This window comes from Colossoma macropomum, unplaced genomic scaffold (genome assembly GCF_904425465.1).
Source record: "Colossoma macropomum unplaced genomic scaffold, Colossoma_macropomum, whole genome shotgun sequence".
Lineage (NCBI taxonomy): Eukaryota > Metazoa > Chordata > Actinopteri > Characiformes > Serrasalmidae > Colossoma > Colossoma macropomum.
This window is the reverse complement of record NW_023494790.1, coordinates 10,849,499-10,921,587: the sequence shown is the minus strand read 5'-3', so window position 1 is coordinate 10,921,587 and position 72,089 is coordinate 10,849,499. Positions and strand designations below refer to the sequence as shown.

Genomic DNA, 72,089 nt, shown 5'->3' with positions numbered 1-72,089 from the left:
GAAACTGTTTACGTAGAATAAAGAGCCAGACGGACTCGGAGGAAACTGTCTGTCTGTTTTGTTGAAGGAGAATCGCAGGCAGGGTCGTCTACACGGCTATCGGGGGCTACATCTCTGTGGCATTCAAAGAGGGCATGAAGTTTCACAGACAATGAGAATGATAATCAAAATAATCGATCCACAAGGAGACAGGAGTGAGAGGAACTCCGTGCTGACCATTTTTTGCTGTCACCTGTACAGAAAGCGAGACCCCAACGTGTTATGGCAGCCCCCCTACAGTTAGCCCACTTTATCCTCCAAATATTACAACTTTTTTCTTGAAATATTACTTTATTCTCGAAATACTGCAACTTTTTTCTCGAAATATTATGACTTTATTCTCGAAGTCTACTATTTTTATCTTTATTAACAGTAGTTTTATAAACTAAAATGCTGTCGTACATAAACAGAAAGATAAAGTGAGATAAAACTGCAATACATACTCTAATCAGTAAAGGAAGACTGAAACTATCTGTACAACATTTTAAGGGGAAAAAACTCTGCATAATTCTAAGAATCACTGAGTCATTCAGAGTGAAATGGTCCACTGCAGAGAGAATTAAAGACTTGGATTTCTTCACAGTGGTGTCGATAGGAACCAGGGGACGCAATGTGTACCATACAAATATAGCCATTGTATTTACTATCCAAAACCACCAGTGAACCTACATGTCTTCTGAGTTCATTTTTATGTTCTAAGTAATGCTGCTAATGGTAAAATAGTGGTACATCTGAAAACGTCCGTTTTCTTAGGGTATTGTATTGCCACACAGTGCTGTGCTTATAACTGTCTGTCCTGCATGTACTTTAAAAATATATTCCAAAACAATGTCTCAGACATCAGGCAATGTATTCATAACCTTTGTATGTCTCTGTGAGGTAGCATTCAGAGGCAATAGTCTGGTTCCCATCACCACTGTAGAACAGTTCTGAGTCAGTAAGTTTCTCTAGAATTACATATTTCATACCAAACCACTCTGATAAGATGATAAGATGATCTGATAATTTTACAGATAAAAGTTGTATTATCTACCAAAGTAATGTGTTTCATGTACAGTTTGTACTCTAAACACATTTGCAAGGAGAGTATATTTTATGAATGTAGTAGCAAGACAAATTTTACAAATATAAAAAGTGTTATTAGTGTAAATTAGATTTTTCTAAAATGTTTTAAAATAATAACTTACTCAACAGATAATGCTTGTACACAGTTTACATGTTACCATTAGCCGGAGAGGCCAGCTCCATTATCTTAGCATTTAGCTTCTGATTAGTCCAGTCTTTTGTTATGTCATCCAAATGGCTGTCAAAATCCACCAATAACGTGTGATCACATGAATTCAGTAACTGGTTGGCAATCGAACGAGTTTCCTCCCACTGACGCAGCATTATTCTACAAAACAGAACAAAAATTTGTAAAACACAAAGTTATTCAGCATCATTCCATAAAGCACTGAATTATTCAGCATTATTCCATAAAAAAGTAAATTATCCATCCTTATATTTTTTAATGTATTAATAAAAACATTTAATCACAATCATTATCAAGGTTTGGTAATGGGATAAATAAGAGGTCAGCAGTGTATGTAAGTGGCGTTCTTACGTGTGTTTGTCTTTTAGGGTCCATCGAGAGTCTTTATGTTCATACATCACTATTGGGGGGACACGATAACTGGGAGACATTTTCCTACCATCCATCTAACACACACACACACACACACACACACAAATAATGCTTGTATAAACTTGTCATTTAAGGGAAAAGCTGCTTTACAGTATATTAAAGTAATCTAATGTGCATAAAAGCTAAATAAAACAAACAGCAGAAAACATGTAGAAATGAACAACATCTGTGAAAAAAAATGTTATTAAATATAGCATCTTACCATCAGTAAAACAGCATTACTGAACTGCTCTGCGATCTTATCTGCGATTTTCAGAGCACACGGAGTCGGACTGTTCAAAGAAACAACAAAGAGAAAAAATGCAGGCATTCCACTGGAAAATAACTAGGAATTAAGCTGACTCTCCTTTGCGGCTCCTCACTGATCTTTATCTGAATCTTTGCTCCACCATCTTGATCTTGATCTTCTCTCTCTCTCTCATATATATATATATATATTTTTTTTTAATTTGTACTCCTTGTCTTTATCTTATTTTTCACTCCTTCATCTACTCCTCTATCTTTACTTTGACTCTTCTCATCAACAAATGAATGCAAGAAGTGCAAGCAACACACAGAAAGACATACCTGCTATCTGATAGACACGCATTAGCCTGATAATATCCCACAATCCTCTGCTGTGTTTGTGCACACCATACGTCCACCTGCAAAAAACATTGACATTTCAAAATTCATATGTAAATTAGATATGCATAGTATAATTTTAGTTAGTCAATTACCATATTACCATATAACTGCCATAATTTGCAACATTGCATTAATTTATACAAGTTGCCTGACATTTTCTGTGGTTTTGATTTTCATCTCCTAATACAGGGGCGCCCTATTCTATCTCCCTGGAGAGTTAACCACAGATTTTTAATTATTCTGCATAATTCAATCAGTGAGATGTAAACAAAGTCAGTCAGAGTGGTTTGATGTGAATTAGTTCATATCAACTTACTGACTCAGATTTCTTTTCCGTGGTGGTGATGGGAACCAGGGGTCCCAATATAGGCAATAAACACAAATAAAGCCATTTTTTACTATCCAAAACCACCAGTGAACCTAAACGTGCCTTCTGAGTTTTATGTCTAATGTTGACAGTAAGTAAGTAGTAAATCTAAAATGTAAGTTGTCTTTGGGAAAATTTTGCCTTATAATGCCCTGCATGCACCCGTGGCTCAGCACTCAACACGAAATTATTTGACGATAACACCAAAGAAAGTGATGATACTGTATTGATACTGTACTGACTATATCTTACAACACCTTTTCCAAAAACGTTGGGATGCTGTGCAGCATATGTTGCTCCAAAACCTATTTTTATATCGTTCAGCATAAATGATGCCTTCACAGATGTGCAAGTCACCCATGCTACGTGCACTAATGCACCCCTATACCATTATGGATGCTGGCTTTTGAACAGTGCACTGACAATAAGCTGGATGATCCCTCTCCTTTTAAGCCTGGAGGATGTGGCATCCATGATTTCCAAAAAGAATTTCAAATGTTGATTCGTCGGACCACAGGACACTTTTCCACTTCCCCTCAGTCCATTTTAAATGAGCTCGGGCCCAGAGAAGGTGGCAGCATTTCTGGATCCTATTTATATATATATATTCTTCTTTGCGTTTTAGAGTTTTATCTTGCATTTGTGAATATTGCGACGAACTGTTTTCACAGACAGTGGTTTTCAGAAGTGTTTGAGCCCATGCAGTGATGTCCACTACTGAATCATGTCTGTTTTTAATGCAGTGCCGTCTGAGGGCCCAAAGATCACAGCCAGCCAGTACTGGTTTTCGGCCTTGTCCCTTGCATGCAAGGACTTCTCCAGATTCTCTGAATCTTTGAATGCTTTGCACATCACTGCATTCTGTATTTACATTTTGTACAGCATCCCAACTTTTTTTGGAAAAGGTGTTGGAAGATACATTCAATGAAACAGTCACAAATTACAGCATCATCACCTTCTTTGGTGTTATCGGCAAATAATTTCATGTTGAGTGCTGAGCCACATGTGCTCCAATTTTGCTGACGCACCATTTGACATTTGATTGTTTGCTGCTATGCAGTGGTTCTTGACTATTATTGAAACATCAATATAGGTCACCTAAATAAGTTTCCAACTGTTCCAGATTGCAAGCTAGCTAACATTAAATCAATTGCATTTATTTTTGCTAATAAATGACAGCGTGCTGGGTAGTGAGCTGTCCAGTTAACTCAATGTTAGCAGACACTGCTCTCTCGCTCCCCTACGAATGGCGAGCCCCTTTATGATATATTACAAATATGATATGATCTGATGATAATCCCACCAATGACTTTTTCAAAATACCATTTACAATACAATTCTGTGTATGAACTGATCTGCAATTTCTTTAACCATAAATGAAATAAACAACTGTACATATCTCTGACAGCTCTCTCACAACTAGTCTTTCTGAATGAGACACAATTTGTCCCTTTTATCAGATCCACTAACTACATAGATGCACTTTGCAGTTCTAGTTACAGACTAGAGCCCATTTGTTACCTGTGTGAGCGCAAGCTGTGTGGTGAGAGCCAGAGGCAGGTGGGAGTGAAGCAGAGGAACACAGTCTGTTACACATACAGCGCCCTCTGTTGGACTGGAAGATAATAGCAGTCCATTCACACTGCAGCGGGGAAACGTGCTGGCATGCAGGAACATTTTCACATACGCCAGACATGACAGCTCCACCTCACTCATCTTTGACTGCTAAGAAAAAGAAAACAGCGGAAATATAGAGACAAGAGAAAATGAGTCTCTTTATTAAGGACTGAAACAAGCAAGTAAATGTGATATATTTCTTATGTCTAGCCTCTCTGTTCAATTCCTGTTTCAATTTCCTGCCTAAAACCATTAATAACATTTGAGTAACTATTTTGAATAAGGTTTTTTTTAAACTGATGTCCTGGCTTTACACTGAAGAAGTGTCATATCTACAGATACATCAATAGGTCTGATTCAAATGAGGAAAGGAGGTGCAAACTGGAGCTGGGTGAAAGGACAAGGCTATAGGCTATGAGTCAATGACAAAAAAGGTTTTCAAAATTAAAACTTTTATAAAAAATTTACTGAAAAGGACATGATGTGCATTTTTATATCTGCACATATATTTGTATTTATACCTATGTGCATTTAGTATCTTACATATAGTTAGTGTTATAAAAACTTTTGATTATATATACCATGTATATGTCATGTATTTATTAAAACACTTCTTGGGAAAATAATGGACGTGGACAACAAAAAAAACAATGCCACAAAATGTCACATATGTATCGCTGCTGTCAGAACAAAACCATGAAAAGGTAACTTTACAGGACAAGGAAAAACGCTCTTAACTTTAAATGGGAGTAAAACGAGAAATATGTTTTTCCAAGTAATTTTGCATAATTTCTCTTGGTCCATTCATCATGAAATTTTGACACAAGATAAAGGCAACTGCCTTTTTTAAAGTTATATATATATTACCTCATATCTCAGTTTTTGTCATTTTTCAGTTTTCGACATAATTTGAAAGTATTCATTGTCCTATACATTGTACGTAAATTTCATGATGGATGGACCAACAGAAATGACCCAGGATGACTCGGAAAAATGTCTGGTTCCATTGATCTACATTAAAAAGTAGAGTATGTTTTTCCTTCTCCTGAAAAGTTCTCATTTTGGAGATACAGGGTTTTGTTCTGACTATATATGTATATATATATATATATATATATATATATATAGAGAGAGAGAGAGAGAGAGAGAGAGAGAGAGAGAGAGAGAGAGACAGAGTTCATGATCTTACATTTGGCATACATTTTTGTGTGAAAATGGTCACTACCAATAAAATCCATGTTTGGTAACCCAAAGAATAATTTGCAAGTGCCGCTTTGGCAAAAATGAAAAAATTAACAATCACTACGTCTGTGAACATTCCTTTTTGTCTCCTACGGTGTCTGCAGTCTCTAGGGTGGTATTTTCTGGCATAAAGACTATGAAAACCCACTGAAGAACTACAATTGCAGGCTGTTTGAATTTTTCCTGCTTTCTGGCAAATACAGAAGACGGATATCAAATGTTATAGAAGAAGCTGAATATCATCTCACTAATTATAAGCCTCTACAAAAGCTGTACATCAGTGGATTTCTTTATTGCTGTGGGGGGATTCCTAATGGTTGCATGATGTGTTTGCACAATGCACTGCGTATTGCAGTGAGGGAACATTGATGCACGAAAACACAAAAAGGATATAAAATCATGAATTCTGTGAAACTGATGAGGCTGAAGGATGCAATGCTGCGTAACACACTATTGCAAAATACAACAAATAATATTAAATGCTGGTATTAGCTTGGAATGTCCCTTTAACTGAACAGCAAATATCATTCTCTACTCACTCAAATGGTTTACAGGCCTCATCTTCTCATAATAAAATGCCAGCTACAAAAAAAATTCTAGAACGTATGTATTAATAAGGGAACAGACTAGAAGCTGCTGCATGCTAGTTAATGCTACACCACCTTTGTGGTTGGCATTGATGGTGCTTTATTATCTGAACTTGAGGGGGAAAAGGCAGTTAAAGGGGAATTCCACCAATTTTTCAAAAAATTCTGTATAATTAAAAGGTTGAGATGTAAACAATCATTCAGAGTGGTTTGGTGTGAAAAGCTCCATTTCAGAGAAACTCAGTCAGAATTGTTCACAGTGACGGTGATAGAAACCACACATTAGAAGAGTTTACTGCCTCTGAAAGCTCCCTCATAGAAAGTTATTACATGACATGGTTATGAATTCGCTGCCTGATCTCTGACACATTGTTTTATGATCAGGTTTTGACTTAAAATGCATTTTAATCCATTGACCTTCATCCATTCACAGCAGAGGGTCACCCGCAAAGTGTTGTACAGCAAAACAGTCCCTAAAGAAAACTTATTTTTTTAAATGTATGCCTATTTTATCACAATCACATTACATATAAAGACTCAGAAGGCATATGTGGGTTCACTGGTGGTTTTGGATAGTAAATAAATGGCTATATTTGTGTTGCAGTCATCGTGACCCCTGGTTCCTATCACCACCACTGTAAAGAAATCTGAGTCAGTAAGTTTCTCTACATTGAACCTTTTCATATCAAACCACTCTGAATGACTTTGTTTACACCTCAAGGACTGAATTATTCAGTTTTTTATTTTTGAAAAATTGGTGGAATTCCCCTTTCCCCAATGTACACAATAGATGATCTTCTCTCTCTAGCTAACATTTAGCAAAGCCCAAAGCTAAAACATTTACTGAAAAGAAAAAAACATTTCGCTAACATTTCTGTCCAGTTTTAAGACTCAGGATGCTTTTCTGTGGATCGCATAAGCGCTGATCTGGATCTGTTTACTGCTGTAAACACCTCAAACAGAAAAACAGCACCTCACAGTAACAGAACGCTCAGAGTGCTGTGTGACACCCATTAGCACCACACAGCATCCTCTAGAGTGCTATGCTAGCCATGCTAGCTAACAGGATTCGCCACGGTTTGCTTCTTTTTCAGCTTTTTAATCAGCAGGACAGTAAAGATCGCAGTCAGTGTGGGTTTATCTGTTGAAATGGAAGGTCTGTCTTGTCTGTCCGTTCATAAAAGCATCTGGTCATCTAATAAAACCGACAGTGATCTGGCGCTGCTGCATCAGTCCGGGCGATATCGACAATGTCGAGAAACGAACACTGTTAATAAAATACGAGGGTAATAATAACATACCTTCCGTTGGTCTTTCCAGGATAAATAAAGATAGAAATACACAAAACCAGAGGAGAAAAAGGCACCAAAACACTACATATAAACACTAAAACACGTAGCTCTAACGAACAATGTAGGCTACAGGGGAAAGGGACTCTGCCGCCTTCTGTCAAGCTAGTGATGTCTGATTCGTGAATGAGTCGTTCGTTTGAACCGGTTATTTTCAATGAATCGGTCGAATTGATTCAAAAGTTCAGCTTAATCTAACTTTCCTGTACCGTCTTTGCAGCGTTAACGTCCTTATCATAGGCTGAAGAATTATAATAATCATAAACAACAACAATAATAATAATAATAATATAGCTTTCACAATTTAATTTTATATAAAAAAGTAACACAAAACGTCATCTGTTCAATGCGCATGCCAGTCCGCTAGGGGGCTGCCTTACTCACAGACGAGGACCAATCAGAGTGGGTGGTTTTGTTTACAGCTGTTCGACCAACATGACCGAGAAGATGATCTGATTATTTATTAATTTAACTTGTCGCCGAGTTGTATTGTGCTTTTATTATGATCTAGATTCAACCACGTAGGACGAGCAAGTTATACTATGCTTTTAAACCCACAGACATGTTTAAATCTAGCACCTCCAAGGTCTCTTGGCCTCTGAGGGAGAGCGCAGACCTGCGCCATCTGCTGGTTGCATTCAAAACATTTAGAGTCGCCGTTTATTTCGCCTCAGTTAAAAATGGAGCTGAAACGTTTGTGAAGCCATCATTTTGCGACTTTATAAGCACAGCATCGGTGAATAGCAGTATAGTATCAAAACATTTTGAACACACCATACACACCAATAAGCCATAACATTAAACGCCCTCTTTGTATCAACACTGATTGTCCATTGTATCAGCGCCACTTACCACAAAGCTGGACTTTGTAGTTCTACAATTACAGACTGTAGTCCATCTGTTTCCCTGCATGCTTTGCTACCCTCTTTTACCCTGTTCTTCAATGGTCAGGTCTCAGCACTGCAGTGACACTGAAGTGGAAGTGGGGTGTAAACTTAAAACATGACATTTGTCTGCAAATGCTGATGTACAGTTACTTAATATTTGAACTTAAAAATAGAAAAAAGTAAAAAAAAGTAAGTGTAGCATAATAAAGTTTGCAAAAAGTTGTAAAGGCTAAGAGCGTAATTAACTCGTTACAGTTTTATTGACTCATTGGGACTAGTTAGGAAGGTCAAGAACTGTCAGCTGATGGCAATTGTCAAGTATAACAAATTCTCTGACTCTTCAAACCTTGTGCTAACACTTACTAGCCATGGGCTCCTCAAAGCCTCAAAGTATCTGGCTGAGAATCTGAAAATGAAGCCATCGCAACCTTTTTGGAACGTGTTGTTGGCATTAAATTTAATGAATTTTACTCTGAATAAAGAAGGACATACAATATCACTGATGTGACACACCAAAAGCTGTTTTATTAGAAATTGTGCCCCCTTGTGGAGAATCTTTAGCTTGCTAAATGTGAGTAAAAGAATGAATTTCAAGCCGATTCGCATCTAAAACATCTTGCATATCTTCATAAGGCTAATTCAAGAGATTTAATCGCAATTTCTAAGTTTGGTAAATGCATATACCTCGGCAGATATGTACATAAATAATATTGAATATCAGTATCAGCCCAAAAATTCCCGTATCAGTGCTTCCTGAATAATTACAAGAGCTAATGACTGAATCCATGAGGGAAATTTTAAAAAATGTGCATTATAGGTCTGGATATTTTAGAGAGTTTTCTATTGTATTGTTAAAGAGAAAACTGTTTTTACTTGTAATTGATTGGCAACTATCACATTGCAGGACCTTTGGGTTGCATTTTGCCTACCAGCCCTCCATGACAAACATATCTCTATGAAGACTTACATGATGAAAAGATATATTTTACTTACATGTTTAAAATACATATTTTACTTTATATTCTTGATGTGATGTTTTGTTTTCTTTACCCTTGATTAGTGAATTGTTGTGACCTGTATTTTTGTATTTTCGAAACTAAAGATAGTAGTGTGAACACAGTCACGTCTAGTTGTTGCATGAATATTAAACAAGTATCTTTACTGGAAAAGATCCGTCATTAAGATGTAACGATTGTTATGTGAGTTTATTTTGCTGTAGAACAATTTCTTGCATAATGTTCTAGAGTGAGATCATTGTTAAGAGAGAACTTAGGGCTAAAATTGTCAAGACGAAACAATGTTAGTTTTTACTGTGTTGTATTTGTGTATTGTTGTTGTTGTTGTTGTCTTTTCAAAGCTAAAGGACTCTGTGAGTGTGGTGACGTTATGGCAAGTAACACTGAAGGTTTCAGTAAACAGATCTCTGACAAGGCTGAGGCAACCTGAATTTCCTTCATATTGCCCTGAAGATCATTTTTTTGGCCTTTCAGTGCGCCAGGACACAAAGACCCCAGAGCCATGTGCTTATTCCATTTTTCAGTATAGAACAAAAAGGGATTGGCCACCCTCTGTGGGCTTTCACACCCTCAGCACCAAAGCCAGGGGGGCTTCCCTGTCCACTTCGGTCCTTGCAATACTACTGTCTTCCTGGACGTTCAGATTTATTAAAAGTAAGTTGAAAAAGTAAAATGTGTGGTTTCAATGTTTAATGTTTCTTTTTGTTTGTAAGTGTTGTTGCATTACTCCCAGTTACAGTTTTCCTTTCAGAGATTGGGCCATTAATTGTCACATTATTGTTCATCAAAACTGAGGAGAAATGAGTGCAGATTGGATGGCCTGGAATGATGTACGTCTGATCAATTAAGCTGTCAAATAAATGGCTGGTCATTTTAGCTGTCCATGGATTTCCCTGAACTGCCCAAGTTTTCAGTTGCATGTCCAGGAAAAAAATTAATTAAAGCCCTGGACACACAATGTCCAGAAATCCATTGACTAAACTAACATCTATGTACCTTAGACTGCACTGGGAGCATAGCTACCAATACACTCCTCTGAGGTTAATAAATGAAGCCACTGATCAATTGTCTAGAAATTTTACAGGGCTGATGTGGCAATTCTCATATTGCTACCTCAGGTAACAATAGGTAGGTGACCAAAAGGTAGAACAACTAAATATCACCACAATAAAATAAAAAATATATAGTGCATTTTTAAATAATATTTAAATCATTTAAAATAAAATTATCAACCATTTGTATTCTGCATTTCACATACTGTACTGCATTAAATTAAGCAGTTAAGCAGGACTATTTGTGCTCCCTCCATAAAAAGACATGAAGTTGGTCAGAGTTCTTTAGTGATGATCTTCATGTGCACAGAAAAGCATATTATATTATATACTGTAGATAATCATAGAACGTGGTGGTGGTGTGTTAGTGTGTGTTGTGCTGGTCTGAGTGGATCAGACACAGCAGTGCAGCTGGAATTTTTAAACACCTCAGTGTCACTGCTGGACTGAGAATAGTCCACCAACCAAAAACACACAGCCAAAAGCGTCCTGTGACCACTGATGAAGGACTAGAGGATGACCAACACAAACTGTGCAGCAGTTGTCTCTGACTTTACATCTACAAGGTGGACCGACAAGGTAGGAGCGCCTAATAGAGTGGACAGTGAGTGGACACAGTGTTTAAAAACTCCAGCAGCACTGCTGTGTCTGATCCACTCGTACCAGCACAACACACACTAACACACTACTACCACATCAGTGTTACTGCAGTGCTGAGACCCACCACCCAAATAGTACCTGCTCTGTGAGGGTCCATGGGGGTCCTGACCACTGAAGAACATGGTAAAAGGGGGCTAACAAAGTATGCAGAGAAACAGATGGACTACAGTCTGTAACTGTAGAACTGCAAAGTGCACCTATATAGTAAGTGGAGCTGATAAAATGGACAATGAGCATAGAAACAAGGAGGTGGTCACAATGTTATGCCTGATTGGTGTGTGTTTGCAATTAAATTTCCCACTCATTTATTCAAAGTTGTGCTCTAAATGAAAAATTAAAATCATAGTTGTCAGTGTTGAGGCCTTTAGGGAGAATTATGGGAGACGTAGTTTATTAACCTCTGTACACATGAATTTGTGCGGAAATGTTGGATTAAACTCAATGTTTTAAATGCAACATTAATTGATTATTATTATAATAATTATTCTTAGTATTAATCAGACACAGTGCACACATGGTGATGTGTGTATTTCGGAGTACAGTGGAAACAGAAACCACTCAAACACAACTCAATGGTTCTAGATACGTTTTTATTCGCTCATTTCAGGGAGAAATCTCATTCACTCACTCCTTCACTCACTCCTCCTTTCTTTCAGGGTCTCTTTTAGTTCCTTCTCCACAGTCTTCTCCAGAAGCTCCTCTTTCCTGAGCTCCTTTCCTCCTGCAGCTCCTTCATCTGCTTTTTCAGCTCCTCATCCTTCTTTTTCTGCTCCTTCTTCCTTTCTTTCTCCTCTACTTTCCTTTCTTTCTCCCTTTCACGCTCCAAATTCCTCACCCTCTTCTCCTCCTCCTTCATCTGCTTTTTCAGCTCCTTATCCTTCTTTTTCTGCTCCTTCTTCCTTTTTTTCAGTTCTTTCTCATCTCCTCTCTTTTCTATTCTATCGTCCCTTTCTCTCTCTACATCCCTCACATTCTGCCCCATCGAGGCCAAGGAGCTGCAGATTAACAGCATGAACTCCTTTGTTATCTTCATCATCTCCTCCTTTTCTGTTACCCACCTCTCTCGTTCCTCCTTCATCTCCATCTCCATCCTGGAGAGTCTCTTTTTCAGCTGGAGGTTTTCACTCTCCACATCCCTCACCTGTTGCTCCATCATGGCCCTGTTGATGGACATTTCCTCCAGGTGTTCCTCTGATCTCCTCATTACCTCCTGCTTTTCTGCTTTCCACCTCTCTCGTTCCTCCTTCATCTCCATCTCCATCCTGAACAGTCTGTCTTTCAGCTGACTGTTTTCTCTCTCCAGGTCCTGGTAGTTTGTCAGGAGGTCGTCTCCTGCTCCCAGTCCTGTCTCCTCGTGCTTCTTTCCCTGCGCTGCTGTCAGCTCCTCCAGCAGTACCAGCAGGTAGTGTTGCACAGTCATGTTCTGCTCTATCTCCACAATTTGATTGGTCTCGAGCTGCTCTCTCACTTGGGACACTTCTTCCTGGACTTTCTCCAGTTTATCCAGGGCTTGACTGTACACATGAGCTGTGTTCTGTAGTGCGTCACCAACAGCAGCTTTTAGGTCTTTAATAGAACTGTCCATTTTTCAGGACACTGCACTGAAAACCGTTCGATAAACTGGTTCCAGTAAATCAATGAACAAATTGCTTTCAGTACTCACAGAGATCTGAACCACACGGCGCACTTCTGAAGTGCAATAGTGGAAAGTGGAGGTTTTACACCCACATATATATAGTTTTTCAGGGCGGCACTATGACGTCACACAATGACGGCACAATCCCATCGATGACGTCATCAATATATAACGTGACTCGAAAAAAATTCCATGAGTAATTCCAGCCAGTACACGATGGGGTCCTGCTGTAGGCCCGTGCGTGGAGTTAATTTTGTGCCAACGGTTTTAAAATAAAATAATAAAACCCACTAGAAAAGCGTTCAGCTCGTAAATGTAAACACAAGGTCGCAAATTTAAATAATAATAAGAACTGAATAAAACTCAGTTTCTCGAAAGAGATCCGGTGCAGTTCCTCGGTCAAACGCTAGATGGCTTCCTGCACTAAGAGCGCTGGGAGAGTTCAGTTCATTTAACTGATTCGGTTCGTACGAACGAACTGTTCGGATCAATGAATGGAACATCCGGTGATTCATTTTCATCCAAGGAGCCGAGTCTCTGTACCGTTTGCTGATACAGGCCCTGTCCACTTTATGAGAAACCCCTGCGTCCGCCCACTGCTCGCAGCACTGCAGTGGGGAACCTCAAAGAGCTCCAGGTCTAATGATTTATGTGAAATAATAAAAATAAATCACCATTCTGTCACTTGTAGTTTATTTTTTATTCAGTTTTACTCGTTGAGTTCAGATTCTGCACATATTGCTCGTGTTTTGTCGTTAAGTTTTGGTTGGAAAAGAAGGGCTAAAAGGGAGAAACCTGTCCAGCTGGTTTATTCAGCCTAATGAGAAACTGTAGAACAGACTCAGTTTATATCACAATACCTACATTTAGAGTCAGTTATTCATTCAGCCTAATGATACTGAGTGCTGATTGGTTAGAATTACAGCTACATGGTACTGAGTGGTTAGCATTACTGCTACAGGGGACTGATTGGTTAGCATTACTGCTACAGGGGACTGATTGGTCCCAGAAAGCACACATACGTAGGTGAGACGTCGGTAAAACACCGAAATGGAGGAAATTCATCGTGTTCTATTCTGAGACGTAAGATGTTGGTAGGAAAAAAGTGGAACTGTAGCTTTTTCCCAGAAAATACACAACATTGTCACAACGTTGTCTACTTTCTTACAACATTGTCACAATGTTGTCAAAAGGTGGTGCCGTTTACGTTGTCTGAACAAGATTGTTACAACGTTGTCACAACCTCAATATTCAGTAAGGTTGTCAGATGGTATTAAAACTACCTTTTGGCAACTTATCAAAATCCCATGGAGTTCCATTCACAATGTAAACCCAATTCGGACTTACAGGATCAAATTTACATGGGGTCATGGGGTGATTTTCTTCTTTCAGGTGCTCCTGTAATTTTATTTCTGTCCGAATCGGCTCTGTGTTTTTCTTCCCCATCTTTACAGACTGAATTATATACTGTTTCTCAGTGAACTCAGCGCTGCTCTGATCATTTTAGCCCCATCTGCGTTTTTACAGGCAGACATCGCCTCACGTTGGAGAAACAGGTCTCCGAGAGCGCGTATCCACCAGAGATCCTCCTCCATGTACTCCCCAGATAGCAGAAGAACACTGATTCAATGCTGAATTACGGTTGCATTTTGTTGTTTAACGCCGATGATGGATAGAAATTGATCATGATATTCACGTGTTGACAGGGCTGAACAACACAAAATAAAATAAAAAAAATAAGTAAATAAATAAATATAAAGACAGGAGAACTATAAATATAAATTAAGAGAAAAAAGAGGAGATTAAGGTAATATATAACACTATCTTAATCTATTTCTCTCTTTATTTACATTTTAATAAACGCGCACGCGCGGGTGTGTGTGTTTAGGGGGTACTTCACATTTTTTTGCCATAGGTCAACATAGGAGCTGCAGTCTTACAATGTGAGTAAACCAGTACACTAACATCAGGACATTGGCCCTTTTCATTGTCCAGGCTTGAAAAAGATACATGAACTAGGGAAAACTACAGAGCCCCGCTGGTGACATCCTGTATAAATAAAAATAATGCGTGGCCACGACTTAGTAAGGCATGGGAATGAGATGATTAAGTCGTGGCCACGACTTAGTAAGGCATGGGAACGAGATCACGGCTTACTAAGTCAAGGCCACGACTTAATCATCTCATTCCCACGCCTTACTAAGTCGAGGCCACGCATTAGGATCTAATTTCTATGCGTTAATAAGGTGTGGCCATGCATTAATTTTATTTATACAGGATGTCATCATCAGGGCTCTGTACTGAACGATTCTGGCTGTGTAAGTTTCTATAGAACCACTCTGAGTGACTTTACATCTTAACTATTTAATTACACAGAAATTTTGAAGAATTGTAGAATTCTCCTTTAAGTCTAGTCTAACAGTGGGACCATCATTGGCGTCACATTTTAGTACAGGATTAGGCTTCATCCATGTCTGGGGAATTTGACTGTATGTTTGTGACACAAACCAAAATCCAGGTGAACCGCAATCGTACATTCCACATTTCGCTCTTTGGCTGGTTTGTGTGAGCTTCTTCCTAAAGCCACTTAGTAGCTCTATTTACACTTTATTTCATTCCTACTTTGCTTTCGGTTTTATTTCAGACATTGTTTTTAAATAAGAATGTCTTCAAATTCAAAGCGTGTCGTCTGGTTTTAATGTGGCTGTGACTTGACTGATGAACCTCAGTCTGACTTTAAAGAGCAGCTGAAGAACTCCTTGACCTTCTGACGTTTGCTTGAAGCATAGTCAGCTACAATTTAGCATGACAGCTCCTCAAATGCATTGTGGTCAGGGATGTATCGGAATACAAGTATTGGGAATATTTATCCAGAATACAGAAATTAGGTATCTGTATTCAGTCCACAGTACACAGTTATTTTTTATAGGAGAAAACTTTTAGAATACTTACCGACTAAATGTGATAAATATATACCATCTTTTAAAGAAACACATCAATGCTTGTTTATTCACTTATTTTAAAATCAGCGCACAGTGCGTGAAGTTCCTGCTGAAGCCTGAGTAGACTGATAAACCAATGTGATGAGCAGCTGTCAATCTCAGCATTACTAAACTTTTCTTGAAAGATGATAGAACTTTACGAGTAAGTCGCTTATCAGTGTTGTACTGGACTCATACTCAAGGCTCCTGGGGCAAGTTAGATACATGTTATTAACTGAAAATCATATGTGTTCATAGTTGTTTGCAAGATGGTGTTGTTAGGATAATGCAAATTGTTGCTTGTTTTATGAGACGACAGAGGGATTATGGGAGCAGCACTGAACCAAAGCAGGCAATCAGAGCCAAAATAATGTTGAGAAAACTGCCAAACAGTAACCGCGAGAAACAGTGTGAATTAAATACAAATTACAACAGTAGTTTTCCCCATGTTCCTCATCAGTGTCCATGTTACATGTATTCCTACTGTATTCTGAATATGTTATGTTTTTACGTATTGTAACAGAATACATTACTGAACACATTTAGTGTATTCAGTATTCAGCCATCACTACTTTTTCAAAGCACACTGCCCAACCCTCATTGTGGTGGGCTGATATCATATTAGGAGCTGTAGTGAAGGTACGACACCATCTTCTTACAGTCTTCACAAAATATGAAGGATCTTTACAGCATCTTTTCATGTTTGCTTTGCTCTTCAAAACTCTAAGCACAACTTATACACACGCACAACATGTTCAGTAAAGCAGATCAACGTGGTTGAAGGCATAAAATGTTGAAAATGTTTATTAATAATGGTTCCCAGTACAATTGTTCATTAGTCCTTCTTGGTTGTTCCTGTTGTTCATAAACTTATTAATTATTGTAATTTATATTTTTTCAGTAATGAAACGTGATGTTTAAGGGACTTTTCTGTTTATTTTTTTTAAACAAATCATTTAAAATTTATATTAAAGGGGAGATGAATTTTTTATTTCATAATAAGACAATCACTAAAAATGTAAAAATATATGTACTCAGAGTTAAGTGGGCTTATTTGGGGCTTTTACCCTCTTCCTAATGTTGCATTATAAGGAACACTTCTCAGATTCTGGCACTATTCACACGGCAAAACTCTGACTTTTAAAAAGATTTTCATGTGCTTTGTGTGTCCCTGAGGGAGCAGCGATTAACTGACTGTCAGGTTTAGGAACAAAGAGCCTCTTAGTAATGATGGAATCCAAACTGCAGTTATGTATCGGAAAAAAATGAATGAGGGAGGAGAAGTGTAAGAAATAGAAAGTGAAAGCTAGAAGTGGGTCAGAAAAATGAACCTGCTGTGACACATGGACCAATCCTAATAGATCACCTGTCCCTGTATTACACATGGACCAATCATCTGAGATGTGAGGTGTGTCTATTCCTGAGCTGGTTTCAGTAACCAGAAATTCAGGTCTCATTTGAGGTTACTGGGGGTCTTGGCGTAGGTTTCTTCCTGGAGTTTTGGTACAAATATACAAAGGTAAGATTTCAGCTTTTCTAGTTTGACACTGCTTATTAGTAAGAAAAAAGGAGCATACCAGAGAGACATTAGCCGCTTGATCTGTCAGGGACATTTCCAATCCTTTTATTATGACTACAGTGTTACTTGAATTATTCTTCACATGACTATAGGTGCCATTATTTTCTTATCAAATTTCGGTAACACTTTATTTGGATGGTCCACTGTAGATTCTTTGTAAATGTTCAGCATATATTGAAGTAATATCCAACTGAATAGTCATTAAATGCCACTGAACTTGAAGTTGAATGTAACTTAGATAGTTCACTATAGATGCTTTGTAAATGCTCAGTCTGCCTTTCAATAACATTCAACTAAATATCCATTAAATTCAACTGAACTTGAAATTCAGTGTGAAAGAGTTTATTAAATCTATCCCTAAACCTAACCTAAACCTAACCTAAACCTTAAGGCAAAACCTACATCTACTCCTAACCCTAACCCTAACCACAATGTTGTTGATAATCAACTGAGGATCACCAGAAAGTTTGGTAATGATTTACGTAGCTGTAGATCATCTATAGGGGACCATCCAAATAAAGTATGACCCAAATTTCTTCCATTATTTCCAAACAAAGAAGTAACTATTAGTAACTATTTAAAAAAAATAATCACAGGCCAAGGCTACTATCAGGCCTAGCCCTCTGAACTTTATTTACTTTATTTATTACTTTAATTTTGCAAAGACACTCTTAATAATATGTGGTTACAACTGAGTCTCTCTGCGTAGTCCCACTTGGTGCTCACCAGTACAATTTGTAACATACTCAGAATCACACAGACACACACAAAGAGAGCTGCATACACAGAGAGAGCCATACAGTATAATATGATTATGATTCAATCATCTATTACTTTAATACACCTGAACAAATTCACATTATCAAGAAAAGATCCCTCAATTTGATTGTGATGTCTTATTTTGTGCAGGACAAAAACAACAGAAATGGCGTCCTCGTCTTCGGTAAGTCCTCAGGAGTTGCCTTTCTACCATGCCATTATGGCGGACGTCCTATTTATGTGGAATGTCTGAGTTCAAACAAAGAAGCAGTTATAATACTGTGCTACATTTCTCTGTTTTTTTCTGACAGTATGACTTGGTATTTTCTCAGACTGAACTAGTGAACTGGAAACTGAATTACAGTGTGTGTTCAAAGCAAACTGTTTTAAGCAGCCATAGAGCAGGCCTTAATTAGAAAGAAAATAGCATAATTATTGATTACCTGCTATGAAGACCTTTAATTGCTATAATATAAATATTTTAATGTATACAATTACTTACAGTAAACATCCACTACAGGATGTTTAAACCTGTTCCAGTAGAGCATATTGTGATTAGTTTTGATAAGACCCACACACACACACACACACACACACACACACACACACACACACATATATATATATATATATATATATATAATATGTGTATTTTTTACAAGGAATTTTATTTAAATGAATGAAAATGGCCAAGGTGTCTCATAGTAATTGGTAAGTCTACATTGGGCAGTAAAAGTTGTATGGCTAAAACTTTATTCCCCATGGCGATTATGAATGGAATTTTTACTTTCAACTGATTTTAAGACTTGGTGGCCTAAACAGTAATCTGATCAGACTGCAGGTGGAGGAGTATGACTTTAATTAGTCATTCACACACTATGATTTTAATGATAGAAATATACTATATGGGTATCAGTGAATGTTTACAGTTTGAAGGCTGTATGAGTTAATTTAACCTATGAGTTAATTTAAGCTAAGGTTCAGGGAGCAGATGGGCAGCAGGGCTGTAACTAAAATAATTATGTTATTAACTGAGTAATCTACCCATTTTATCCACATTCTTTAAAAGGCAAAAATAATAGATTTACTTAAACAGTAAGGAACTCTGCACAGCCTTGCAGGAATTCTAAAGTACTTTGCTTGAAACAGTTGGGAGTTTAATAGTCTCACTATGAAATACATATAGTTTAATGTAAATCTTGTTCCTAAAACAGTTCACAGCAGGATGTTTAAACCTGTTCCAGTAGAGCATATTGTGATTAGTTTTGATAAGCTCAGAAATATTCGCAGATATATAAAAAACTTAATTACTCGAGAAGTTTTCCAAAAAACAGAGCTGGTCAGTCCTAAACACTCACTACGCACGCTGCACCACAAATTACACAAGGGCCCCGCCACCCCCTCGCAGAACTATCCATCTGGTCTTAAGAGTGAATTGCAGGAACAGCAGTTAGGTAAACTTGTGTTCTCTAAAAGTTTGATGTTAACAAATAACAGAAAATACAGCTATATATTACATTTGATAAATGCTAATGCCGTTGTTTACACACTGCAGCTCGGAAAGATACCTGTGTAGCGAGTACACGTGCTCATATGCGCATGCACGAAATGAAACTTGTACTTTGCAGCAGCGGCCTCTGTGGAGTCCAGTACAGTCCACTCAGTATAAGGGTGCGATGGCACACTCTTCATTGGAGCTCATCATTTAAAACAAGACAATGATTATCTAGTCTCCAAGTCAAGGTTTAGTTACAGCTCTGAGTAATGCAAAAGGGAAAGCAATGGGTTGACATTGGCTATTGATTAAATATTGAATTTAAAAGCTGATTAGCTGGGCATACTGTGCAATATGGATGCACATCTCCATTTTTGTCATTTGTCAGTTTTTGATATAATTTGAAAATGCCTGTTGCTCTTCGCATTATGTATAAGTTTCATGATGAATGGACCAAAAGAAACAACCCAAAAAATCTGGTTCCAATGACTTACATTAAAAGTAAAGTATGTTTTTTCCTTCTCCTGTAAAGTCATAATTTTGGAGATACGAGGTTTTGAAATAATAACCACCAAGCCATAGTATAAATAGTATTTTATATTTAAAATGTACAAAAGGAAATCTGGGGCAGACAGTTTGAATGGGCCTGATGCAGCTGATAAAGTTAATAATAGTATCATCTCATTTAAATATTGTTTGTTTGAACCTCATTCTGTTCTTTACAGGTCTACTTATTGTAGACCGACAATTAGCTGTTTTAAAGGAGGGAGGATTGTAGTGGGAGCAAATGTTTTACATGGCTCATGGGTCAGGTAGTGGGACTCCCTTGCAGAATTTTGCTTAGGAACCCAGGGAGGTCAGGATGGCCAATAAACTACTTAAATACTACTTAGTAAATTCCTTTATTAATACTTTTACATTTACTCAAGTAAATTATCACTACAACAGCAGTTTGCTTACTTAAGTAAGGATTTTCAGTGCTCTTTCCACCTCTGTACAAGTGTCAATACCCTGACAATACTGTGGCGATACCTCCCCACTCTATTCTGCCTATGAAGAAGAAACTGCCCATAGACATTTAATAGAGTGTTGCCATCCAGTTCAGGTACTGATGTCAGTTTCTCCTCTGAGTTCAGCAGCCTCTGTCACTGGCCTGCATGCCAATCTATTTAGCTTAAAAAAAGAAGCATTTTGTTTAATCTTTACCTCATTATTATTCACTGTCTCGCTATAATACATTATAGAATATAAACAGAAGAGGCTAATTAGTCAAATTAGCCTTCTGTATCGATAAAGCAGATTGTATTGATACAGGACTGTATGTACAAATCTGGACATAAATTCTAAACATTTTCTCATTTTCTTCCCCTTCAGAGCACAAAAACTTTCAATTACTGCATCGATAACAAGGACTATGAAATATCTTGCAGGACTCCATGCACAGTACTGGAAGCACTTAAGACAGATTCAAATTTCCAGACAATTCACCAAAAAGAAATGCAGCCAAAACAAACAGGAAAAAATAAAGAGCAAAAAACAAAAGACATTCTGATCCAAAGAGGGGTGCCTCCTAGAGCGGCTGTGAGTCCTCATTTCCCATGCCAGTTGCTCACAGATGAAGAGAGACTCACAATACAGTACATAACAAAGCAGGGTGATGATGACACCGGCGCTTCGCCGCAAACAGTCAAATCTGGAGACCTGGTCACTTTCAATATTCAAACCCAAGGAGGAAGAAATATCACAAGAACGATCATGAAGAATACAAATATACCAAAGGATGTGTTTGATGTTTGTGTATACGCCTACAAAGGAGAAACACTGAGCGAGGCACTGGAGAGGGATGGAAGATTTGCAGATGTCGTTCAAAAGCACTGCAATCTAACTGATATAAATAGAGGGCATACTGTTGGAATCACCTCTTTAGTTGACAATCTTGATGAAAGGCATTTTAAAATTAACCGCAGTCATGCAGGCCCCATCGGCCAGGCATCAAATACTGATAGTAATGTACAAAATGTCTCGAAATCTATCAAATCTGAAGAAAGAGAATCTGAGGACATTCCACAGGAAAACCAAGACCAAGCACAGAAACCATCAGGCACTGAAAAAGCAGCTGTGGATATGAAAGATTCACAGGAAAGTGCCAGCAATGACAATGCAAAGAACGCGATTAAAACAATTAGAAATAAGCTGAACATAACCATCCCAGAAACAGAACAAGAACAGCTTTATTTGGAAAAACTGTTAGAAGAAGTTACAAGAGTACGTTCACAGTTCCAGCAAGTGTCAAAACAGCTGAAGAAACAAAATGATATTTGGAATATTTTCAGAGAGGAATATGATAAGAGCGCACGGAGTTGCACTGAGGTGCACACCGTAAAAACTCTCATGATGCTTGCTGACAGTGTCTGCATGATTCGGGTAAACACCAAAGCATGCGGGACCGGGTTCATTCTGTTTCATATTCAAGCTCCAAACACTCCAGATTCAACTCTACCAAAACCCAGACAGTCATTCATCCTCACTAATGCTCACGTAGTCATGGCTGCTGTTGAATCCAGTGGGAGGAAGTTGCATGACGGCATCACTTTAACTGCAGAATTTGAAGAGTGGAAAGATGGCAAGAAGACTCCACACACTACGACAGCAAAGAATGAACTTGTTGCTTTTAAGTACAGTCCAGCTGACCATTTGGACTTTGCTCTGCTGGAGCTAGAGGACAGTAAAGAGTGGCAGCTTCCTGATGGTTTGCTCACCAAGTACAGGCCTTCCGCTCCTAGGGGTGGAATCTGCATCATTGGGCACCCTGATGGAGGAGACAAAAAAATGGATCCAACTTTCATTGTGGAACCTCAGAACCAATACAAGTCTGTGACGACACACATCATCAAGAATGAGCAGTTAAAGCCTTTCATGCAAAAGAAATGTCTAGAAGAGAGGTGGACATTTGATAGTTCTAGGATAACATACAACACCTGTTTCTTCCATGGTTCATCTGGTTCCCCAGTCTTTGATTCTTTATGCAGCCTAAATGGCATTCACAGTGGTGGCTACTCTTACAAAGGACATGCAGGTGAAACAAGGAGCATCATTGAATACGCTTATCCTCCGGAACCCACTTTTGAGTGCATCATCACACAATCAGCAGAGAGAGGCAGAAAAGATGTTTCTCAGTACATTCAGTCACAACCCAACATATCGGAGGCTTTAAGACAGAGAAATCAGAGTAAGACGCTGATCTCAGGACTTGATACCAAAACATTCCAACGTATCTTGGATATAAAGTCAGAGGATAAAGGCACCACAGATGAAGAGCCTATGGATACATCCTGATACAGGTAACTATCCCCATTCTGTAAGACTCTAATTCTGCCCTTCATCAACAGACACACTGATGGGATCTGGTGGGAGAGAAATCGCCTTTTGATGTGGGATTTAATCTGTCAACAAGACCATTGGAAGAGTTTAAAGTTCAGCCATCCAGAAATCATTGAAGATAAAGAAATCTCAGTACTGGACCTTTTTCATATGTTCTACACAATCAGCACAACCAGAAATATAACAAGAAACAATAATCAGTGAACTGAAAGAAATCAACATGTAAAACCTTTACTTCAAAATCATGTCTGGACTGCAGTGGACGAGAATAGCGCAAAAATTAAATATAACTTATATTTGATGAAATAATTTGCTTTTTCAAATTGAGAACTCAGTGCAGGACGTCAGTTTTTAACCAAATTCAAGTGAGTTCAAATGTGTTTAAAATGACAGTTTGGGCACCCCGGGCAAAATTACACATTTTTTACTTTTGTGAAAAAAGTAAAATAAAGTTAGAACCACCTCTGTATGGAACAGACTTAAATATGACATATTTCTACAAACCTTAAAACAAAGAAAACATTATATTGGTCTCAAACAGCCCAAAGCGAGGAGCTGCCTTAAAAACTCTGAACACAAAGTAGCAAACAGTCTATTCTGTCTCCTTATAAAAACTCTTTACTGACTTATAACATTAAAATCATCATGACAATCCAGCCTGCATGGCTTTCATCAGAAGCAACATCATTTTAATGTTATAAATCATTGAGGTGTTTTTATAAGGAGCCAGAGTTTGCTTTATGCGAATTTTCATACAGAATTATTATTTAATTGTTGAATTTAATATGCTGAAAAAAAAATAAAACATAACATGTGGCATGTGCATACGTTTGACCACCATTTCAGGCGGTACTTATAATCAGAAAGACCCCCTTTGGCAGATGTGACAGCCTGCACTTTTCTTCTGACCAGCTAACAATCTTTCTCTTCCTGATTTACGAATTCTATAAATGCTTCTAGTTCAGACAAATTCATATGCTGTCTTGCATGCACATCATGTTTGACATCCAACCACAGATATTCATAAAATTAAAGTCTAGGGAAAGTGAGGGACACTCCGAAACCTTAATCTTAGTAGTTTAAAGTTGGTTTTGATGTATGTTTTGGATCAGTGTCTTAAATTATCCAACCTCCTTTCTTCTTTAGTTTCTTCACTGACTGTGGGACATTATCACCCAGAATTTGCTAATATTAGAATAATTTATTTCCTCTGTCCCAACATTTCTTGTGCCATTGGCTGTCACAAAAAAACCCAAAGCATAATATATCCACCCCATGCTTAATAGTACTGTTCATCCTACCTGTCCTCCTGCATGAAAATAGAGACCCTTAACATACTGGCTTATTCCTGCACCACAGTCAACACAATAAAAAGCCTTTAGATACATTATAAACCTTCCTTACCTTAGACCCTGTTTACACCTGGTTACTTCATGCATCTTGAGTATTGGGATTATATCTGGATGAGGCAAAGCCACCTAAATGCACCCAAAATGCTTTTAAAACAGCTACCAATCCAATTTCTCAAATCACTTCAGGAGGTGAACTGAGACCCATTTGAGCCACATTATAGCAGTGTAAACACATCCGTCTCTCCAAGACATATTCGACAACCAAAACCCCTCCCAGTACAACCAAAATGCCTCCCTGTAGAACTGAAACTCCTCCCAGTACAACCAAAAGTCCTCCCAGTACAAATGAAACTCCTCCCAGTACAACCAAATCCCCTCCCAGTATAACCGAAACTCCTCCCAGTACAACTGAAACTCCTCCCAGTACAACCAAAACTCCTCCCAGCACAACTGAAACTCCTCTAAGTACAAACAAAACTCCTCCCAGCACAACCAAAACCCGTCATAGTACAATCAAAACTCCTCCCAGTACAACCGAAACCCCTCATAGTAAAACTGAAACTCCTCCCAGCACAACCGAATCTCCTCCCCATGAGGTACATCCCTGGGCATGTGATCCGTGTCTGCATGGAAGATAATCATGGAGGACGCACATGGTTGGGGACCAAAAATATTTAATAGCAGTGTGGACAGACACACACACACACACATCTTCTCCTTCTGGGTCGCAGGGGGTGCTGGAACCTATCCCAGCTCTCATCGGGCAGAAGGAAGGATACACCCTGGACAGGTAGTATGGACAGACACTACTGTGGAAAAACAAACTCCAGATGACTTCATAAACAGTTGGTTACTGGTTGCCACATAATGAGTGGATTTGCATATTCCATCCCACACAGCAACCAAAGGGCTGGGCTGAAAAATACAATGAATTATAGCACACTTTATATCACTTTTTGGTTATTTTTTTATCTTGTTTTTGTTTAAATTCTTTTGTAAGTGGTTTGGTTGTAATTCTAGTTAATGACTTTGCTGAGTTGGGCAAGATACATTATAATCTTTATGTTGAAATTATGATGATTATTAAATTAAAACAACTTCTACTAAAGCATAACATTTTTAGTTTCATTTCTGCTTATTTGTTTTTTTTTTCTGGGGTTTAGACTGTAACTAGTACTGAATTAGTGCTGTTATTATAATACTGTACTGTGGTTAGTAATGCTATAGTAAAGAAAATGGTTCTATATAGAACCATGACTACTCAAAGAACCATGAATAAAGTGTTCTTTGCATCATGAAAGTGTTCTTCAGATTATTGAAAAATGTGCATGAATGTGATATAGAAGGTTCTATTATACAGAACCTTTTGAAAACGGTTCTATATAGAACCATATACAACACATTCTCCATCAATCTGAAGGACCTTTTAATCAAGCAAAGGGTTCTCTGAGTGTTCATGGTTCTATATACCCTTGAGGCACCATCTTTTTTAAGTGTGTATAAAGGAAGTATATCGCTGTTGTCGGAAGAAAACCTCGTATCTCTGAAATGGTAACTTTACAGGAGAAGGAAAAAATGTGCTTCACTTCCAATGTAAGTCAATGGAACCAGATTTTTTTCTAAGTCATTTTAGGCTGAAAAATAGAAATACAAGGTTTTCTTCCGACAACAGCAATATATATATATATATATGTATTTGTATAAAATTTAGAATTTTACAGAGGACAAATGCTGCCCCCTTACATGTTTCTGTAATTTGTGTTTCTATAATTTGTGCATTAATAAAAAAAAACTGTGTACATTTTCTTTACTGTGAAATATTTTCTCTCCTTCATTAAACACACCTCTTATTTGTCTGAGTAGTCAGTATAATACGTTGAGATTTTTGTTTGTGTGAATATCATTAAAAATTAAAAGGTCCTGGAAAAAAAGTTTTCAGAATTGTGTGGGACAAAAAAAGATACATATTAATAATATTCAAAATAAAGGGGACATTAATGAATGTTGAGTGTTGCTCAAAGTTTAGATTTGTTACTTCTCATTTTAAAAGCTTTGAGTTAGCAGTTAAAGTCAGAAGTCACATGACCGGTCTGGACAGTTTGAGCTCTTACTTAAACAGAAATACTCAAAAACTCTCAATAGTGCTTTAAGCATTACACGCCTGGATTTATTGAATGTTTACATTCAAACGATCAGTTATTTGTTTTTTTTATGTACACACACACATTAACTCATTTCTGTGGTATTTGAATGGAAGTCTAGTGTCTATAAGAAACACTGGGGAGCAGCAGGGTCGAGTGAAAATGAATTACAGACAAAAGAAGTGAAGTTGATGATGAAAAATCTGTGAAAGTCAGTTTTCTTTGAAGACTATTTTGCCTGACTCTTTGCATGTACCTGTCCGCAATTAATGGATTTTTAAAAATATGTTTTAGGCCAAAACTTTCTCTAAAGCATCATAAAACAGTGCCTCAGACTTCAGGCAGCATTTTCATAAGTGTTTAAAGTAATGAATTTCTATGATCACTTTCACACAGTACTGTACTGTACTGTATGTGTACAGAACATCCTGTAGAGTCAGTCTCATTTTTTATTTGATTTATTTGTAGCTGTGCTGTTTCTGTAGCTTTCTTATATAAAGACGTGGTCAGACGGCTCATCAGCTGCTATCTGCCTGTGAACAGAGACGTTGTCAGTCTCTAAAGGTCAGCACTGGAAGGTCTATTCTGTAACGTTGGGCAGTCCAGACACCACACAACAGCTGAGCCCACTGCATGGCACAAGCATGTCCTGGGCATCGACCCTGCAAGGGTAAAGATTGAAGACGTTTATCCACTGCACTACAGTGACTGACTGCTATACATACTTAGGACCTTTAATCTGAATCTGCTGATCTACTGCAAATATTTCCAGGGATTATTATAATTAATTGTGTAATTAATTGCAATAATTGACTCTAAATGTTTGACCATGATTTTTTTTTCAGCAAAATATAGTCAGCAAATCAGTTCAGTGAATAAAGTTTATCCAAGTAACACCCCAGATGTAGTCTATCAGCCAAGACATGTCTGGAGTACAAATTTCTTTAGTTTAAGGCTGCGAGGCTGAAGTTGCTAACAAACACTAGAACTCAATAGTCACCCAAGTAACTTTTGAGTTTTTTAGCTAATTCTAATTATCTAATTAGCTAATGTTTACAGTTCACAATAAGTTACACTGTATCCTAAACCACATTAAGATCTGGACATGGTTTGAGCAGATTGAGAGAGGTTTTGGTTATTTTCTTTATGGAAATGATTTGGGCTTTTTGGGTGACTATTGAGCTCTAATGTTTGTTAGCCTTGTGGCTCCAGTTCTAAAGTAAGGAAGCAGAACTTGGACTCTTGGCTGATCGGCTATATCTCGAGCAGTAACATTCAGTAACATTATTTTTCAGCATGTGAAAGCTCATTAATGTGAACAGGGAAATGTGATTTTCACAGAGTGAACACAGGCTCCAGTTTTCATCTCTGACGTCCAGTGAGAGCTATGACAGACTAGATCTGCCAAAATGAAAAAAAAAAACAAAAAACAGTACATAAATTATATATATAATTTCATATGCATTAGATTTGCAAAGAATAATGATGATAAATTGAAAACTAAATAAATGTACATAGAATTGATTATATTAATATATAAAACCTGACATAAATTTATACGCCTGCATTTACTTATATGTCTGTTTCATTTTTTATTTATTTATTTTATTATTAAATGTTTCTTTATTAACATTTTTTTCTTTTTTTTTATTCATTTATTTCCATAACTATTCATTTCCATTTTCATTTCCCTATTTTATTATTATTTCTGTATTTCCTTCTGTATTTCGTCTTGCTCTGTCAGCGATAACTAAGGACAAGACAGTGCAGTAATGGCTGCTTACAGGCAACAGCAGAGAACTTTTCGAGAGGAGAATTCCCACTCTGCAATGTCTTCCGGGTTTTTCAGACGCTGGAGGGCGCTCCCAATAAACTGGCTCTGGCATCAAGTCGCCAGAGATCTGAGACTCTCGGCTGATCAGGCTGGAAATACAGGTACGGATTATTTACTCTTTCTTGTGGAGGCTGTGGAGACAGTTTGATCCATTTAGCTGCCTCTGCTGATACAGAGGTCGACCTGTAGTGTTCAGAACCTTAGAGGAGGTGGTTCATCGTCTTTTCCTGCAAACTTAAGATCACACCCAGACATTTGCACTTCCTGTGGAGCCATCGAGAGTTATTCATCGTCAGGTTTGTCTGTCCGTGACACTGCAGCTCTTTATGGAGTGAAAAAACAGTTTAATCAGCTCTTCTCCTCCTGGTCTTGATTGCTAAGCTTGAACATGAAAAACACGCCACCTCATTATCATATGAAGGAAGAAATACAGAAAAAAATGAATTAATAAAATAATAAACAAATAAATGAATTAATGAACCAATCAATAAATAAAGCGAACAATTTAATTGAAAAATATGTAAAAATGAACATAAGCATTAATAAAAAATAAATTGAGAAATATAACTGCAGAAAAAGAAAATATGCAACCAAAATAAGCAATATATACCTTATTTAGTTATTTTTATTTATTGATTCATTTACTGAGTCTTATTTTTTTTATTTAATTTATTATTCATTTCGGCACATCTAGTCCACTTTGATCGCCAACTAAACTGCATTTGCTTGCTATTACATTGCTGTACATGCCAGCTCTGCTCATGGTCGGTTGCTAGGTAACAGACATGACAGTTGATTGTCGACCTTGATCGAGTAAGTTAAAATTTCCTAACTTGAGATAAGAAGATTAGATAAAATTCCTAAATTAAGATAAAATTTGCTTCTGTAATACGAATTTGTGAAAAATCTTATCTTGACCTGTCAGATCTTAAGACAAAAAGATAAGAATTTTCTGAGGTAATGCCCCTGTTTCTTAATCAATATCGATTGGTGATGCACATAAAACTTAGTCCATCCGTGTCTTGTTGGACAGCATTTGTTAAACTGAATGAGCCCACTTCACTATCCTAATGCTATTCTATTCCAACATTTGGGCCCCAAATTTGGGGGGAATCTAGAAAACAACAGTAGATGAGCAGAACTTACAATGGAAAATAAAGTCATGTATTGTTTAACTTCTGTGATAACAGAGAGTCTCAAGATCAGAAACCAAAATCAATTTACTTCTAAAACTTTTGGAGGGCCCTCTGACCAAGCAGGGCCCGGGTTACCCTGCTAGAAAAACCAGCATTTGTTGTGTTGTGGATGCTGGTATGCAGGTCCAGCATCATGACCATGCTGGGTGACCAGCTAAACCAGCACCAGACAGGCACTATACTAGCATAAACCAGCAGAGACTGTGCTGTTTTTTCAGTAGGGTAGTCAGGTCTTAACCGCCTGCTGTGTTTATCTCAGTATGAGACGCTACGCTGCCCAAAGCAGCTTTCACTGTTTGGGATGTTCAGGCATGCAACTCAAATACTATTAGGGTTGCTACCTGTCCAGGATTTCCCTGGACTGCCCAAGTTTTTGGATGCCTGTCCATTCCTGGACACACTATGTCCAGAAATAACTGGCTCTGTCCAACCTCTGCTAATATTTAAACATAGTTATCAGTGATGTGGCCATTAGGGAGAATTATGGGAGATGTAGTTTATTAACCTATATACACATGAATTTTGGGGGAAATGTTGGATTAAACTCAATGTTTTAAATGCAACATTAATTGATTATTATTATAATAATTATTCTTAGTATTAATCAGACACAGTGCACACATGGTGATGTGTGTATTTCGGAGTACAGTGGAAACAGAAACCACTCAAACACAACTCAATGGTTCTAGATACGTTTTTATTCGCTCATTTCAGGGAGAAATCTCATTCACTCACTCCTTCACTCACTCCTCCTTTCTTTCAGGGTCTCTTTTAGTTCCTTCTCCACAGTCTTCTCCAGAAGCTCCTCTTTCCTGAGCTCCTTTCCTCCTGCAGCTCCTTCATCTGCTTTTTCAGCTCCTCATCCTTCTTTTTCTGCTCCTTCTTCCTTTCTTTCTCCTCTACTTTCCTTTCTTTCTCCCTTTCACGCTCCAAATTCCTCACCCTCTTCTCCTCCTCCTTCATCTGCTTTTTCAGCTCCTTATCCTTCTTTTTCAGCTCCTTCTTTCTTTCTTTCAGTTCTTTCTCATCTCCTCTCTTTTCTATTCTATCGTCCCTTTCTCTCTCTACATCCCTCACATTCTGCCCCATCGAGGCCAAGGAGCTGCAGATTAACAACATGAACTCCTTTGTTATCTTCATCATCTCCTCCTTTTCTGTTACCCACCTCTCTCGTTCCTCCTTCATCTCCATCTCCATCCTGAAGAGTCTCTCTTTCAGCTGGAGGTTTTCACTCTCCACATCCCTCACCTGTTGCTCCATCATGGCCCTGTTGATGGACATTTCCTCCAGGTGATTCTCTGATCTCCTCATTACCTCCTCCTTTTCTGCTTTCCACCTCTCTCTATCCTCCTTCATCTCCATCTCCATCCTGAACAGTCTGTCTTTCAGCTGACTGTTTTCTCTCTCCAGGTCCTGGTAGTTTGCCAGGAGGTCGTCTCCTGCTCCCAGTCCTGTCTCCTCGTGCTTCTTTCCCTGCGCTGCTGTCAGCTCCTCCAGCAGTACCAGCAGGTAGTGTTGCACGGTCATGTTCTGCTCTATCTCCACAATTTGATTGGTCTCGAGCTGCTCTCTCACTTGGGACACTTCTTCCTGGACTTTCTCCAGTTTATCCAGGGCTTGACTGTACACATGAGCTGTGTTCTGTAGTGCGTCACCAACAGCAGCTTTTAGGTCTTTAATAGAACTGTCCATTTTTCAGGACACTGCACTGAAAACCGTTCGATAAACTGGTTCCAGTAAATCAATGAACAAATTGCTTTCAGTTCTCACAGAGATCTGAACACAAACCACACGGCGCACTGCTGAAGTGCAATAGTGGAAAGTGGAGGTTTTACACCCATATATATATATATATATATATATAGTTTTTCAGGGCGGCACTATGACGTCACACAATGACGGCACAATCCCATCGATGACGTCATCAATATATAACGTGACTCGAAAAAAATTCCATGAGTAATTCCAGCCAGTACACGATGGGGTCCTGCTGTAGGCCCGTGCGTGGAGTTAATTTTGTGCCAACGGTTTTAAAATAAAATAATAAAACCCACTAGAAAAGCGTTCAGCTCGTAAATGTAAACACAAGGTCGCAAATTTAAATAATAATAAGAACTGAATAAAACTCAGTTTCTCGAAAGAGATCCGGTGCAGTTCCTCGGTCAAACGCTAGATGGCTTCCTGCATTAACAGCGCTGGGAGAGTTCAGTTCATTTAACTGATTCGGTTCGTACGAACGAACTGTTCGGATCAATGAATGGAACATCTGGTGATTGAGTTTCCTCCAAGGAGCCGAGTCTCTGTACTGTTTGCTGATACAGCCCCTGTCCACTTTATGAGAAACCCCTGCGTCCGCCCACTGCTCGCTGCACTGCAGTGGGGAACCTCAAAGAGCTCCAGGTCTAATGATTTATGTGAAATAATAAAAATAAATCACCATTCTGTCACTTGTAGTTTATTTTTTATTCAGTTTTACTCGTTGAGTTCAGATTCTGCACATATTGCTCGTGTTTCGTTGTTAAGTTTTGGCTGGAAACGAGAGCTAAAAGGGGGAAAACTGTCCACTGAGGATGTTTTTCTCTGCGGTATCTGGGTAGAAACAGTCGGGGGCGTCGCTGGGCCAGATTTAGGGGGGTTAACTGCCTCAGCTGTGCCTACAGAGATTTTCTAACTCCATAAAAAAGAGGAGACGACAGTCTGGCTGTTCAGTGGCAGAGCACGGGGGGAAAAGTCTAACGCCCGGATCAGCCAATCAGATCAGACCTCCTCAGTCGTAAGCCAATCATATCAGACCTGGGGGAGGGGCTCTGGCGCTACTCGCTCAGCAAAATATCGACAGTCAAAACCGCTGAAGGCCTGACAAAGTTTTGGCTAAAAGCTCACAGAAATAAATATTAGGCCTCTTTTAAAATGTATGATATACAGAGTGAAGCGGTTAGTAGTTACAGGGTGAGGACACTTTTTAACCCTTTAGTGATTTCTAGTTCATTTTTATTCAGTTCAATCATCACACTTGTTGCATTCAGATAACGTATTGTAGTAATGCTCGAGTTTCAGTGTTAGAGTTAGTTATTCATTCAGCCTAATGAGAAACTGTAGAACAGACTCAGTTTATATCACAAAACCTACATTTAGAGTCAGTTATTCATTCAGCCTAATGAGAAACTGTAGAACAGACTCAGTTTATATCACAAAACCTACATTTAGAGTCAGTTATTCATTCACCCAAATGAGAAACTGTAGAACAGACTCAGTTTATATCACAATACCTACATTTAGAGTCAGTTATTCATTCACCCAAATGAGAAACTGTAGAACAGACTCAGTTTATATCACAATACCTACATTTAGAGTCAGTTATTCATTCAGGCTAAAGCTACTGGGTGCTGATTGGTTAGCATTACTGCTACAGGGTGCTGATTGGTTAGCATTACTGCTACTGGGTGCTGATTGGTTGGCATTACTGCTACAGGGTTCTGATTGGTTGGCATTACTACTGCTGAGTGATGATTGGTTAGCATTACTGCTACTGATTGCTGGTTCTTTAGCATTACTGCTACTGGATTGGTTGGCTAGCTGATATTGGTGAAGCGGTTTGCTCTCACTGATGTCATGAACAGACATGAGACGCTGTTATAAATTCCTATAACTGGAGTTTGTTTATATTTTGTAATATATTTTATAAAAATATAACAGCAGTGTTAAAATGTTTTATGCTGTTCTTTTGTTTAGTGCAATATACAAACTATGATTTTGTGCAGAAGCTCCACAGGAACCCATTAATTTTGGACTTGCTCGGGAGCGCCCTCTAGTGTCTGACAAACCCAGACAGTCCTTATTGGGTGACAGTCCTCCTCACTACACATTCGGTCCTTGCAACTTTAGCCAAAACTTACGACAATAGTTTTTTGCAGCTCTATAATGGCAGAGAAACATAAAATCCTCTCATGTTATGATTTCGATGAAAAAATAAAATGTACAAAGTTCCTTTATCAGTAGGTTATGGGGCGTCAAACGTACACAACTTCTGACATACAGAAAATTAGAAATGAGTCATGTCAAATACAACCTTTTTTTATAAATAAACCAAAAAAGTATTTTTTTATCACTAAAAGTCATTTTGAAGTAAAAACGCTGTTCAGCAACAAAAAGCACAATACATTTTCATTTTATTGCTTCAAGTTTGTGCAGAATGCTAATAGCTATTGTAACACTTGTAACTTTTCTAGCACCAGTGCTACCTGCTCAAAAAGGTTTTGTACAGTATGGACAGTAAAACTCATCCAAAAGAATGAAATCTTTTGTAATCTCAACATATGTCTATCTGTGGAAGCTACTCTTTTAGGTGTTGTTTCCATGTGATTGGATGAAATAACTCTAATCACATTACTGTATACCTTCATCACATTCATTAAAATGAGAGATGACAACACAGTTTACACTTCTGACTCAGTAGCTTGTTCATTAAATACCCCTGATTACTTAATTTGGTGTGTAAATCTTCAGCTTGGTGGAAGATCATGGTGGCTAATGCTACAGTCAGGGCCAATGAAGTGCTTCCTTTGAAGCTACTGCTTTAACTACATTTCCCAGTAACTCAGCTTTTTTTACAAATCAAGCAGCTTTTCAAGCTGTAAGTGAGCTAGTTTTGACATAGATATGGATGGATGTTTTGGACTATTACATCCAACATTTCAGAAATCATGTCCTGAATGAACAGGGGTCTGGCAGTCTTCTCCATCTCCATCTTTTTACTCTGCACTGCTTATCAGTGTCGACTGATTGAGCTCCAAAGCAACAGGTAAAGGAAGTCGTTGAATTATTTTGTTCAAATTGTACGCTTACGATGGACTGGGGGTGAATCACTTTAAAGGTTGTACAAACAAAGTTGCATATTCCTTGTATTTGAAGCTTTGTTTCAAATGTTCCAAATGATTTAACGACAATAAAAAACAAATAAACACAGTTTTTACAGACTACAGTCTGCCGCACTGATGACGTCACTACCACGCGTCCTACAGAGCGGCGCCAGCATCATTTCACAGGTTTTGTACATCGTTTTAATCTGTGCAGTGGCTTAGCAGTGTGTTTTGTTACTGTATTGATAGGGGTGGGCAATATGATGACCATTAATCGTTATCGTGATCATTTTTTGTTCTGATAAACAGTACAGTTTCTGAGCCTATTGTAGACATTGTCAGTACTTAAAGAGCACTGACCACCTGCAAAGGAGAGCATAAGTGAAATTAGTGAAATTAGTTAAATTAGTCCAGTTTAAATCCAATTAAACTGGACTAATTTCACTGTATTCATAGTTTCACTGTATTCATAGTTTTGATAGCAGTTATAAATGTGACTATTTTGTATTAAATGTGACAATATTTAGTCTGTACAAATTTCTATAAGTATCGTGATGTACAGTTTTTTCCATATCGCCCACCTCTAATTCATAGCTACTGTGCAAAATGACACAAGGGTCGCAAAAAGACGTTCACAAACAGTTTTCAGCTTTAAGTGATTTCTAGACCAAAACCCACTGGTGATTCAAAATGTTTTGACCACAACCAGCAGAAGGCGTAGGTCTGCACGTTTGCTCCCCACAGAGGGCACTGCTTTCTCCCAGGGAGCTTAATCCACTGGAGTCAAGACTATCACACAAAGATTTCAAAAATATATTGGTGTTTGTCTGGGGAACTGTTCTGTCCCATAAGTCCACAGGACTAAATTTAAGGGGGGGGGGGCAACGGGACGTGTCCCCTTTAATTTTGCTCTTAGCACATCTACAATATTTTGCTATCAATGCATCTAGATTTTGTTTCTTAACAGTGTGTTGTGATCGCTTCTGGATGTTGAAGTTGACAGACACGTTTTAAAAATATCACTTTAAAATGACGATGGCCTGAGCAGAGAAGATCTTTGGTTTAAATCCATGATGACCTGAGCAGAGAAGATCTTTGGTTTAAATCCACGATGACCTGAGCAGAGAAGATCTTTGGTTTAAATCCATACTTTCCAATTATGTCTTTACCTCTCTGCACACAAGGCAGAGGGGAAATACAGTCCATATACAGTCGGCAGGTACAGCTGAAATCAGACTATAATCCGGAGACTAACTTCTGTTGAAAAGGTAACGTCTGAGACTGCGATTTCCTTGTGAAACGCCCCAAAAAACAAAAGAAAGTCACGGCATCTTGCAAACGTCTGCTTGCAGGTGGCAAAACTCATGAGACCTCAGATGGATGTGTGCTAGAAGACTGGGTGCAAAGCATGTCGTGAGGCATGAATCACAATCAATGCCAGTTTCATGCTGTAAGATTCCATTTGTGTCTCTCAAATGGATCTCAAACCCCAACATGTCTTCATGTAGGTGATCCGGATACAAGAAGTGTCATTAATTCTCAACACCTATAAAACAGAAAAATACATTATACATCCTTTTACTTTTTTTAAACAGTTAACATGTCAACAATGTCATTCAGAGTGGTTTGGTGTGAAATGCTCCATTCTAGCGTCAGAATTGTTCACAGTGGTGTTGATAGGAACCAGACATTCACTCAGTAAAGGTTATTACTTGAAGTGGTTATGAATATGTTGTCTGATGTCTTAATCATTGTTTTATGATAGTTTTGGCCTTAAATGACATGAAGTACATTCAGGTTGTTGTGAGGCCAAAAATCCTCAAAGAAAATGAATTTTATCAGATTTTCCACTACTTTGCCATCTTCAACATTACATATAAAAACTCAGAAGGCACGTGTAGGTGGTTCTGGATAGTAAATAAAAAGGCTGTATTTGTGTTGTAGACACTGTGGACCCTGGTTCCTATCACCACCACTGTAAAGAGATTGACTCTGCAAATTCTCTACAAATGAACCATTTCACATCAAATCACTCTCAATGACTGTTTACATCTCAATGTCCGAATTGTGAAAAAAAAAAAAAAAATTGGTGGAATTTCCCTTTGGGTGAGTTGAGTGCTGTGTTTAAACATGAATTATTTTTTTTACTTTCAGCTTCTTATCAGTACAAAGAACGTGAGCTACATCTTACCTCCTAAGACCCCAATTCCTGAGGAGCAGGAGCAGGAGCAGGAGTAGGATCAGCTTCTGTAGACTGCAGAGACCGCAGTTCACAATTGCGTATCATTGTGTTCTAGAAGGAAAGACAAGAAATTTGGTATGTGCTGTTATAAAATATTATTCTAGTATTTGCAAATAAAGGTTTGAGATGTAGCAACTGCATCACGCAAACAAATCTAAACTTAAAGGGCCAATTTCGTCAATTCTTCTTACTTTTATGAGTGAGGTACACTTGTAACATTTATGGGGTTTTGTGTACCAAAAATAGTCATAATATTTTTGTTACTGTGAGCTAAATGAGCTAAATGATTGGTTGCACTGTATTAGGCACTCAGAGAGTCAGCTTCTGGGGCTAAACTTAGGGCTGAATGATTTAGACAGAGTACCCAATAGTGATTTTTCTGGCCAGTACTAGGACTGCGATTTGATTTGCACTTGTTTTATCTAAACTGAGCTCCATGCCTTCTTTGCCAAGAAGACCACGATTTTCTTTTTCTGGCTTGTTGGTTGTGATGTTACAACACACGGGTGTTTGTTTCTTCTGATTGGTCTAACACATCTACAAGCAGTTCACAAGCTCAGTGTTATTAGGCTGAATTTCCCCACTCAAAACTTGATAATGTAAACTATAATTAAAAATGCGGCTCTCACAATTAGAAAATTGCACTCTTTCAAATTGTGATTTCGACATACAAATGATTCATTTTTCAGCCCTAGATAAACTGCTGTAGGCTCAATAGGTGGATATAAGTAAATTAGCAGGTTTGCCTGACATCACAGAAACAATCGGTCCCCAATAGTTCCTCTAGTTAGTTTCCCTTAGTTTCCATTTCTTGGCAGTAAATGGCAGATTTAGAAACAATGTTTACATATTATTTCAAACTCTGTTGTTTAAAAAAATACAGTTTTCAGTGAAATAGGCCTTTTAATTGAGCAATAAATAAATAGCTTTTTTACATGCTAACTACAATTTCATATTTTGGCTCTCTGATCAACTCATAAGACATGGAATACATATAAAACTAATGTGAATATAGTAGTAAAAAAGTTCATCTTCAGTAAACTGGCTGCTGAGCCTTCCATGCCAGAAAAAAATCAATCTACAGCTGGTAAGTTATATAAGTTTGTACGTCTATTTGTTTTACATCTGTTTTTTTTTTTCAAGGAAATTTGTATTTATTGCTTTTTATAAGCTTAAGATGACATACTCACCACTGGACACGTGCACAATCGACGTAAGCCCTCTATGTCATCCATAAAACTGTGACAGCGAAAGATAATGATAATGAATATCTTCTGTAAATACATATATGTGACCATATTTTGATCAAATCCAAACTTACTTTTCTCTGAATGTCCTCCCTGTGTAAAAACAAAAGGGACAGTGAGGTGAATTATAAACTGATCATGTTCCGTGCATGTTCTAGCAGTAAATTCATTAGTCTATTCTAAAAGGGTTATATCGTACTTAAGGGCTATTGAAGAAAGAAAAAAAAATGGAATTGCATTGCTAATTAAATTCCACTATGTGGAATTTTTCTGCCTGTATAACATATCAAATATCAATTTATAGTTATAAATTCATGATCAAGTATTTGTTGTCATTTCCATTGCTAAGTGAATCGTACCACGTTGAAGTACCTGTGATGCATTTGGTCATTCTTATTGTTAGTGTGAAAAGCATGTAGAGCCAGAAATCATTGGTGGAGCTAGAAATAATGCAGACCACTGACTGGTCAAGCACAATCGTCACAGAGTCAGTTATGTCGTCACAAGTCAGACATCTGCCACTTTAAAAAGAAACACCAGCCTACTAGAATCACTGTCTGTGACAGTTACGACTGGATAATCTCTACTAGTGTTTACTCTTAACAGTAAACACAAACAACAGTGTTGCGTGACAACTACACAACCTCCAGAGACCCTCGTCTAATTTCATGTTTCTGTACTGTGATGGTAAACGGACACAGGTACCTGAGCAGGGGGTACCTCTGGGTGTCTGTTACTGCCAGTGAAAAAAACATGCTAATGATGATATGCAGCAGAGCTCCCTAAGACGTGGCCCCATGTACTGATTGTTTAGAGCACAAACTGTGTCATGTTGGTATATTTGCTGTACTTACAGAATGCAGATATTTGGAGAGCAAAACAGCACAAAGCGAAGACACATTCAGAGGGTATGAGAATGACTCGCAGATCCATTGTACGCTCGCCATTTCCTAATGGAACATAAGAATGAAGAAGAACAAAGGATCAATAAGACTTTTACTCCTAAAACCTCTTTTAGGAGACACCAGGGCTGCAGTAGTTCCACAGGATTCACTGGACCCACCACAATACATTGCAGTGCTGGGCTAATTTTTTTTTTGTGGTTAGCCAGGTTAGCCAGCCCAGAGTGGGTGGGGGCAGGACAACACCTAATAGCCTAATAAATGACTGAATGAATTAAATCACAGAATAGCCTAAATTAAATGATCAGTTAATAATTAGAATATATAAATAATATCTAACAGCAGAAGAACAAAAAGTTATAAACTCATTCTGAATAGTTGTGAAGCAACCAATCACATGAACGTCATTCAATTTACATTCTTACAGACTAACGGCTAAGCCCTCCGACAGCCACAGCTGTGCAAAGTGTTCTTAATGAAGGCGAATACATGATAAAATAGACTAAAAGCAAGCCTGATGTGTGGCAGTCATTTTCAGTCGCGACTAACGCAGATGGAGGTCAGCTATACAGGACTGTGGGAGGGGATGGGACAAAACATTTAAGTTGAGGGCAGGGGCAGGTCAAAAGATTTAAGCTGTGGGTGGGAGCGGGACAAACAAAGCAGATTTTCTGTGGAAGGGGGGCTAAAAAAAGGTACCACACAGATCTCTGTCTCTGAGGATATTTATTCAGCCTTTTTCTTGTGAAAGTTGGCACTACATCATGGTTTTGTGCAGTTTCAATCATGACTACAACTAAACAATTAATACTTTCTTTGTAGATATTCAGTTGATCCAATTCACATCACACTGTGTCTCAATCCTTTGCATTATCCGTAATAGTATCTTGGTCAGATTAAGCCAGCCCAATATGGGCTCCTCTGACAGACTGTAGCACTGCTATACTGCAAGTCTGAACACACAACAGGCTACCTGTGCTTTAAGTCTCATACTCCCCACTGAGAGTAATTAGAGTAATAGAGGAGAATACTTCACTGGCTTTTTCAGGCTGTCCATTTTCTCCTTATAGACTCTGTTTGTTAGGATTCTAGTACTATTTTTGTTATGGTGGAATTGGAAACAAGGTTGTTTTTGTGTTGTTTTCAACAATTAAAAATACAATGGGGCAAAATATACTTGAGCAATCATCATTACTGGATGGATATTAGTGGCAAATAGTACTATGTTACATACTGTATGCTTTTGTTGCAATGCCTCTATTATAAGGCACACACAGTGATAGCAATGCAGTGATAGCAAGGTTAAGGTTTGTGTTGTTAAAAGGTTTGCATTTGACAATTTGCAGTGCAATGACATTTATTTTTGAACTAAATACTTTTTCTGTAATGAATTTGAGCAAAACTGTCACACATCTGTGCTCCCAACAAATTATGATGATTTCATTTTTCAACATTTTTTAAAATGTATTTTTTACTTGCTGTTCTTTGTGATATTGCAAGTAAAATCATTGGCAGCCAGCATATATTTAACAAAAACAATCACTCAAAGGCTAAAACCCAAACTTTCTATACATATTCTGTAAATTTGGTTACACTTTATTCTAGGTCAGCATTCATAGGCCTACAGGACCCTTACATAAGTCCTTCATAACGACTAACATACACCTACATAAACATTTATAAACACATATTCTGTCACAAAGGATGCTTTGATGTCAAATTGACACAGCATGAACAGCAAGAGACATTCATCTTTTCTGCTTTATTATTTATCATTATGTTGTATTATGACACTATTTGGGTTAAATGACACTTTGTAGCTCAGTATGTTTATCACAGTGACATAATGCTAATAATATGACAGACTGCACAGTCAGGCTGGTTGAACACAAGTAAGCATTTTCTGTGACTGTAAGTTAAAGTGAGTTTAATTTCACCAGTTAAAAGATTTAAGCTGTCACATCATCAGTCTATGTCACTGTGAAATAAACTAAGCTACAGAGTGAACTCTTATAGTGGGCTGTCATTTGTGTCATGACAACCTAATGTCAGAAAAAAAAAATAAGCGTCACCTGACAGGTGTTTTGTCGACATTTAAGCTGACAAAGGCAGCCTTTATGACAGACGTCACCTCTTGAAATAAGTCTTAGTAAATGTTTAAGCAGGTTTAAGTCAGCTGGTCTGACAATCTTATGTAGATGCCTTACACCCTGCAGTAAAGTCTTTCCAAATGTACTAGCTGTGCATTTCACAATTATCATCATTGTCAGTGGCGTGGAACCGACAGTGTAGAGCTCACTTACGTGCTTTTAGGATCAGTTCTACAACCAGTGCAACAGAATTCACAAAAATGAGACCCACTGCACCAAGCATGTAGAAAAAAGATCTCATGTTCACATTAACTTGGGGGAGACCATCACATCACAGCTCACCAAACATATACTGTACACTCCTGTGTGACTCTCATGGTGCTCTGAATATTTTGCTTGATTTCGTACAGAGTGACCACTTTCTCACTAATGTTGTTCTACTCCTAAAATATGACCATAAAACCAAAAAATATCTAAATGAAGTTTGGAATGACTTTGCATTGGATGGTTTCTCTCCAGAGTGTTGGATGCAAATCAAACTGCAATCAAAATTCAAGAGAAACCTGACTTGAACCTGACCATGAGTAACTGGAGACTGAACAAAATGTGGAGTTTTATTCAGTCTCCCGTTGTGGTGGTCAGGTTCAAGGCTCTAGGATATTTCATAATTTGTTTCATATTTGCTTCAAACATTTTCTTAGTGCATAGTGGACTTACTCGTTGATTGTGGTCTCTTGGGGCTGTCAGAATTAGACCCTGTGTAGAGGCGGGCTGCATAAAGAAAAAGAAGTGGGGTTAGATGCAAGTGTTCACTAGCCTCTGATGGAGACATCCAGACAGTTAGAGTTGTTTTATTTTTTTAAACTCCATGATGTCTCAATGAATACATTTACTGCTTTCTTTTATTTACATTGATTTGCCTCAAGTGCATCTAATTCACATTTTTTGTAGCTTCTTAATATTACTGTGAAATGTAATGTGGAAGATTGTAATCATCTCAAATAATTACAATTAGAACAGGGTTTTTCAACCTGTGCAGACCACCAATGGCACTCTCTAGTGGTCAAGCGGGCCTGAACTTGAGGGGAGGCAGTAGTTCGTAGTGGGCTGGTAGAGACGTATAAACAAAAACACTGCAACATAAACATAATAGCAAATTCTGGTTTCTGTGATTGAAGTGAAAAGGATGGTCTGATCTTTTTCAGGCCCTAATTCACAGGTTTTCATTGTGAGCAATTAAGAAAAAAGGGCCTTGGGGTGAAAAAGGTTGAGAAAAGGTTGAGAACCCCTGGATTAGACCATTATTTAATGGACTGTCCAGGCCTAGAAGTAATCAGTGAATACTGTACCACAAAAACTGAACAGATATTCAAGGAGTAGCATCAAAGTCAAAATGTAGAGGTATGCAGCTACACAGGTCCGCACTGCACGTTCTGCAAAAAGAAACATGGTTTTTAAACTGTTTCAGTCATTACAATCATCCAGAATAGTGCATCATACAGCAAATGCTACTAATAAAACGTGACAGACTGATCATCTGTGGCATTTTTATTACTTGTACAGAATGACCAAGCAAAGAGAGAAAACACATGCGAGTCCAGTTCTGTCCAGACCCCTACTGACTGCTTGAACTTTGTCATGGTACAGATCATTAACAAAAAAAAAAATACATGTGCAGGAATTTTTATCAGGCACAACAAGAAGTATTAAGGACTTAAGGTAAAAATTATGTTCTCCTAAACCTGCTGGTGCAGTATGTAAATCTCAAAACATACCGTTCAGCTTCTCCGTTGTTTCAGTCCATTTGTTCAAAGCTGCAAAAACAGATGGTTTTAAATTCAGTGTTTTTGTGAAGTGACACCAACACGGTTGCATATATCTGACATACATCTAAACAATAATTTATCTCTGCCCATTCGTGCTTGAGTTACAAGGAGTGTTTTAGGCTGGACTACTTACTGTAACGAGAACAGAGCTCATTTACATATATCAATCTTTAAGGCACAGTAACAAATAAAAGCCTGTTTAATCCTAATTCTATAGAGAGGATTGAAATGGTCATGTAAAAGAAGAATTATAGCCAGTTAAATTCCTGTAAAAGAGCCACCAAACCTATTAAACCACATTCAGTGAACACTTTTACACCTTGCTTGCCAACTAGCTTAGCATTCATGCTAGCATTTAATTTGTAGTGACATAAAATGACATACTGCATTTTGGCACATGCACAAAAACACAAATGTATACATTCACTCAGAATTATATGTAGACAAATCCTACATATTTATTGTGTGACAATGCAAGCAAAAAACAGTAGGAGAGTGGGGCACAGCCTAATGCGTTTTGCTAAATAATTTTTAAAAATGTCTGAGGAAGAATTTGTTATACAAGCAACCTACATCATAGTCTGTTATAGTTTGCAGATGATATTGTTTTGAGAATATTAGAACAATCTACTTGAACAAGTTTAACTACATGAAACGTCCTTTACATTTTACCCTGCTTTAGTCTGTGCCCTGTTCTCTCCTAATGTGAGTGTGTTATAGTACTCATCATCAGCAGGCCCATGTTCGGGTTATCCAAGTAAAAAGCGTCATCCCCATAGCAGCCATGAAGTAAGACTGCTACTTACCGTCGTTAGATTCCAGTATAACATTATGAATGTAGACTGACAGTGATGCGTTTAGAACCTCCAAGATTAACAGCAATAACATCCAGATCAAAACTGCAAAAGACAAAGATGATTTTAGAGGTTTTCATTTGGTACATTTGGTACTTAAAAGGGCTAATTTTCCTCAACAAAGTTTGAAAAATACCTATATTACATTTCCTGAACATTTAATTGTTCTATTCATTGATGCACTTAAATTTCAACCAAATACATACATGTTAAAATAATTCATTACTAATTAAGCATTAATCGCTGAACAGCAGCCATTTCTATAGTAGTGTGAATCAGGCCACTAACAGAGCTCTACGTGATATTTACCTTACAGCTTAGAGCACTCTGACATTTCATGAGTTTGCTGTTTTCATGACATTTCATGAGTTTCATGAGTTTTTGTGTTGGAACTAGAATTTCTCATAGTTTATAATCTCAGACATTCTTTAAGTAAGCAGAAGACTGTAAACTCTAAACGGTGCGGATTTATACTTACACAGTGATCGCCATGTCCTGATGCCGTAAGAATGGGATAAAACTGCTTTTAGGCTTGAGTAAAAAAGAACACACAAGTAAAATTAGATGAAAGTGTTTTTATAGTCTTTGATACTGACATTAACACTCTGGTTACTGCTATGCAAAGCAAAATACATCAATATTTCAACCTAAATTACAGGGGTGTAAATGGAATTTGCCATTTGACATCATAAAAATTGTATAATGTCAAATTGCATTACCATAATTAATAATTACCATACTTAGTAATTGCCATAGCAAATTATTAATCTTCAAAGACGATCATAACAGCTTTTAGTTTGTTTATGAAAATTTAGTTTGCTGGCTATCAAACTGACTACCTTTAGCTAACGTTAGAAAATTGAACTAATTTCCTTACTTCCCTTAAGAAGTCTAAAAGCTTATTTTATTTTTGTGAGCCATCATCAGAGCTAAGCTACATGATATCACAACCAAGTTACAAATAACATGCTAAATACCAAAATACAGGAAGTTGCAAAGTAATTTACTTACACTGAAATCTGCAAAAAGATTAAAAACAGGGGCAGATATGGCAGGAGTGCTATAACTGGAAATGAAAGAGTGATGACATTCATAGAGTTTTTCTGTAATCATGTTATATTCATCTTGTACGTATATTTCATTTAATGAGATTCCACTATTAATGAAAATGATAAAGCAATACAGTAATGGAAACAATAATATACTACAACATAAACAAACTATCAGATAAATGAGTAGAACTGAAAACACAAACAGCAGTCAAATCAAAATGTATGATGTCATACAGCACATAACACAATATTTTTAAAATATCTTGTTTTTACAAAACGAGAGGGTGTGAAGTTGGGCCTGTTCAATATGGTTCAATACAAAAATGTATTGGAATTATTTACTTACCTGTACTAAGTGTTTTATACTGAACACCTAAGAAACCAATAGCAGCCATCCGTCCAAAATTTGTAACTTCTGCGAAACCGTAATTCCAAATGCTGTATGTTTCACTGAACCTTTTAATGAGTCCTACATTAAAAAAAAAATAAGATGCATTTGTAACAGTGGTCATCATCATCATCATCATCATATACAATTGCTGACAATTTACACTTGATGAAATTGATAATATACACGTGTTCAGCACTGGGGACAGCTACAGTTATTTCATATTTGAAGTGCAAATTTCCTTATTCAATACAGTAGCTTTTTCCTGTAGATGGTCAGCATCATTGCTACAACAAGTGAATAAGACTTAAAAAAAAAAAAGTCTTGTCTGGGATCAAAGCTCTCACTTATACACATGTTCTGAGTTAATTTTGCATAGTATTTATACTGAATTGCCAGTTTATTAGGTATGGTTTAGGTACATTTTGCCAGTCTTAGCTTTAATATTTCTGCTGCTAGAGTCCCTTTTCTACTTCTGCAGTTCTTCTGCTTCTGAGTTTTGGCACCTTTTTTAAAGTTTATTTTAATGTATTTAAGGTATTTTACTCTAAAATAGAGCAACAGACATATGCAAAAGCTTGAATAATTCCTGTCAAATGATGTTTTTCTTGAACTGAAAAAAAGTTGTGACATCCTTTACATGGTACAAACTTAAATAAGGCATTTTCCTGCATGTATTAGTGCACAGTTTCTTTTTATTTGCTGAACTTAATATGTTAAAAAAATAAATAAATAACACATAAAATGTGCCATAGCTTTTGCCCAAGCCACATTTTATGTTCACATTTTTCCCCGATATGTTCAGTTCAGCAAAATAAACAGTAACTACGCATCAAAATGTGCAGACATGTTTTCTGTAGAGGATGTGTTAACACCAGCTACTCGAATTGTAAGCTAGCAATACCAAAGGCACTTAACAGCTGTCTTGATGATGTCAGTTAAATGTGTAGGTGTTATGTAGGAAAATAAATACTTGGACAGCAACCTCAAAATACAAGTGACACACTGTTATTTGGGGGGGAAAAGTACAGAGCACATAACATTTCAGCACGTGAGAAACACCATTCATTTTTCCACTGAGAATAATGACTTAGATCCTCGGTTTGTCAGGATGCTAATGGCAAACTCCAGAATGACAACACAACCTCAGAGCTCTATATCAACCCCCACTGCCCATTTTATCAGCTACCACCTACCCCTAAGATTAGCACCCTAAGCTGTTTTCCAACCAGGGCTCTACAGGCTTCTTTTCTCATGCTACTTGATGTCAATGCAAAATTATACACCAAAGTTCACAACATTCTATTAGATTTGCTAGAAAATCCCATTCTGATCAAGGGACTGTCTTCCTACTGGTTTAGATCCAACCTGACTGTAAGACGTAAGAATGTGGGAAAATTGGTATTGGTAGATGTAAAACAATAAAGGATTGTAATTCCTACCTTGAATGATGATATTTATGAAAAACAGAGGCAGTATTATGAACAGCACCCCTATCCATGCTTGTGATACTTTGTCAGCAGAACTGAAATTCCCAAAAAGACCTACAGCAGAAACAGAACCAAAGAAGACTTATCAAGCACATCTACCGTTACAGGTTTATTTGATCTATCTGCACATAGACACCTTACTGTACATATTGCACTTTCTGCACACCTTATCGCACATCTTGCACATCTGGACACTCCACACCTAGACACTTTATTTCAGTACCAATATATGCACATATTGATTCAGTATTGTCATTATATGCTGTTACCTGTGCCTCCTTGTACAGTCATTATTGCACTGCCTTTTTATCTCAGGTTATTGGATATTTCTGTATATTTCTATTTGTATTAAGGCCTGTAGATAGGTTTTATGAATACATTCTTCTGTTTATATTGTATCACCTCAATTAAAGGACCGTTGCTTTGTCGATTTTTCCTTAGCAGCATCCTTAGCAACAAATGGCATGTCAAATATTTTATATGTTACTGCTTTAATTGTTCTCTGCCATTTTGCGATGTGCAGATATGAACGAAAAACATCTTGATAACTATGAGGTGTAAGAATAATGCGTACTTACTTGAGTAGGTTACAGTAGCTACCACAGCATATTCCAGCGCAACTGTTGATCTTTTAACAAATCTTCGGACGCTCTCTGTAATATAATAAGCCCACCGTTTGAACCAGCCATTGTATTCACAACTAAGTGCCTTTCAACCACATTGAGAAGTCTCATAGATCTGGAAATGTATTTTTTTAGTATATATTCATCCATTCAAATTCGACATTCTCCCAAAAAGACAACTGTAAACATTTAAAATACCTCAGACACTGTATACAACTCTAATTCTGATTTCTGTGTAATGTGTCATAAGATTGATTATACTGATCATTTTTGTTCTTATTTTATATGTTTTTATTGACCGACCCGTGACCCAGAAGGATAAGCAGCTTAGAAAATGTATGTGTGTGTGTGTGTGTGTGTGTGTAGATTTACCATAACTCCTAGAAATACTGCTCAGTAAAACATACCTTTAATTGTAATCAAATACTGAGAAACCTGAAACAGGGAAAGAATCTTTTGGGCCAAGCGAGCAGCAGTCTCAGTGGAGAACCCTGGAACAAATAAAAGAACAGTGCATCCATCCCAGATAGCAATAGGGACACTGTTGGCCAATGCTTACTACATGAGATTAGACTATTGCATTTTCCATCACCTTGTAAAATAGTCTTGACCAAAGCTGAACCAGAATACTGGCAACCAAAACCCTCCAGTTTGGTGCAGTTGGAAAGGTAATTAAATCGCTAACCATAAGCTAGTTAATTCACTAAACGTAAAAACACAAATGTTAGCAGAATTATATCAGATAATTACAGATGGCACATAAACCTGTGAATTGTGTGCAGCTGCAGTTAGCCAAGCAGCTAATAAAACATTTAGCAAGTAGGCTGTTGCCTACTATAAACAGTTAAAACATAAAAGTGAACATAATTATATCAGATATTGATATACGCAATTGTGACAGAGCCTATTTCCAAGTCCATATGACTGACTTTAATGCACTCCAGTGTTTCTGGGCTTGTAATAAAAGACATATATCTAAAATTATTAAGTACAAATCACTGGAACTATGTTACATAGTTTTTATAAGAGAAAGCAAAAACTCATGTTATATAGTGTACATTTTCATGCAAGGCATTACTGGTATGATAACTATCAAATATTTTCAATTTGTAATATTATATATTTTAATAAATATATATGTACATATACTTGCTCATATTAAAAATATATGTGCAATATATGCAATGTTTTAAAATACAGGTGCTAAATATATTTAACTATTTTTGAAAATTTAAATGTATATACCAATATATGCAGATATATGTCAGTACATTGAAATAAAGGCACACACAGGTGGGACCAAAGGTCTGAGACCACATTGAGAATCTGGCAACTGAAATATAAATTTGGTCATTTAAACCTGTAAATGAACAAAAGGATATTTTAGAATTTTTATTTTAGAAACAAAGCAAAGCTATGACACTTAAAATGAAGAAGTGTTCAAAATTCTGCACTATTTCTAGGTCTCTAATCAAATGTAAGCAAATTTGGGACACTGACCATGTTAAAGCCTTTGTACAAGAAGGTCAGATTTTTTAGTCTTTCCTCTTCTACTGTAGCTTGTGTTCACACAACTCAACTCTTGGTGGATTTGATTTGTGGGGACAAGTGCAGCTCGAGAGCACACTGTCATTAAAGCAGAAGGTAGAAACACTGTACCAAATACTAGGAAATTCTGAAATTCATGTAAATATTTCTAAAGATTCTACTTTTCACTCACACTGTTTTGCTGATAATAAAATTTGAATTAAATGAAAACCTTTGTAATGAACTAGCAAACAATGCAAAATAGGAGCATTTTCACTAAAGGTCCCAGACTTTTGGACCCCACTGTATGTGGATTAAATATGTAATAGTGTACATTTTTGTACTTATCTGTTAAACATAAATGGAAATATATTACGAACTTGACACATACTTTGAAAATGAAACATACTTCCTTTTTAAATGGGATGCATTTCACTTAAATGACCAGTTATCTTCAAAAAATATTCAGGACCCTCTACTTTAAGATGGAATATACTGACTCATTTATGTTTTTCGTGTTTTTATTTCTTTCTACCTTGAAATGCATCCAAATAGGGAGCAATCCACAACAGGGAAAGAATCCGTAGCAGGTTAAGGGCTGAGCAGGTAGCCGCCTCAGTGATGAACCCTGAAGCAAAATAATCAGTTTTAATAATGTGTCCTTCACAAGTGAAAAAACAAGATATTACACCAGTAAAAAAAACAGTGAGGTAAATAAATATTTGGAAAACAACCATTTTATCTCTATGCTCCAAAACAGTGTCCTCTACAATTACTGGCACTGTCAGATGAGCAAATGCTAAATAATAATGGATAATTACCTGCATATATCTTGTAAATATATATTTGTATATATGTAAATATTTGATGTTTGGAGAAAACACAGCAAAAGGTTTTTCTTCATTTTTAGGAGGTAAGACTGTCTTCTACATACACACTAAATGTAAATGAAATAAATAATAACAATAGCTGCGCAATTATCTCTGTTCTTTAAATAATTTTAGCATCAAAATATATTATCTACAAAGTTGTATAGTTGAAATGGGTGCACTTAAATAAAGTGGGCACACTTAAATAAGTCAAAACTGTCTGGTTTAACCTTCATAGCTAATGTAGTATTTCTGTGTATTGTGAATATAAAAATATTTTGATAGTATATTTTATACATCACACAATACACAGGATATGTCTGACAATAGTTAGTTGATTTACACGACACAGTGAAAACATTTCTTAGGCACCCAAGAAAATGATAGTTTAAAAAGGTATTTATCTGGGATGTAAGTGTTCATTAACTTAAATCAGGTGTGGTGGTGATGGAATTATTTAATAAGTCAATGCAATAACTGCATTTAACCAGCTCATAAGACATCAATTACATTTTTGGAAACAAGAAGTTCTTTTACTTTTTATTTAGGTCACTGACATGATGTGACTTTTTTGTGTCCAAGTCCATTATTTTCCTTAAAAATAATTTAAATAATTTAAATACACGACATATCAAAGTATTCAACAATACCTCTTTTATGTGAAACAATTTTAAATGCATCCATATAAAATAACATTTTTGTTTGTTTTTGCCACCAAAAATCTAGAAATGTTAGGTGGTGCTAAAACAGTTTAGCATGATTTTATTTTTGAAATTTTTTTTGTACATAACATCTTTTTAAATATGATTTTCTAAAAATTGTAATTTTTGAAAACCTTATTTGTCACGGACCCATTTAGATTTAATTATTGTAAGGTTAAACAGTGTTTTTGCTACTGCTGAGATATATAGTTTTAAACAATTTACTAGCTAAAACTTTTGCACAATATATTTCCCATGGATTTTGACTATAGTACTTACCTTCAGTGGCACCCCAAAAGATGAAGGCAAGGAACACAGCAATGTTCGGACAAAAGACAAGTTCGTACCGTATCGCTAAGGTCTTTCTGCTGTTGTTGTTGCCAACTACAGAGATAATAAACAAGAGTTGCTTTTTATGCTTCATTACAACTTAATAAAGTAATCTTAATACACAGTTCTATTAAGTCAATCACTTCAAAACCAATCAAATAAGTAAATTAATGGAATCTGCCTTACCTTTAGGTCCTAAAGAAGTATTATGGTTGGCTGGCCAAACTGCCAGTGCACAGAGAAACAATGCCAGTATACAGAGACACAATATCCCAATGTGCATACTGGAAAAACCTGTGTGCAAAAAAACAAATCGATAATCATATATTAACTTTTCAATATTATTATTATTTCTGTTTTGATTTTTAGCTTCTATCCAATCACAAAAAGAAGTTGAAAGTGTGTTTCTGAGCCTAAGTTCCACTTTATTTATTTTTCTGACTGTATAACACACCAAAAACAGTTGAAAAAATATTTCTAGCATCACTTGCACAATTTCAGCCATCAAAAACCTCAATTTTTTTGTTCTCCCTTAGAAACTTTTTACTACTACCGAGGTGCAACAGACTTCAAAAGATAGTGGATTGAGCTCCATCACTCCAGAGAACACAATTCCACTTTTCCTCAGCTCATTGCTGAAGTTGATGAAGTTTTCATTCCAACCAAGCAGAAAACTGACTGTCCATTGGCTTGCATGCATCTTGCCATTCTCTACTGACTTTTCTAATCAACAAGCCGAAGAAGAATGCCATAGGATTCCCTTTTTCTATAAAAAATACTGCATCTCGCTGGTTTTCCTTGCTGATAAAATGTCAGAGGCTAAACACTGTGCTCCACATCTTTTATTATCTCTTTACTGGCACAACATCATATTTAAAGCCCGTGTCTACCCATTTTAATGGTTGTCTTCCATTATCTATGGTTTTTGTGATGTTTTCACTATGACCTGGCAGAGAAAGAATGATGTTGGTTTTTCTGTTGAGATATGTTGAAAATTTTTCTGCTGTTTTGTTCAGTTTGATTTGATTTAGTGGGACAAAATTTGGCAAAGGTGAAGTACCAATCAGAGTTAGCAATGTTTTGCTTGTGTTCCTCTCCCTCACAGACAAAACTCCCAGCAAGTACATTATATAAGCATTTCTAAATTTGTTAACAGAGCTTGTTGTGAAAGTTTATTACATCATTGTTTGTATCACAGCTAAACGCTGCTTCCTACTTGCATTAGCCACCTACTATAAGTGATTAACTTCATTTATGAGAGCGCGGTAGCTAGCAATCGAGTTTAACTGTATGAATAAAATGACATGTTAACGTAATGTTACATTAGCCAATCAATAGCCAATTCAGTTCCTGTGCTGATAAATGCTGGATTTACTAAGAAGTTACTCTACTCAAGTTGTTTTTGGGAAGGTACTTTTTCTTTTACTTGTGTCATTATTTTACCCAAGTATCAATAAGTATCAAGTATCAAAGGTTACTCTACCCACCTATGGTGTTTAACGACGGGAAGTACCGCTGTACAACCCTATGCTAATATAATAATAATTATTAAGTGCTTTCCCGCAACACTTTCTGAATTTAAAACTTCGGAATATTAAAATATTCTACACATTTAGTTTAGAAACAACCCTGCACCACTACATACTTTGCAAAGTGTACAAAAATGCTGACTTACCCAGCTGCAGCACTTTAACAGTTGTGTTAGCTGAAAAGTCCCCAGAGGACACTTCACATATGTAATGGCCTTTGTCCTCAGTTCGGAGATCCTTTAATCTAAGAGAGAAGTTTCCTTTCTGCCTTTCTTCAGGGCTGAAGAACTCGACTCTGTCTCTGTATTTCTCTGAGGTTGATTCAGTCCGGACCTCACCCTTTTCGAAGAACAGCACTGGAATCTGTTGATCCACTGTCTTCCATGAGACATCTTCAAGCTTTTCAGATGGGATATGGGAGTCCACAGAACAATGCATAGTGATATCCTCACCAACATATGCAGATACGACATGACCTCCAGTAACAATCAAATGCTCTGAAAGAACAATCATTTGAAACAGTACAGTTAGAATTAAATTTTAAAGCCTCAGATCAAAAATACTAATGAAAATATGCAGTGTGTACTAGTTTATTAGATACTCCTATCTTGTACCTTCAAGTACATCTACCATGTAGGTGCATTTGGTAGGTTTACAATTAAGGATTGATGCACAATTTATCTATTAATTAACAATTTTTCTGCTCTTCCCTACCTCAGCCATCAATGGACAGAGATCACCAATGACAAGGTTAATATTTGTAGAGCACAAGTACATGTTTTTTGGTACTTGCCATTACGAAACCATAACGAGTAAGTAACAATGAGTACACAGAATTAAGTAAGTGTTGGTGTAAATGAGTGCAGTGTACCTTTACAGTTAAATTATTTAAATCTAACAGATTTTAAACAATACATGTATTAGCTAGCTATCCTACAATAGTTACCCTGGATTGAGTAGCACTGAAGTGAAGAATAGGGTTGGACTGACAGACCACCGTCCATCTTAGATAGCTGACAGACACCACGATGTTGGACGATACAAGACTGACTCTGTAATGTCTGTAGAACTCTGCTGTGATCCGTGAGAAATTCAAGCATGTAGGTCTGATGAACAGCTCCGGAGCGCAGAGACTTTGTATGAGTAGCAGTGGTGTGTGGGTAAGGCTAGGCGATAAAACAATAACGATAATTATCGTGATATAACTTTCCTCGATAGAAATATAAGAAATGTTCGACAAATGTTCGACATAATAGAGCATTCTCACACTTCCACGTTCTAGCGACAGTCCTGGTGGCATTTTGTACTGCAAGTAAAGCAACATTACGCTGTCGCCACGAGAGGGCGCACGTCCGAGTTTTTCGACATGATTAGAGAGGGAGTGGGCAATGAATAAAATGAGTTGCCAAATATATTTTGTGTAACATCTGAAACGTGGAGTTATATATTCCCTGTTTGAGTGCAGCGATCGGTGATCTGTTCTCTTGTAACCAAGTGTAAGTGAGGAGATAAGTGGCATAACTGTACTGTCCCACAGCGAACTCACCTCTTTCCTGACATCCTAACAAGCTTTAGCAGCGGTAAACCACGTCTGCTCCACACAACTACAGCGCTGTGTTACAGTCAGTATTAGTGCTTCCCAAGCAACAAAAATGAAAGAAGTGGGTTCATCCAAGTTACAGCACTGATTTAAATGAAAGTAAACTGAGGATGCGATGCTGTATGTGGCATTGGAGAGTGAGAGAACGCTAGCTTCCTAGACTAGCTGTTTTTAGCAGCTGGTTAACTTGAAGCAGCACTCTGTCACTCGCACAGCTTGGTGAACTGATGTTACTGTAGATCAAACAAGACTAAAAACAGATTTCAGTTTAAACGTAGCTAAAAGGAAGACTCTGTTTGTCTAGTGTTACAGATTCACACTGGAGTTAATGCTTTTACCCAGCAAGAATCAGATATATTGTGGTTCACCCCTCAAACTATGATAGAATAGAGAAACCCAGTCGTCTGCTAGCTGGTGTTCAAATACTGTGATATGCTCTGACATGGATGTGGTGGGAGTGATGGCAGTAAGGCGGTGTGATCCATCACTGACCTACCGAGCCAGCTAATGTTTGCTGTTCATATTAAGATGACGTTGTTGAGAAACTAAACAGTTTAGCACTTGTAACCGGATAGCCGAGCACTCGTCACCAGACAGCTAAAAATAATCTGTTTTCTTTCTTAAATTATGACTACTACAAAAATTGCGGCCGTGCTTTTCCAGCTGGTAAAAACAGCTGACCAGAAACTTTCTCCCACTCTCCCATGACAGATCTGTGAAATGTTCTACTGTCTGGCGAGTGTTTGTCATGTTCTGACAATAAAGGACAGTTTAAAACGACAATTAACCACTCAGGAGCAAAAATCAGCCTTCAAACTTTAAAGAAATAAGGATTTGACATTTATCGTGATATTTATCAATATCTACTGATAAAATTTTTGGCCATATCGCCACTCATGTCATGCAGAGGTACTCAGTGGCTGGCGGGATGGAGCAACACTGGAGGGGTTTCAGCACAAGAGAGAAAAGCCGCTCCATGCTCCGAGCAAAAATTTAATAAATATGTATTTTAAGGAGAGTCAAGTATTTATAGTGCCTTTGTAAGACCAACACTACTACCCCCTCGATATCATCGTCCCTGTAGACATTGTCACATGTCAGGTTAGATAGACATCACCCAAACCTAGCGGATAAGATCAGGGTTTATTCCATGTCAGAAAAGCACTTCTGTACGTTTCATAGTTTTGCTCCTTGCCTGTCTCTTTCAATAACAGTCTCTGTAGCACGGCGACAGCAGGAATCATATCTGAGGCTATTCCGGGGAGATCACTTGTGGACTTTTACGGCTTGTTGGAATCTTTTGTTTGACTGGTTGAGCTGTAGGTGATTGTCCTCTAAAGGCAGACATACACTGTGATTTAAGAATCTCTGGTGACATTGTACACTGGACTGGTGACATTGTACAACAGTCAAACTGTTCAAAGAGTCCATACAGAAGTTATGTTGAATAGCAGCCCCTCAGTGTCTAATTTGAAAAGCTCTATGAACAATTTCAAATAACGCTGCTTCATTCAAAATAATGCTCTGTGCACCCGAGTACAGAGCTAACACACTGAGTAACTTTTGCCACACAAAAGTGGCAAAAGTGGCAGTGATGTACATGAGCAGGAGAATATGGTCTCTCTATGGCCTAAAGGCAATTAAAAAAAACACCCTATTAACATTTATACCTTGCAATTCTATTCGGCCAAACAGACTAAAGTTTACATACACAATTTAGTGTTAAAAAGCAAGCTACAATCACGGAGTGTATTCCTGGTGGGGACATGCCAAAGCAGAATGCTTCAAGTGACCAACCACTTTGTGTCCGACTGCAACGGCATCAGCAACACTTCCCTGTGCAAGAAGAACGTTGCTCGCTGCCAGCTTGAGCTGCTTGTTCATTATCATGGCAGTGTACTTTTGGCTTACGTCACATGGTAGCAGGTGGTATCGCATGTTGGTATCAGTGAATTTTTATGAGTATGACTAAATGAGCATGGTTTTATACCAGCATAAGTACTGATGATTCCCTTATTACTTGGGTGATGGATCAGTTTAAGAACAGCAATGACACTGATGGTAGTGTGTGTGGCGTGGGTACGAGTGTATTGGGGGTTGCTGAAGAGTAAAGTTGCGTTGCTGGAGTCTTTACACAGTATGTAAGCCTTACTGGCCTTTTTATTAGAAATACCTTTACTTACTGGTGTACCCTGCTGGTGTGCAGTTAAAAACTATGGATCATCTGTCATGTCTAATTCGTGAGAAACACCACATACACTGTGCCAGTTACATGCAGCCAGATAAACTGTGCAGCAAAATAAATCAGCTGCAGTCAGTAACTGTAAACCTATATGTTAGGTGGTCAATGAATGTACACAAGATATACTTGCTTGTGCCTAATAAACTGGCAAGTCACTGGATCTCTAAAACAGAATTGTTTCATAAATAGATTCTGCTAATTCATATAAAGTAGGAACGCACAGTCAGAAATGGCCAAGATCAACTGTTTTTTGTGCCAAACATTCAATCGACAATCAGCCAATTTATTATTTTTATTTTGCTCGATCTCTGTTTTTAGTTTTTCAAATGTGTGCCAAGTATGTGTGTTGTACTTGAATGCTGCTGCTACACTTGTACCAAAATGTAGCATAAACATGCAAGACTATGACAGTGACATGACAGTTTGGCTTATTAAAGCAATAATAATATTATTCATATTGCAATTTTGGCTAATAAAAAGTACTAGAATTGTGCTAGTGTGATTCTTTATATATCTACCATGGTGTTAGTTTTGGGCTAATAAAAGCAAGCAAAAAATTTTGCAAAAAATTTTGCTGGTAAAAATACTGGAACTGGCTGTAAAATTTCATTATCAGTGCCTAACTAGTATAACGTGAATTTTTCATACGTTATTTTTCACGGAACAAAACATCATGTTTAGGCTTTTACAGTCAATATCATTTTCTACAGAACATTATTAAATTGTTTCACTCACCAATCTCAATTTTAACCAATGTTTGACCAGTTTCCTGTTCTCTGTAAACAGAACAGTTGTAAACTCCCAGATCTTCAGTGGTCAGATTTGTGAGGAGGAGAGAGAAGTTTCCACGCTTGACCTCCTCAGTAAAGAAACTGGCTCTTCCACTGTAATTCTGGTTCTGAGCCTCTGGTCGACTTTCTCCATCTTGGAATAAATGTACTAAGGTTTCAGAGTCTGTTCTCTTCCACTCCACTTCCAGCTCTTCCAGTGATATGGTGGCTTCAACATAACAGGGCAGCATCACTGAGCCCCCCAGCTTCACAATCAGAGGGCCAGAGGGTCCTATTACATGGAGCCCTGAAAGAAGAGCAAACATAGTAAAAGTGTAATATTTTTCACAACATAAACTGTCAGAAAAAGGGCACTCTGCAGCTAAATTATATTCCCTAAGGGTCCAAACAATATAAGGCTGTGTTCACAACTAGTTTATTTGCTAAAATGCAGAGTTATTATTTGAAGAGTTTAGGTTTTTGAGACACTGGGTACATTTGAAATGGCATACTGCTATACTACCCACTAAATACTGCACTATACTACACACTAAATACTGCACCATACTACCCACTAAATACTGCACCATACTACACACTAAATACTGCACTATACTACACACTAAATACTGCCCCATACTACACACTAAATACTGCACCATACTACACACTAAATACTGCACTATATTACACACTAAATACTGCCCCATACTACACACTAAATACTGCCCCATACTACACACTAAATACTGCCCCATACTACACACTAAATACTGCACCATACTACACACTAAATACTGCACTATACTACACACTAAATACTGCCCCATACTACACACTAAATACTGCCCCATACTACACACTAAATACTGCACCATACTACACACTAAATACTGCCCCATACTACACACTAAATACTGCCCCATACTACACACTAAATACTGCACCATACTACACACTAAATACTGCACTATACTACACACTAAATACTGCCCCATACTACACACTAAATACTGCACTATACTACACACTAAATACGGCACTATACTACACACTAAATACTGCACTATACTACACACTAAATACTGCTATACTACCCACTAAATACTGCACTATACTACACACTAAATACTGCACTATACTACACACTAAATACTGCTATACTACCCACTAAATACTGCACCATACTACACACTAAATACTGCACTATACTACACACTAAATACTGCCCCATACTACACACTAAATACTGCACTATACTACACACTAAATACTGCACTATACTACACACTAAATACTGCTATACTACCCACTAAATACTGCACTATACTACACACTAAATACTGCCCCATACTACACACTAAATACTGCACCATACTACACACTAAATACTGCACTATACTACACACTAAATACTGCCCCATACTACACACTAAATACTGCCCCATACTACACACTAAATACTGCACCATACTACACACTAAATACTGCACTATACTACACACTAAATACTGCCCCATACTACACACTAAATACTGCCCCATACTACACACTAAATACTGCCCCATACTACACACTAAATACTGCACTACACACTAAATACTGCACTATACTACACACTAAATACTGCACTATACTACACACTAAATACTGCTATACTACCCACTAAATACTGCACTATACTACACACTAAATACTGCACTATACTACACACTAAATATTGCACTACACACTAAATACTGCACTATACTACACACTAAATACTGCACTACACACTAAATACTGCACTACACACTAAATACTGCACTATACTACACACTAAATACTGCACTATACTACACACTAAATACGGCACTATACTACACACTAAATACTGCACTACACACTAAATACTGCACTATACTACACACTAAATATTGCACTACACACTAAATACTGCACTATACTACACACTAAATACTGCACTACACACTAAATACTGCACTATACTACACACTAAATATTGCACTACCCACTAAATACTGCACTATACTACACACTAAATACCGCACTATACTACACACTAAATACGGCACTATACTACACACTAAATACTGCACCATACTACACACTAAATACTGCACTATACTACCCACTAAATACTGCACTATACTACACACTAAATATTGCACTACACACTAAATACTGCACTATACTACACACTAAATACTGCACCATACTACACACTAAATACTGCACTATACTACACACTAAATATGGCACTATACTACACACTAAATACTGCACTACACACTAAATACTGCACTATACTACACACTAAATACTGCACTATACTACACACTAAATACTGCACTATACTACACACTGCACTATACTACACACTAAATACTGCACTATACACACTAAATTCTGCTATACTACGCACTAAATGCTGCTATACAACACTCTAAATACTGCACTTTGCTGTATACTGTATGCTACTCTTTGTCAGTATTTAACAGTATAGTAGCCAGTACACAACTAAAGCTGTTTGCCATAGTACAAAAAGGGGCGCAACTAGATGTCAAAAATCTTTAAAATGCTAAAGATTTTAAAAAATTATACATTTCAAAAATGTCAGCTTTGGATTCGTCTGTGTGGTTTCCAGATACATGTGTCTTCCTCTGATGCAAGTTATTTAATTTTATTTATTGATTTATTTTATTTGTAGTTGTTAATATGATTTCGTTTGACTGAATAAGTTAACAATATAAATGACCTTTTAAACTTTATCTGGTTCAGTTTGTTTCATATTGCAGCAGCTGTAGTGCACCACATTATAAACGTTCATTATTGGGCAGAAATGTTCATTATTGGGCAGAAATTGAGCAGAAAGAACAAACAGGCAGTTTCTTAATCTCTCTCTCTCTCTCTCATGAACAAACAATAGAAACTAAAGGGCACTCATTTATTAAAGGAACGTGAACCCCAGTTTCCCAACATAATTTGTTAGCTGTTTAATGGTAAGTTAGTCCTCTCCAGGTTCCTGTCAGTTTCATAACATGGCAATTTTTAAGCATCACCATCAGATTAATCATCCACGTTATCGTCAGTCATCCATGATATCAGATTACACTGCCCTATCGCCTGGGCCTCCTACGATTATATAGCATGTTCTTTGTATTTGTAATGCAAAATCTGCATCGGACATATTTCACTCTTTGTTTTATGTTTTCTTCAAATGGATGAAAAAGCACTGGAACTATAAAACGCACTCCAGTCCTCTACACTTAAAAGGGGCATCACTGGAGGGTTATGGACAGAGAAGACAAAACCTGTACTGGGGGATCAGGGGGCATGGAGCACCAGGGGAATTTTTCTGAATGGCCCCAAAACGTCTGTTCATCATCAGCTTTTAGAGCAGGAACTGCCAGAATAACTATCAAAAAATGGCTGTTTGGTCAAATTGGCACACAGTCAATCTGTCTCTTTGTAGGTTGCATTAAGCACATCGCTAGTGTGACTTAAACACCGTATGTGTCCACATACAACAGTCACATACCAAGCAAAGGTACTGAAGTCGATCAGTGCTATCTCCTCTCTTAGATAAACTGCACAGCCCATTCAAGCACACAGATTATAGATCAGTTCAGTCTCAGTAAGTGCAATCAGAAAGAGCGTGATTTTGCTCTGTAGGCATGTTTAATAAGCCAGGTGACAGAATTTCATGGTCACAGTGACAAATGTTATATCTGCTCAGTTTAAACAAACTCAGTAATATTTTTAACTGAAAGCACAAACAAATCGTCCTTATTTTTTTCTTGATCACTAACCTCCATCGGATCTGCTCCTTCTGTCCTGTCATTCTCCTTTAGCTGACTTTACAAGAACTCAAGGAAACGAGAGATCAATCAATTCAAACTTTTTTTAACTGGTAAATTTCTTCACATCAGACTGGTCTTCGAAAGAGCTGCTGCCTCTTAATATCCATCCATAGGTTAATGAATTGAGGGATATTTAAAATTGCGCTATGAAGGAACAGTATATGACATTTTCACTGACATTAACTTACTGTAAACCACAATATATGGCAAATACTGCAATAAAAATAATGTTTCCAAAAATACATAAAAACAAAGGATATAAAAAAGCTGTCAAAACATTATTTCTATCTCTTCTGCTCGTTCATGAAGTGAGTTAAATAGCTGGCTAGTCAGCTAGCTAATGTTAGTGTTAGGCTGCATCCCAATTGTGTACTACACACTAATACAATACAGTACATACTGAGTACTAATCTTAACAGTGTGAGCTCGACAGGTTAGTACACAAAATATTAACATACTACACCATTCCTACTAACAGGAAGTGACGAACTGTTGCTATGACAACGCACATCATAGCAAGCTCGACTCTGAAGGCTAGCTAACAAATTAAAGTGTTCACAAACAAGTTTCTTACAGAAACGCTAACAAATGAAAACACTTTTGTTTTTTTACAGAATATTTTACACATTTGGGATGAACTCACATTTATACACCATTTCTGGTCCCGCTACCACCACAGCTGCTCTCGTGTCGCCATCCGCCATTTTTTCAGAATTTTCCAGACGCGAGAAGCTCCTCCCTTTCCGTTTCCCATTGGCTTGTGGGACAATAGTGTCCGTCATTACTATACTCAAAAATCGACGGGTTCTAAGTCTGCATTGTGGATTTTTGAGTATACTCAACTTTGACACTTGTGACTATACTGCATACTACATACTCAAACACTAGTTAGTGTTAGTATTAAGCGCGCAATTGGGACGCAGTGCTTGCCTAAGCTCTTCTCTTTGCCTCGGTAAACCCAAAGTTAGCTTACCTAGCTAGCTAGCTAACTAGCAACCGAGTTAAAACAGCTTTACTGACCATAATTTGCCACAAATCCATTTTGAAGGTAGGTATCTTCACTCTGTAACTACTTACTGATTCACTCTGTATATTACAGATTCCATCTAACGTTTATTTCAGTGAGCTTTTAGCCAAAATCCTCTCTTTAGCTTCAGCAGTTGCCAACTGACGTTACTTTGCCGATCAAGTAACACCAGAGACCCTCCCCCAGGTCTGATATGATTGGCTCACAACTTATGAGCTCTGATATGAGTGGCTTACAACTTACGAGTTCTCATATTATTGGTTGACCCCGGGGTTTCTCCATTTCACTTTCCGTTAGTCAGTCACTGGTAGTACAGCAGAGGTAGAACTGCATTATAGTAGCAACAGCGCCTCCCACACGTCACGCCCTGCTATTACAGTTTACTGTGCATAAAACACTATAAATGATTTGAACCAGTAACGTATATTTATTTGAGAAGAGGGGCTAAATAATGCTTAGAGGGGGCTAAAGCCTAAAACTGGCCTATGACCTTTATACAAATACTAGTCAAAATGTACTGAACGTGAATGTTACTGAATGTTTTAATTGCAGTTTCGACTGAAAATGTGCGTTTTGCAGTTAAATCCCATTTCCTCTTCAACTACTCGAATACAGTTATACACCATTAGTGGTTTCTCAGGGAGGTGGAGGCACCTTCCTGTTGTTCATCCTGAATCCCACACACTGAAAAAAGCTCTGACTTGGTTCTGATGTTTATATCGGTTCCACATGGATTAAAATATATCACACTAACTAAATTCTTGCCCAAAACAACCTTTCAGTAAGCTGAAATAAAGCTTGTGTGGGTGTAACGTATCTTATTGATGAGAAACCGTTGAACACATTTGAACCAAGTAAATCAGCGCTGTTTTCTTTTTCAGGGCGTCAGACTCGGTTCACAGAGAAGGAGCTCTGCAGTAAATATGAACGAAAACGAACAGTGTTTAAATAATTTCTTACCGTCACAGATGAACAGAACTCCGTACAGAAAAAGGAAAATGGTTAATCCCGTCTTCATATCTGGGAAAAACACGGTCCTGTTAGACGAACTTTTTACTTTCACTTCTCAGACTTTAGCGGTGGGCGGGACAAAGAGGGCGGCTGTCAATCACGTAGTGACTCGAGCCAATCGCGTAACAGCCACCGAACTTTAACGAGCCAATCACCAACAGGAATTCAGCACTAAAGCTCTCGCAGAACTGATTCGGTACTGAATCGATTTCACTGATTTGACTGGAAACTCCGCTGCATTTTAAACGCTTCAGTTAAACAGCAGAGCTGCTTTTTGGATGTTTCAGTAATTTAGTTTTCTGTGCTGCTTTTACCGTCATTATTACTGTTCTGGTCGCGGTATCAGTGAAGTTTGGACGAGGGAACCACAGCGTTACCAACCATCAAAATGCAAAGGATTTGCTTATAATCCTAAATCTAAAATACGCGGTGTAATCTACTACTTTTCATCCCGTCACTGTAGTCTATACCTACTTAGAAAACTGGGTAAACTACATTTAGGCTGGTTTAATCTCTTCTGAATCTCTTTATCAAAATGAAGTGGAGTCGATGAGTCGACTCCAGGGGCAGGAGTCGAGATTTGACTCTGGAAGACTCGGATCGTGCATCACTACTCAGTGGCAGAGGTTCAGATCTACCAATATAAAAATACTATAATGACCTTTTTAACGAATATAAACCTAAAACAGTGCAAAGAAATGAAATAAATAAATGTGTAAAACCCAACAATGAGTGTTTCTTGATTTACAATTAGTTTATTTTAGTTCTTTCTTTGTTTATCTCTGTTTTATTTAATTACCCATTTATTTTTTTCGTTTTCCTTGTCCTCATGGTAATGAAGGGGCTGCCTTCTTAATCCCATTGGCTGATCAATATCAGACAATATGGCTGTACAGAGATACACTGGAGGGAACAGAGGATGTACTTGATTTAAATGTGTTTATAGTTTCCAAATGGATAAAGTATATCAACATGAATTGGTCAGGCAGCTCCAGTAAGGGCGGATTATAGTCCAGTTACTAAAAATACAGACCAATCAAAAATGTAGACCAATCACAGCAACAGCAAATTAATATATCGCTGTTGTTGGAACAAAACCTCGTATCTCCAAAATGGTAACTTTACAGGAAAAGTAAAAAACATACTTTACTTTTAATATAAGTCAATAGAACCAGACTTTTTTCCAAGTTGTTTTGGGCCGTTTCTTTTGGTCCATTCATCATGAAATTTATACACAATGTAAAGAACAACAGGCATTTTCAAATTATGTCCAAAACTGAAAAACGACAAAAATGGAGATGCAAAGTTTTGTCCCGACAGCAGCGATTTTGAGGAACACATAAATACAGGAATAAAAAACAGGAGTGAATAAAATGTATGTCTATTAATGTTTTGACTGGGTGTAGAGAGACATTAGGCCTGTTCCAATTTCAGCTGCATTATTGAGCAGTGCAGTCCATAATGTTATACTTTTTTTAAACATTATGGTGACTCAGTCAGGGTCAGTTGAAAATTGTGCAATCTGGCAACACTACACTGTTGTAGTACATAAAAGTGCAGTTATATAAATATAACTTAAATATATAAAGTAGTAGAGGACTTTTTATTAAGGCTGTGTGATACAGCCAAATACTGACATACCACTGGTGATGTGTAGTAGTTCAGGACTGCATTTAGCACCATAACTGTTGTTTAATCAACAAGAATGCCTTAATTCATCAAAAGCCATCCACAGAATGCACATCTTGATCATCTGATATTTGCAGCATAGCAGTCTGTAATCTTAGTATAGCAAAGGTCAATATAGCAATTAGAATTCCCAAACAATATATTGTGGTAGTCTCAAGAGTGAAATTTATTAGTTTAAAGACTAGAAAAACCCGTTTTGTAGGAGGAACTTGAGGGCAAACTTTGAAATGTGTTTGTTTGTTTGTTTTCTTTTTTTCTTTTTGATAGCTGGCTAATGCAGAAGGAATCCAGATAGCATTACTGTTAGGAAGCTGAATAATGCATATGTAATCTCATTAATCTCATTAACTTTTAATAAAAATATGTATATACAAATATTTATATACATACATGTACAAATGTATAGACATATATACATATATTTATTTTTCAAATAAAAATATAATCAACTACAGTTTTTGTTTTTGGAAAGAACATGATCCAATGCTGATTGAAGATTGTTGGCTAACAACATTGTAAAAATTAACATGTGTACAGCTGTGCAAATCAGGATTATGTTACAGAGAATTTGCTGTAATACAGTAAGGAGGTTTGATGGTTTAGTTTAAGTTTAAAGTTCAAGGTGTCCACTGTGGTTAATGTGCGCTACAGCTATGGGGAAAAAGCTGTTAGCATGTCTGGTTGTTCTGGTTTAGATGGCCTTTAATCTTCCAGCAGAGGGAAGTGGCTTTAGGAGGTGATGTCCAGGATGAGAGGGGTCAGATGTTATTTTGCCAGCGTGCTCCGTCACTCTGCCATTGTAGATGTCCTGAAGCGTTGGCCGACTACACCCAATGATCCTCTCCGCTGTCCTGATTATGTGCTGGAGTTTGGCACGTTCTCGTGAGGTGGAGGAACCAAACCAGATGGTTATGGATGATGTGAGGATGGACTCGATGATCGCTGTGTAAAATTGGATCATCAGGCCCTGCAGCAGGTCGAATTCCTTCAGCTGTCTCAGGAAGAACATTCTCTGCTGTGCTCTCTTGGCTAGGAAAGCGTGTTCCTCTCCCACTTCAGGTCCCTGGATATGGTGGTGCCCAGAAATTTGACTCCACAGTGGAAACCACAGAGCCGCTGATGTTGAGGGGGGGTAGGGAGGGATCATTGTGCCTGATGTCCACCATTATCTTTACAGTCTTCGGTGTTAATCAGCAGGTAGTTGCTGCTGCCCCAGGAGACCAGCTGCTTGACCTCCGTGGTGGTGCCCAGAAATTTGACACCACAGTGGAAACCACAGAACCATTGATGTTGAGGGGGGGTAGGGAGGGATCATTGCGCCTGATGTCCACCATTATCTTTACAGTCTTTGGTGTTAATCAGCAGGTAGTTGCTGCTGCCCCAGGAGACCAGCTGCTCGACGTCCTCTCTGTAGACAGACTCAGATTGTCCTTGGTGTATTCAAATCTGCTGTGGACCTCATGCAGGTCATTGGTGAACTGGCAGTCGTTCAGGAGAAGGGGAGTCTCTCTAGTAGTCCAGGTTCTGCTTCCTAGCTTAACTATTTTACAACTTTTTTAACAAACAGAAACTAGCAGAACAGCTTCAATCATGTGGAAACATTCTTTCTTTAACTTCATGTGTGAAGTGTTTAAAGTGTTTAAAATAACATATGGTATTGATTATTACTTACACTGGAATGTTTAGGAGGCTGAGCTGATGATGCTAGTGTCATACTCTATAGATGGGTATGATACTAAATAGGCTGTTTAATATCGCGTGATCTACATTTTAAGTCTAGAATCACTTCTTAATCTAAACAAACAATAAAAGGGATCTTAGAAAATGATAAGTAAAGTTATTTACCTAGCCAGTAGGTGTTTGTGTTCCAGAAACACTGACATTAGAATAAAAACAAATGAACAGATAAAAAATCCATTGTGGTTTGATGTGTGTTAGCTAAACTATTTTCCTTCATTTGTCCTTCATTAAATTAAATCAGGTGCTGCTGATGAAATTGAATATATATATATTTTAATTTAAGTCAATGGAACCAAATGTTTTTCCAAGTACTTTTGGGCCGTTTCTTTTGGTCCATTCATCAAGAAATTTACACACAATACAAAGGACAACAGGCATTGTCAAATTGTGTCAACTGAAAAACGATAAAAATGCATGAAACAAGGTTTTGTTCAGACAATAGTGACGTGTTTGTATTTATTTCGATTTTATATAACAAAGCAAATACATTCGATTCTAGCAGGTGGAGTGGCATGCTTTGAGAGCATCAACTCGCTTGAAACGTAACAATACCAAATAAACATGTAAGTTATGTGGTCTTTTTATTAATTCAATTTTTTTTTTCAGTATATTAATTAAAGCAAGTCAAATTCTTGGTGTAGAAGACCACAGGGTTTCCCAGGCTGCTCAAAGCCAACAGGTAACAAGAAATCAGATATAAAATTAGAAAATTCTAACTTTACTGGCAGCTCAGAATAATCAGCTTTCTTGCAAACACATAACTACATATCCATTAAATAACGAGTTACTCTACTGAAAGACAAACAAAATTGGTAACACAAATGACCTGTTACAAATGAGGGAAATACAGATTATTAAAGCACAGCTCTATTTACATCTGTCTAAACATACCAGCTTAGTACAAACACAGTTATCCCACCAATACTACAGTATATCATAGCATTTTTACAGACCGCATATACACCAAACAGCCCCCTCATTAAAACCACCTGCTTGTTTCTACACTCTCTGTCTATTTTATCAGCTTCACTTACAGTATAGGTGCACTTTACAGACTGTAGTCCATCTGTTTCTCTGCATACTTTGTTAGCCCCCTTTTACCCTGTTCTTCAGTGGTCAGGACCCCCATGGACCCTCACAGAGTGGGTGCTATTTGGGTGGTGGATCATTCTCAGCACTGCAGTAACACTGACGTGGTGGTGGTGTGTTGTATTGTTACAAGTGGATCAGACACAGCAGTGCTGCTGGCAAATTGACAAAGTCAATTTATGTTACTAGCCTCAGTTCACCAGCTAAGACACAGCTGCCATCAAATGTAAACATTCAATATTACTTGCAAATTCCAAAGGGGGACCAGTGGAAATTAGCATTTTTGTAACAAAGCCTTCTTATAAAGCAAATTAAAGGTTTCTGCATTAAACATTGCTATATAATAACTATACATTTTACAGTGATGAATATGTGCAAATTTATCGTACAGAAAGCGTACCAAAATAGATTTCACATGTGCACTATTTTTCTACCCCCTTGGTGACAGCACGGAGCACTGGGTCAGTTTCTGACCACAGGTCAGGTGGTGAATGATTCTCAACACAGCAGTGGCACCAGCATGGTAGCAGAATGGAAAGTTTACAGTTCAGACCAAAAATGCTCTGAATGCAACTGTTCATATTTTCTTCCATGTCACTAGAAGAAATCATGTCCAAGAAGAAATTGCTTCTGTGTCTTTGGTTGGCCCAGTGCCTGCTGGGATTTTCTGTATGTATCAAATACAAAGTTTCTTTGAGCAGACATTAATCTGTGTCCCTCAGATGGCTCCAAACCTACATGTCATCATGTACGTGGTCTGCATACAAGAAGCAATAATTCCTCAATACCTGTTAAAAAAAAAAACACAAAAATCTTTTTACTGCCTTTTTAACTTAGACACACAGAGAAACTCAATGCAATGTTGTTTTACAGAATGGAGAAAGTGTTTTAGCGTGCTTGAGTTAACTGTGCTGTGTTTAAACAACTGACCATTTTATGAAGGACAAAATGAGGAATGACAGGCCTCTTAGCCAATCCCAATCATCCTCTGTCAATCAAAGGACAAGCTCTGACAGAGTTGCCCAAAACAAACTTGCAGCTAGAACGACATTATTCTGAACGATTATATTAAGAGATGGTGGAAAGGTGTTACTGAGGAACGTGTAGTGCCAGACACACACTATGTACAAATGATTAGGATTATTGTTATTTATTTATTTATTTTTTAACCAAGGTGGTTTTATTGTTTTTTAGACAATAAAAAAATAAAAATATAAAAAAAAAAAGAAAAATGAGAGAACAGACAAAAACCCTCCCAATAACGCTGCGCCACTGCACTAGTATTTAAAGGTGGGTGGGAACTCATCCTTCCATTTCAGTAGGATAAGCCGCCTGGCTAAGAGAGTGGCAAAAGCAATCGCCCTTTTGGCAGAGTTATCTATGCAAGACTCCTGTAAAGTCACTCCAAATATTGAAGTAATAGGAGATGGTGTCAGTGATCTCTTAAATACACTTGAGAGAAAAGCAAATATTGACTGCCAGAATATAATTCATTTTGGACAGGACCAAAACATATGAGAGAGAGTGGCTGGTTCTATTTTACACCTGTCACATATAGGATCAACATTCGGAGTAAATTTAGCCAGCCTATCCTTGGACCAATGTAGACGATGGACTATTTTAAACTGAATGATGGTGTGCCTTAAACAAATTGAAGAGGAGTGTATTCCATCCAAAATATCTTGCCACATCTCCCTTGATATCTGCGTGTCAAGTTCCTCCTCCCGCTGTTGTTTCAATAAAGTTAGAGGCTTCAAATTATATGAATTAAGCAGAGAGTACATCACACCGAGGCATTTCTTAGACTGTGGGCTGGTTTTCAATATAGTATCTAAAAAGGAGTGAGGTGGTAATGATGGAAATTGCGAATAGCTTCATGATATAAAACTACGAAGCTGTAGGTATCTAAAAAAATGTGATTGAGGAATATTAAAATGTGTTCTAATGTTGTTCAAAAGATATAAAGGTATCCTCAACAATCAGGTCTTTAATTATTGTGATTCCTTTCTCAACCCATCATTTGAAGGCACTATTGGCAACAGAGGGAAATTTCTCTATTGGGCTGTAAATAGAAAATAGAAGGCTTCCTTGAGCAGAGTAGCGCATGCAGTGAGGTATGGCTACAGGATGCACTTTCCATTGATAACCACTTGGGAATAATCTGATCATTAGGAATATTAATCCAGTACAGTAAAGCCCTAATATTAGAGGCCCAATAATAATATTGAAAATTTGGCAAGGACAGTCCACCATGCTGACGATGTCGTTGTAGTGCATTTTTGCATATTCGGGGGTTTTATTTACTCCAGAGAAAACCAGATATCAATTTGTTTAAATAAATAAAAAATGATTATTTTCTGTTTTTTTATTCTTACTAGTGGTATTACAGATGTTACTGATAATAGCTTTGGTTGGTTAACTGCAAATCAGGCATTTTTTTTTGCTGAACTGGTACGCTTGATTGTACAGATTCTCCAAAGATGAAATTGATGAATAACAAAACTGTTGGAAGTCTGTGTGAGCTAATTTTACAATCAGATTTGATTGTACACAACTTTTATAAATAAGGGTTAATGTGTGCACCTGATATTGCTCTGATGAACTCCAGCATTAACTTCAAAACTAGCTCATCCGAAGGAGCAGCTTCCATCGCTAAAACCTCCTCATTACCTGACGTGAAAATCTGCTGCTTTAACATCGAGTGGCTAAAGACTTCCCTGCTTTGATGAATGTAAACATGGTTTAAAGATTTAAAGAATATTTTTTTGTTTGCCTTACATTGGCATACATGCACGTTTTGTCAGTTCTCAAACATGTGTATCTGCACTGAACATCTTGTAAAGCCAGTTTATTTTTGAATAATAAAATATTCACTATATGTTTTAAAATGTATGTGCTATGGATGCTAAGATGTAGCCTGTACTGACAGTTTGACAGATGTAGCAACAATAAGTAAGGGAGGCGAGAGTTTCTAAGAACTCTGCGGACGGTCAGTGTTCAACTTCAGATGTCTGAAATCCTTTTTAACTTTCTACTTCTTACACAAGAATGTGAGCTACATCTTACCTCCTAAGACGCCAATTCCTGAGGAGCAGAATCAGCCTCTGGAGTTCTGTAGAGCCTGAAGTTCATGATTCTGTACCGGTGAGTCCTGCATTTAAGGTAAGATGACATTTCTAAGCTGACACTACAATCGAAGACAATTCTATTATGTGATCTTATATCATACTGCACTAATATTCGCAAAGAAACGTTTACTGAGTTGTAGTGGTTGCAACAAATCAAATCTTAAAAAAAGTAATAAGTAGCATTTTTGCATTTTTCCTTGGCAGTTTCATATTTTTGGCTCTATGAGGATTGCTGAGACAGCACTAGTCAAAAATTTGTGTGAATATAACAGAACAGAAAGAAGATCTTCCCAAATTTTCCCATTAAGTATAATAAAATTGGGGTCCATGTATTTTCTACAATTAAATTTGTAAATGGACATTTGTATTTATTGCACTTTTAATGTGCAAAAATGATACACTCACCGCTGACACCTGTTTACACCTGCACAACTGACGCAAGTCTTTCAGGTCATACATCAACCTGTTATAGTCAGAGCAAAAATAATTAATGAATATATTTTGTGAATAAAAGTGATAAGGAGTGAATCTTGTGTTAAGTATTTATTCCTCTATAATATAAACTTACCTTTCTCTGTTTGTCCACCCTGCAGCAGAAGGACAGAGACAAAGACAGTTATTTACTTTAGAAACCGTTCATCAGTAAATACATAGCCTATAAAATATAGTGTTGTGTTAATAAATTTTGTTGTATCCTAGCTGAGGATCTGTCGTACTGTTCTGCAGAAATTTCAGCCTTCTCGACTTCGTTTACATTGTTTCTGGCATAAGTTTACAGTTTTTTGTTCTGTTCAATCACATCACTGTTCTAATATCTAAATCGTTACATCATCAAGTCTTTTACACAAATGAGCAATCTAAAATTTGCTTATAATTTTTTTTTATAAAACCAATCGCTGGAAAAAACTGGAATGTTTTCAAAGGAAAATGAACAGCCAGCAAACTCTCAAAAAACATTACAGTATCTATACAGCATTAATTCCATATTGATAAAAATACTAGTTACAATTTTGAGGTTTTGTTCTAACAGTGACGATGGTGAATTTAGCTTATTTTAGACTTCAATGTGTTATTTTATATGTTCCCAAGCATGATGGCTTGGAGCTAACTGGTGGAGAACAGGTGGGTTTTTTGTATAACCCTGGTTCCTTGCACTCCCTGTTGAAAGCTTCTGACTCAGCCTTCAAATCTGGGAACAAGAAGGTGCAACAACCAGCAAAACACAATTAGGGATGCATCGATACCGATACTGGTATTGAGTATCGACTGGATACTTATTTACTCATACTCATCATCATAAAAATTCACAGATACCAACATCTGATACCGTTTGACTTAATTTTAGGAGGCTAATAACTTGACATTTGCTACCAAAGTCTGTATATACCGACTTTACTCTGTTTGACTGAATATATTTGTTAGGTATAAACATTAAAATGTTGATTTTTAAAACTGTCATTATAAAATAGGCTGTATTGTTCTATCACGTACATAACTGCCTGCTTTCAGCTTCAGTGCAGTGTTAGCAAAGCCGCTGTTCCTTCACACGTTTGGTCAGTACTCGAGTGTGCAGGTCGTTATTTTGAATGAAACAGCTTCACTGATAATTGTCTAAAGACAGAGCTCTCTGTAGGGGCGGCACTTCACATAGCATGTCAGTAAGACTGAGCTTTTTTGTACAGTGTGAGCATATAAAACGTAGGCCTTGTCCATACACGATGGTCTATTTCAATGTCAACCTCAAATGTGATTCCTGTTGTCACTGTGTTACAGAGACTGTTGTTAAAGGAGACAGATGAGGATCAAAACTATGAAACATACTTTACTTACAGTTGTACAGAAGCACTTTTCTGATAAAGAACAAAACCTGCTCTTCTCAACTACCACTCTACTCAATCCAGGGTAACTAATGTAGCATAG

At 37.4% G+C, this 72,089-nt stretch overlaps 5 protein-coding genes and 1 long non-coding RNA gene across 9 annotated transcripts in view; 1 reads left to right on the top strand and 5 right to left on the bottom strand.

Annotated features, from left to right (window-relative positions):
* Positions 1 to 1,109: 1,109 nt before the first annotated feature.
* emc9 (ER membrane protein complex subunit 9) lies at positions 1,110 to 7,611 on the bottom strand. Of its 2 annotated transcripts, none has more exons than XM_036572102.1 (6): positions 7,465 to 7,611; positions 4,239 to 4,442; positions 2,291 to 2,367; positions 1,926 to 1,995; positions 1,643 to 1,737; positions 1,110 to 1,432 (listed from the first exon to the last, which is right to left on the bottom strand). In XM_036572102.1, exons 2-6 carry the CDS (start codon positions 4,431 to 4,433, stop codon positions 1,252 to 1,254), a joined length of 618 nt encoding a protein of 205 aa, XP_036427995.1. In that variant the 5' UTR covers positions 4,434 to 4,442; positions 7,465 to 7,611; the 3' UTR covers positions 1,110 to 1,251. The 2 variants fall into 2 exon arrangements, with proteins under 2 accessions (XP_036427995.1, XP_036427996.1); XM_036572103.1 differs by having other exon boundaries at positions 4,239 to 4,439.
* Positions 7,612 to 17,140: 9,529 nt separating this feature from the next.
* LOC118809114 (protein FAM111A-like) lies at positions 17,141 to 24,665 on the top strand. Its single transcript, XM_036572101.1, has 3 exons — positions 17,141 to 17,263; positions 18,233 to 18,266; positions 20,952 to 24,665. Exons 2-3 carry the CDS (start codon positions 18,249 to 18,251, stop codon positions 22,911 to 22,913), a joined length of 1,980 nt encoding a protein of 659 aa, XP_036427994.1. The 5' UTR covers positions 17,141 to 17,263; positions 18,233 to 18,248; the 3' UTR covers positions 22,914 to 24,665.
* A 5,382-nt stretch (positions 24,666 to 30,047) lies between these two features.
* Positions 30,048 to 31,173, bottom strand: LOC118808941 (DNA ligase 1-like). The gene is given in 3 exon segments (XM_036571822.1): positions 30,048 to 30,298; positions 30,301 to 30,519; positions 30,643 to 31,173. Coding segments are annotated over 3 exon segments (828 nt in total). The 3' UTR covers positions 30,048 to 30,220.
* Positions 31,174 to 33,633: 2,460 nt separating this feature from the next.
* LOC118809113 lies at positions 33,634 to 41,108 on the bottom strand. 2 transcript variants are annotated; one of them, XR_005007338.1, is made up of 7 exons: positions 41,035 to 41,108; positions 38,684 to 38,779; positions 37,904 to 37,922; positions 37,773 to 37,821; positions 36,532 to 36,633; positions 35,419 to 35,886; positions 33,634 to 35,380 (listed from the first exon to the last, which is right to left on the bottom strand). It is a non-coding gene; the product is annotated as an uncharacterized LOC118809113 (long non-coding RNA). The 2 variants fall into 2 exon arrangements; XR_005007337.1 differs by having other exon boundaries at positions 33,634 to 35,886.
* A 410-nt stretch (positions 41,109 to 41,518) lies between these two features.
* LOC118808940 lies at positions 41,519 to 62,602 on the bottom strand. The gene is made up of 16 exons (XM_036571820.1): positions 62,473 to 62,602; positions 56,588 to 56,929; positions 52,157 to 52,507; positions 50,668 to 50,775; positions 50,431 to 50,535; positions 49,117 to 49,209; positions 47,462 to 47,545; positions 47,010 to 47,084; positions 46,384 to 46,485; positions 44,900 to 45,022; positions 44,513 to 44,567; positions 43,980 to 44,032; positions 43,454 to 43,546; positions 42,597 to 42,635; positions 42,171 to 42,254; positions 41,519 to 41,592 (listed from the first exon to the last, which is right to left on the bottom strand). Exons 1-16 carry the CDS (start codon positions 62,528 to 62,530, stop codon positions 41,519 to 41,521), a joined length of 1,839 nt encoding a protein of 612 aa, XP_036427713.1. The 5' UTR covers positions 62,531 to 62,602.
* A 4,536-nt stretch (positions 62,603 to 67,138) lies between these two features.
* LOC118809112 overlaps positions 67,139 to 72,089 on the bottom strand; it is a gene marked incomplete at its 5' end in the record, with an annotated part of 21,574 nt that continues 16,623 nt past the window's right edge. For both annotated transcript variants that reach the window (XM_036572099.1, XM_036572100.1), the window contains 4 exon segments: positions 67,139 to 67,829; positions 70,108 to 70,192; positions 70,575 to 70,632; positions 70,738 to 70,756. In XM_036572099.1, the coding sequence (XP_036427992.1) occupies positions 70,139 to 70,192; positions 70,575 to 70,632; positions 70,738 to 70,756 (131 nt within the window).

What these genes read in the sequence shown, in the direction of transcription:
- emc9 (XM_036572102.1), bottom strand. Translation starts at nt 4,433, where the DNA reads ATGAGTGAGGTGGAGCTGTCATGTCTGGCGTATGTGAAAATGTTCCTG. An exon ending in GCGTGTCTATCAGATAGCAG is followed by an intron (nt 1,996 to 2,290) that starts GTATGTCTTTCT and finishes TTCTTTGAACAG; the next exon opens with TCCGACTCCGTGTGCTCTGA. An exon ending in ACCCTAAAAGACAAACACAC is followed by an intron (nt 1,433 to 1,642) that starts GTAAGAACGCCA and finishes TCTGTTTTGTAG; the next exon opens with AATAATGCTGCGTCAGTGGG.
- LOC118808940 (XM_036571820.1), bottom strand. Translation starts at nt 62,530, where the DNA reads ATGAAGACGGGATTAACCATTTTCCTTTTTCTGTACGGAGTTCTGTTC. An exon ending in AGTTCTGTTCATCTGTGACG is followed by an intron (nt 56,930 to 62,472) that starts GTAAGAAATTAT and finishes CTCTTCTTTCAG; the next exon opens with GGCTCCATGTAATAGGACCC. An exon ending in ATCTTTTTGCAGATTTCAGT is followed by an intron (nt 44,033 to 44,512) that starts GTAAGTAAATTA and finishes TTTTTACTCAAG; the next exon opens with CCTAAAAGCAGTTTTATCCC.